At 39.9% G+C, this 72,089-nt stretch overlaps 1 long non-coding RNA gene across 2 annotated transcripts; it reads left to right on the forward strand.

Moving 5' to 3' along the window:
* The first annotated feature begins 31,161 nt into the window (after positions 1–31,161).
* Positions 31,162–34,786, forward strand: LOC133780410 (uncharacterized). 2 transcript variants are annotated; one of them, XR_009869293.1, is made up of 4 exons: positions 31,162–31,284; positions 31,394–31,460; positions 33,521–33,561; positions 34,283–34,786. It is a non-coding gene; the product is annotated as an uncharacterized LOC133780410 (long non-coding RNA). The 2 variants fall into 2 exon arrangements; XR_009869294.1 differs by lacking the exon at positions 34,283–34,786 and adding an exon at positions 33,785–34,259.
* Positions 34,787–72,089: the final 37,303 nt, after the last annotated feature.

A 72,089-nucleotide genomic window follows, 5' to 3' on the forward strand; every position in this document is an offset into this window, starting at 1 on the left:
AGGAAAGGAAGTTAGATAGAATTTATGATTTTTTATACTATGAATGGAAAGACTGTTGTGTGAATGAAAATGTTAAGAATTATGAATGTTATAATGTGATGATATGTTGGCTTGTATGAATGTTGTATGATATGAATGGATGCTAGCGTGATGAATGTGACACATCAAATAAAGAGGTTACTAAGGATATGAAGACGTAACCCAGTTTTATGTAATGGATATTACCGTGATGAACGTGACACATCAAAATGGGTTACTAAGGATATGAAGACGTAACCCGAGTTACTAAGGATGTAAAGACCTAATTCCAAGGGCGGACGCGTCGTGTAAAGACCCGGATTTTCAAGACTCGATAATGGGGAAATATAAATGTTTTCATTTAATAAAATGTCTCAAAAACCCTTATAAAAAAAAACTTTTTAAAAAGTCGTATGGCCATACGTAACATTTAGTTACAAACATCTTTTATAAAGAGTAGAGTGAGCCTAGTTTAGGGAAATTACACAACATTTCCAAAATAAAACGGCTTCCCAAAAGGTCGGTCCTCATGTACATTTGCAAGGAAGACTCAAGCGCTCACTGCTCTGCCTTGCCCTTGCTCTTACCTACAACATGAAACAACTAGGTAAGTGAAAACGCTTAGTAAGATCAACTTTCAAACAAAAGCATGTAGAGAATTAGGGTTCCAGACCCTACACAATCAATTTCAAGAATGCTAAAGCATCTTGGCAAACTTATGGTCATGCCTGATAACCAATGATAAATTATATTCATAACTAGATAAAATCCTGCACTCAGAAAATCCCAGAACAAGCAGATATATTATATCACAACTATATCTTATCAACAATTATATCCCTGCACTAAGAAAATCCAAGAGCAAGCAGATATATTATATCACAAATATATCTTATCAACAAATATATCCCTACACTTAGAAAATCCCAGATCAAGCAGATATATTATATCACAACATAATTCACGACCAACGCTCTAAAATTTCCAACAATTCAGGCGTAACGCGCCCTCCAACATAATTGCTAATCTGTAAAAGAGAACCGAGTCTCCACACTAAGATCTAGCCAATAAATATCCTCATCAAGGGTAACTATCGTGTTATCTAGGGCATCGCTACTTATCCAAGAGTGTAATCCAATTTACACGGTCAGCAGGTTTTCACCCTCCAACGTTCAGTCCAGTTACACTTAGCCAATACTGTAGTTATCCATACAGTATACTCAGATTAATTATGATACTCATAATTCATTATTATTATTTTGGGCAGTTTGGTCTTTTTAAAAAAAATCATTTGTAAGGATTTATGATCCTTATTTGGTTTTTAAACCTATTAAAGAAATTTATACAAAATATTTGAGACTAAACCCTAAGTCTCGGGGAGACCTATCCTAAGGTATCGATACCTAGGCTCGGGTATCACAATGGTATTTTCCCCCAATCCGCTAAAAATCTTATTCTTTCAAGGTATCGCTATTAACCCGGACATTCGACAAGTTAGTTAAAATATATAAGATTTTAGCCGATATTATATCCAAAAAATACTAATAAATTTCTTAATTATTTTAAAGAAAATAAACTCTTAATTTTTCCATTTTATTATTCTTAAGGTTCTAATCTCTAAAAATCATTTTAAGAAAATTGCCTAATTTGTCTTAATTAGGAAAACCGTTAAAAATTTCCCATCTTAACTAGTTAATTTTCCAAAATCAATTAATCAAGTTTACTTACTAGAAAATAATTAACTTAATCATTTTCTAAAAATATAGGGTTTTAAACCCTCTTTTAATTTATTAACTTAATAATAAATAAATTCTTTTATTTTTAGAAAGAATAAAATTTCTTTAATAAAAATAATTCCCACTAAATTCGAAGTGGTATTTTAGGTCAAAATAGGTTTTCAAGACTTACCAAGTTTATGTCTTGAAATAAGCAAAATTTTACTTTTTACCTTAAGTTCCAAAATCTCATTTTTGCACTAAGTGTGAAAACCTTATTTTTCACATTTTTAACTACATATTTTGTTAGTTCATAACTTGAAATTTACTTACCCAATTGTTACCAAAATTCCCAATTCTATTTTTGGTATGCCATTTAGGTCTTTGTAAAATATTAGGTCAAAATGAACAATTTTGATTGGTGAAATCATTTTCTAACAATGAGGTAAAAATGACCTTATTTTAAAGTCCTTATTTTTTTCCAGACTTTGACAGTTAATCACTTTCAAACCGTTCAGTATTTTCTTACCAAATTTTACAGTGGAATACTAGGTTATGCCAATAATATGTCCACAAAATTTTATAAAAAAATTGGTTCATTTTCCCTATACAATGGCTGTCCAAACTTGGTTCCGAAAATAAGAATACGAAAAAACAGTTTTTAAAAGTTAATCAATTTGGTCCACACCATTTCAAAATATCACATGGCCGGCCACCCATTGTTATATATGTGATCATTTCATTTTTTTTTTATAAAGGTTAATAATTATTACTAAGAAGAAATGTCCAAATTGACTTTCTATACCTTTTTCACTCTTTTTAAGTTTTAAACACAAAACTTAACAGTAAATAATTAAATTAAATGTCTCTCACATTTAATTTAATTAATCACACAATACAATTTAACCTAAGGTCTATTCATGGAATAAAATTCCCCGTTTTGGTAAAATTAGGCATTTAACACAAAATGCCCTAAAATTTCCATTTTCTTTTAAGTTTATTCTTTTTTACCAAACTTTAACTTTTATGAATGTATTTTATGCCCAAAATATATTTGTCATAGTTTTTTATTTTAGTTTCCGAGATTTTTACCCGATCAGGGTTTTTGTGTCGGTCCAAGACCGAAAGTCTTATCTTGACTTTTAAATCACAAAATTCATAATTTGGCTAGCAATAACTCATGGAATAATTTCCAAACAAATATAATATTATTTAAAATAATATTCTTAACTCGGGGACAAAAATCCCGACCCAAATCGTTTAAAGGTACCCGAAAACACAGGACGTTACAATACCTACAATGTATAAAGGTTTCGTCCTCGACACTTAAAACAAATGAGGATACAGCTCCCTCATCTTGTCTTTTGTTTCCCAGGTTGCCTCTTCAATGCCATGGTTACACCATTGCACCTTTACCAATGGCACCGTCTTGTTCCTCAACACTTTTTCCTTTCTGTCTAGAACCATAACCGGTTTTTCTTCATAGACGAGTTAAGGTCCTCTCTATGATTTCAAAAGGTCCAACGAACCTTGGGCTAAGCTTTCCTTTCTTCCCGAATCGCATAGTCCCTCGTAGCGAAGCTACCTTTAGCAGCACATTATCGCCAACCTCAAACACCAGGGGTCTCCTGCGTCGGTCGACATATTTGCATTGTCGATCAACTGAAGTTTGCAAGCATTGCTGTATCTGTCGGATGTCCTCAGAAATCTTATCAACCTCATCCAATCCGAGAAACTTTCTTTCACCGGTCTCGTGCCAATGAATCAGTGATCGGCATTTCCTTCCGTACAAAGCCTCATACGGAGCCATCTTGATGGAATCATGATAGCTATTATTTTAAGCGAAATCTATCAGTGGAAGCTTCTCATTCCATGACCCTTGAAAGTCGAGCACGCAGGCTCTTAGCATATCTTCTAGGGTCTGAATAGTTCGTTCAGTTTGACCGTCTGTTTGTGGGTGGAAAGAAGTGCTAAACTTCTATTTAGTACCCAACCTCATTTGGATTCTATTCCAGAATGTCTAGGTAAAACGTCCGTCGCGATCTGATACGATGGAGTTAGGTACAACATGCAGTCTCATTATTTTTGCAATGTAAATATCTGCTAACTTATGTGCGCCATAAGTTACCTTGATCGGCAAGAAATGAGCAGACTTAGTCAGCCTATCCATGATAATCGAAATGGCATCATGCCCCTTGGGAGTGGTTGGTAGACCTGTGACAAAGTCCATAGTGACCATCTCCCACTTCCATTCTGGAATTTCTAAGGGTTGTAACAATACAGCTGGGCGTTGATGCTCGGCCTTTGTCTGCTGAAAAGTCAAGCAGTGTGCCACTTATTCTGCCGTCTCCTTTTTCATCCTAAGCCACCAAAAGTACTTCTTCAAGTCTTGGTACATTTTTGTGGTACCCGGATGCATGGCATAAGGAGCATTATGTCCCTAAAAAAAGATCTGCTTCTTGATCTCATCATCGTCCGGAACACATATTCTGCCCTTGAACCCCAATACTCCATCTTTAGAGTTATGAAATCCTAGTCGCCCCTCGTTCCTCACTTCGTACATCAATCCTTGAACCCAAGGATCGACTAACTGCCTGCCTATTATAGCTTCCATAATGGTAGGCTCGATAGAGAGGTTAGCCAATTGACAAACTACTATCTCTAAATCCAAGGTAGCAAGGTCAGCTTGTAACTACGGCGAAATCTCTTTCACTGTCATCATGTAAGCACTTGGTTGTCGACTCAATGCATCTGCCACCTTGTTTGCTTTTCCCGGGTGGTACAGAATGTCTCAGTCATAGTCGTTAAACAGTTCCAACCATCGACACTGTCTCATATTCAATTCCTTCCGAGTGAAGAAATACTTCAGGCTTTTGTGATTAGTGTAGATGTAGCAGTGTATCCCATACAGGTAGTGCCTCCATATTTTTAGTGCAAATACCACTGGAACAAGCTCCAGGTCATGAGTGGGATAGTTCTTCTAGTAATTCTTTAGCTGTCGAGAAGCATAAGAAATTACTTTTCCGTGCTGCATCAGCACTGCTCCCAACCCTCGGCTTGAGGCGTCGCTATAAATAGTATATCCCTTTGTGCCATTAGGGATTGTCAGCACTGGGGCATTTGTCAATCTTGTTTTCAGTTCCTCAAAACTCTTCTCACACTTGTCAGTCCATTCATATTTGATGTTTTTGTGGGTAAGGGCAGTCATTGGTGTGGCTATTTTCCACAAATCGCCTATAGTATCCCGCTAACCCAAGAAAACTTCTAACCTCATGAGCATTTTTCAGAGGTTTCCACTACTTAACAACTTCTATTTTGGCGGGATCTACTGAAATTTCGTCTCCCGACACTATGTGCCCCAGAAACCTTACTTTCTCTAGCCAGAATTCGCACTTCGAAAACTTAGCGTAAAGCTTTTCATCTCGCAGACAATGGAGGACCAGTTCTAGATGTGTTGCCTGCTCTTCTTGGCTTTTTGAGTGTATCAGAATATCTTCAATGAACACGACGATAAACTTATCCAAATACTCGTGAAATACTCGATTCATGAGATCCATGAATGCTACAGGCCCATTGGTTAGTCTAAAGGACATCACTAAGAACTCGTAGTGACCGTAGCGCGTTCTGAAGGTCGTCTTTGGTATATCCGTCTCCTTAACCTTGAGTTGATGATAGCCTAATCGCAAGTTTATTTTGGAAAGTACTGATGCTCCTTATAGTTGATTGAAAAGATCGTCGATCCTTGGTAATGGATATTGGTTCTTGATCGTCACTTTGTTCAACACCCGATAGTCAATGCACATTCTCATCGTACCATCTTTCTTCTTAACGAATAAGATCGGGGCTCCCCATGGAGAATGGCTTGGCCTTATGAACTTCTTCTCCAGTAACTCTTGCAGTTTTGACTGCAACTCCTTGAGTTCAGCTGGTCCCATTCTGTAAGGAGTCTTTGAGATCGGTGTAGTTCCCGGAATCAACTCTATCTCAAACACAATCTCTCGATCTGGTGGAATCCCTGGGAGATCTTCAGGAAATACATCGGAAAACTTGCACACAACTGGTACATTCAATGGTTGTTGACTCGTCTCTTTATCCTTATCCACTATGTTTGTCAGAATATCGATGCACCCGTCACTCAACACTTCTCTCATCTTCATTGCAGAAATCATGGGACACTTCTTTTCTCTTGACGTACCCTTGAACTCGAATGGTTCTTCTCCTGTTGGGGTGAAGACCACTTTTCTGTTCTTGCAATTGATATTGACTCCATATTTGGTTAACCAATCCATCCAAAATATGACATCGTATTCATGTAGGTCCAAGACTAACAGATCCACTGTCAACTCACGATTTTCAACCTAAACTGGTACGACTCTATCCAATGTCTGCACCAACATATCCTCTCTCGAAGGCAAGGATACCCCACAAATAACAGGCATAGGCTCAGGACTTCTATTTAATTTTTCCACAAAGGATGCAGATACAAAAGAATGCGATGCACCAGTATCCATTAATGCATATGCTGAGGTTTGGACGATAGAAATCTGATCTGACACCATATCAGATGGGCCAACTCCTTTGTCGCTTTGTGTAAGCGCATAAACTCGAGGCGGAGCTCCAATTTGGTTCTGTTGGTCATGTCCATTGCCCTTGGCTGGCATTCGACAATCCTTCGCAAAGTGCCCTGGCTTTCAACAATTAAAACAGACCCCGTACTCGCCCTGATGGCGTCGGTTACACTTGTTGCACAGTGGCCATTGTTCAAACTCACGTCTTGGCTGTTTTTTGTGACTAGCCATTGCATATTGGGAAGTCCCCCTTTTATTTTGTTATTTCCCCCAAAAATCGATCTTGTGCCTCTTCCATTATTTGTTCGCCCCGAGTTCTGGCTGAACCTCGGGTTGAACCTTCCCCCTGGGCCATTCTGATTGGCCTGAAACGGTTCAGAGTTGTTGGGAGTGTACCTCCTGTCTTCATTCTTCTGTGGTTCTGGCTTGTCTGACATGGCCCAAGACGCCTGGCGAAGAGCCTGTTCCACAACTTCAGCATACGTCTCTGGGCCAGTTCTACCAGTGTCTACACACCTGGCAATGTCTCTGCGTAGGCCCTTCATAAAACTCCAGGTCTTATTCTCTTCAGTGCTCACCTAGTTCTTCGTGAACCTAGACAGCTGGTCAAATTTTTTAACGTAGTCCTGCACGCTCGATGTTCCCTGCTTCAAATTAGTGAACTCATTCACTTTGTGCTAAATCACTGCCTTACTAAAGTACTTTCAATTGAACAAGGTCAAGAACTCTAGCCATTCCATCTCGGCAACGTTATGCCCTTACTTGGCTACGTCCCACCAGATGCGGGCATCTTTTATCAGCATATGGGTCGCACGGACTACCTTCTCTCTCTCAGTAGTTCCAATGAAGTCGAAAATTCTTCCCAAAATACTAACCCATTCCTCTGCCATTGCAGTTTCACTGCTCCCCTCGAATATAGGTGGATTCTGGTTGCCGAACCATTCTGATATAGGTTTTGCTCGGGCAGCTCTTGGCGCTTTTACTGGCTGTATAGGTTGCTCAATGATAACATGCGGACCAAGGTTTTGTTCTTCATTGTTTCCAGGTGTACTTCGTTGTTCTGAACATTATTGGGTGGCATGGGGAGTCGTCCCAAAAGGGTGTTAAATCTTTCAGCTTGGAGGGCATCAACGTCCTCCTGTCTCTTTTGCCCTATTTCTATTTGGGCTCCCTGCGTCTCCACTAGCCTTTGCAGATTGTTTATCTGCTCGGCTATCTCGTGAACTCTAGCACCTTGGTTTGGAGCTCTAGCGGCAAGCGTGTTCTGAGCTCTATTAGCAGGTGCGGCCTGGCCTCGGCCAGCAACACCCCTTCCTCTTTAAGCTCTTATCTTTGCCATATGTTTACTTTCAAAACAAAAGCTCCTAAGTGCATAAGGACGAGAAGTTAATATTGACACATATAATTAATCAACCTAATTAAATATGCCAAGCATATCAAGCACAACAAGAAATCAACATATTTTAACAAAAATTAGTAACTTCATTTCATAGCCTATACCATATACAACAACGTTTCAAGTTTGGGTCGGCCAACCTAAGGGATTTACAAAATTAGCCCTAAAAAAAACGGACTTATAACCCTGCTAGACCAGTTACTAACTTCCTTAATCATATACAAGGTAGGTACATATTTCAAAAGTAGGTGGGATTCTAACACCTATGTAGATCCTAACACCTAGCCGGTGTCGCTGTCCACGGCCATATCAGAACCTTCCTCAGGATCCTCCTCGGGATCTTCCTCAGGATCTTCCTCGGAATCTTCCTCAGGGTCCTCCTCGGGATCTTCCTCAGTCTGGTCCATCGGCTCCTCATAAGAAACTTTTCCCGTCGCCGAGTTCGTCGTCAGCCACTTCCTCCACTGGCAGGTTCTCAGCTACAACTACGCCAATGTCCTACAACCTAGTAAGTTTTCAAGGTCTTTACAAAAAGTATCAACAAGACCCTCGCAGCATAACCTAATCTAAGTTTTCCATCAGCATATTCAGCTCTATGTCTGTATCCTCGTCCGACTGCTCGGGATCCTCCTCTGGCTCTACTGAAGACTTCCATTATGTATTGTGTACATTGCCAAATGGCACGCAAATGTTGCAGTCCATACTCTAAGTGGCAAGGAATTCTCATCGTTAAAGAGTCTTTAGAAAATCGATTCTAGGCGAAGGGATCATGGGTAGTTTACCAATCACAGGTTCACCTATCTCACGTATATCGACCATATCCTACAATTTATAGAATTGAGGTAAATGAAAAGAAAACAACACACTAAAGGAAGAGACTGTACTTACAGTGAGTGTCCGTCTATCTTTGCGAAAGGTACATGCTCAACTCGAGCTCTGATACCAACTCTAACGACCCCGATTTCAAGACTCAATAATGCGAAAATATAAATGTTTTGATTTAACAAAATTTCTCAAAAACCCGTATAAAAAAATAACTTTATAAAAAGTTGTATGGCCATACTTAACATTTAGTTACAAACATATTTTATAAAGAGTAGAGTGAGCCTAGTTTAGGAAAATTACACAACATTTCAAAAATAAAACGGCTTCCCAAAAGGTCGGTCCACATGTACATTTGCTAGGAAGACTTCAGCGCTCACTGCTCTGCCTTGCCCTTGCTCTTACCTACAACATGAAACAACTAGGTAAGCGAAATGCTTAGTAAGATCAACTTTCAAACAAAGGCATGTAGAGAATTAGGGTTTCGGACCCCTCCGGACCGTACACAATCAATTTCAAGAACGCTAAAGCGTCCTGGCAAACTTATGGTCATGCCTGACAACCAATTATAAATTATATTCATAACTAGATAAAATCCTGCACTCAGAAAATCCAAGAACAAGCAGATATATTATATCATAACTATATCTTATCAACAATTATATCCCTGCACTCAGAAAATCCCAGAGCAAGCAGATATATTATATCACAACTATATCTTATCAAAAAATATATCCCTGCCCTAAAAAAATCCTAGAGCAAGCAGATATATTATATAACAATATAATTCGAGACCAACTCTCTACAACTTCTAACAGTTCAGGCGTAACACTCCCTCCAACATATTTGCTAATCTATAAAAGAGAACCGAGTCTCCACTCTAAGATCTAGCCAATAAATATCCTCATCAAGGGTAACTATCGTGTTACCTCGGGCATCCCTACTTTTCCAAGAGTGTAATCCAATTTACACGGTTTTACGGAGACTTCTATGTTAATAAGTGGTGCTGGTGAGCAGTTGCCCCTACGGTGTTCAACCTCACTCAATCTTGGCAACCCCTAGTATCTCTAGGCACTCTCATTGAATGGCCAATATTCACAGCTGCTATACGGGAATAACTTATTAGAGCACTTGCTCGAGTTCTAACCGTTCAAAGATTAAGTAAGCATGAGGGCCCCTACGTCCCATTTATTTTGGAGCCCCTAGGTTTAACCAGCTAATCCTCACCTCTTGGCCACTCGTCGCGGTAATGAGCCGGACATAATAAAATCAAGCAGTGTGACGGGGATCAACCGTCTAGGATATGAAGGATATCTACCGTTCATATTTTCTAATTCAGCACTCACTAGACTAATGTCTCTAAGAAACTTTCTATGACAGTCTATATATGACCATGTATCCCTATACTAACATAGAAGACAATAATTGTTTCATGTTGCAGCCATACAATATAAGTTGACTTACTTGCAGTCCTTAGCGCTCAGTAGGTTTCCACCCTCCAACGTTCAGTCCAGTTACACTTAGCCAATACTATAGTTATCCATACAGTATACTCAGATTAATTATGACACTCATAATTCATTATTATTATTTTGGGCAGTGTGGTCATTTTAATAAAAATCATTTGTAAGGATTTATTATCCTTATTTGATTTTTAAACCTATTCAGAAAATTTATACAAAATATTTGAGACTAAACCCTAAGTCTCGGGGAGACCTATCCTAATGTCTCGATACCTAGGCTCGGGTATCACAATGGTATTTTCCCCAATTCGCTAAAAATCTTATTCATTCAAGGTATCGCTATTAACACGCACTTTCGACAAGTCGGTTAAAATATGTAAGATTTTAGCTGATATTATATCCAGAAAATACTAATAAATTCCTTAATTATTTTTAAAGAAAATAAACTCTTAATTTTTCCATTTTATTTTTCTTAAGGTTTTAATCTCTAAAACCCGTTTCAAGAAAATTGCCTAATTTGTCTTAATTAGGAAAATCGTTAAAAATTTCCCATATTGACTAGTTAATTTTCCAAAATTAATTAATCAAGTTTACTTACTAGAAAATAATTAACTTAATCATTTTCTCAATATATAGGGTTTTAAACCCTCATTTAATTTATTAACTTAATAATAAATAAATTCTTTTATTTTTAGAAAGAATAAAATTTCTTTAATTAAAATAATTCCCACTAAACTCAAAGTGGTATTTTAGGTCAAAATAGGTTTTCTAGACTTATTGTTACCAAAATACCCACTAAACTCAAAGTGGTATTTTAGGTCAAAGTGGGAATTCCCACTAAACTTAAAGTGGTAATTCCCACTAACCTCAAATTGGTAATTCCCACTAAACTCAAAGTGGTATTTTAGGTCAAAATCGGTTTTCAAGACTTACCCAATTGTTACCAAAAATTCCCAATTCCATTTTTGGTATGCCATTTAGGTCTTTGTAAAATATTAGGTCAAAATGAGCATTTTTGATTGGTGAAATCATTTTCCAACAATGAGGTAAAAATGACCTTATTTTAAAGTCCTTATTTTTTCCAAACTTTGACAGTTAATAGCATTCAAACCGTTCAGAATTTTCTTACCAAATTTTACAGTGGAATACTAGGTTATGCCAATAATATTTCCACAAAATTTTATAAAACACTTGGTTCATTTTCCCTATACAGTGGCCGTCCAAATGTGATTCTGAAAATAAGAATACGAAAAATCAATTTTTTACCTAAACTTTGAAATAGCATAACTTACTCATTTCTAAACGTTTTTGAGCGTTTCAAAAGCTCAATTTTATGTACAAAATCTCAAAAATATCACAGTATAATTTAATTTGACAAAATCAATAAACAGTTGCTGCTTGACCCCTTGGAATTCACAGCTCAAAACATATTTCGTTTTAGGTTTTCCTACAAAACCCTTGGGGGTTTTGGTTCCTATTTTCTAAAATCAATACACAACCATCATAAAAATTATTAAACAACTACCATAACCTAATTACATATAATGCTTAAAACTAAATACCCTACAACAAAAATAATGCTTAAAACTAAATACCCTACAACAAAAATCATCAAACGTAAACTTTTTACTTCTTTGGTGTTATTGCTTAAGGTTTGGACCTTCCTATTAGCTTTGGCTCCTTCAAAACCTTTCAAAAACCCTAACCAACTTCCCCCAACAATATATTTAATTAGCTATTTGAAACTCTATGATTAAAACTTTACAAAAGTCTAGATTAATGAAACTTTACCTTAGGGAAAACCCTTCCTAGACCAAGACTTAGCTTCCATGTTTCCTTGGTGTTCTTGGGGTTGAATATTAAGAGAAAAATTTGAGAGAGTTTTCAAAAAGATGATAGATGAATGAGGGAGTGTGAGTGGTCGGTTCTATGGGGGAGGTTAGAAGAGTTTATACAACTCTTTAATTAACCTAAAAACACTCAAGTGTTTTACCCACTTGCCTTTATCCCCAACATTTAAATAAGTTAGATTTAAACTTAAAAGTTAATTAATTTGGTCCACACCATTTCAAAACATCACATGGCCAGCCACCAATTGTTATATGTGTGATCATTTCATATTTTTTTTTATAATGGTTAATAATTATTCCTAAGAAGAAATGTCCAAATTGACTTTCTATACCTTTTTCACTCTTTTTAAGTTTTAAACACAAAACTTAACATTAAATAATTAAATTAAATGTCTCTCATATTTAATTTAATTAATCACACAATACAATTTAACCTATGGTCTATTCATGGAATAAAATTCCCCGTTTTGGTAAAATTAGGCATTTAACACAAAATGCCCTAAAATTTCCATTTTCTTTTAGGTTTATTATTTTTGACCAAACTTTAACTTTTATGAATGTATTTTATGCCCAAAATATATTTTCCATAGTTTTTCATTATATTTTCTGAGATTTTTACCCGATCAGGGTTTTTGTGTCGGTCCAGGACCGAAAGTCTTATCTTGACTTTTAAAGCACAAAATTCATAATTTTCCTAGGAATAACTCATGGAATAATTTCCAAACAAATATAATATTATTTAAATTAAAATTCTTAACTCAGGGACAAAAATCTCGACCTGAGTCGTTTAAAGGTACCCGACAACGCAGGACGTTACACGCCGAGATTATTCAAGGACCAGAGACTCTTGTTTACCTCAAAGGGTGGCATGGAAAAGTTAGCGAGCCATGTTCACAAGGAATTGTTTATGATTATGTTATGATGTTTTGTGATGTTTATGATTATGTTATATTGTTTTGTTATATTATGATGATGTTATGATGTTTTGGTATAATGATGCTATGATGTTTATGTTATGGTGATCTTATGATGTTTATGATATACCGATAATGTTAATGTTGACGTGAATATGTTTATGTTTATGATATTGATGCCATTATGACGATGATGCCATGATTTTTAAAGATGAATGAAGGTGTTTGTGATTTGTTGTATCTTACTTGTTTATTGTTTGTACTTCCTTACTACGCTTTTAGCTCACCCCCTTTGTAACGACCCAAATTTGCTAATAAGGCTTAAGGGCCTTGATTAGTGTTTTGGGAGGGAATAATTGGATTACGAGTGATTTAATGATTAAAAGGATGTTATATGATTATTTGAATATCTAAGATGCATGACTATGTGTATTAGTATGCATGTAGGCCCTGATTAGGTTAGAAGGGCATAATCGTAATTTTGGTCCGTTGAGAGCATAACTGTATATATATGTGATAAATTGTCGAGACCACATTATTATGTGGATATATTTGTAATATGTGATTCGAGGCGATCCTAGTGAGCGATTTAGCAAAAAAGTAATGGCGGGGATTTATACCCGGCTCGGGGCGAGCCTGGGGGTATTTCTGGGAATTTAGAGAATATATTGGAGTCTATTTTGATATTGGGAAATATAATTGGTGATTAGTTAGGTGTCGGGAGGTAAGCGATAAATATTAGAGACACTTGAGAAATTAGCGGGAATTGGGTGTCATGACCAAAATGCCCCTAGGTTGATCTAAGGGCTTAGGGATTATGGGAGGGTATTAAGGTCATTTGGCTCATAAAGGATAGGTGTTCAGTGTTGTTTTTTCTTTATGCCTTAGTGGATTGTGTAGCAAGAGCTGTAAGTCTGAAGGAAAGAAAGGAAAGAAAAGAAAGAAAAGAAGGAAAAGGAAAGAAGGGAAAAAAAAAAGGTAATTTCTGAAGATCGGTTTGAGTTTTCTCCATAAATTTCTTCTGGAGATTTGAGGCTAAAATCAAAAGGAGCTTAAGGTTGAGATTGTATACTTGGGGTTCTTGATCAGGTTGGGGAAACTTGCTGAGGTTTCTCATCAATTGAGGTAAGACTTTGAGGTTAATATTCAGTTCATGGTATTGGTGTTAAATTACATTTCTAAGAAGAATTCTGTGGGAATTCTAGGGAGTTGAGGCTGAAGCTTTGAGGAATTGAAGGCTAAGCTAGTGTGGAGAATAACCTAAGTTGAGCTCATCCATCAAAGGTAAGAAACTCTAGTTTCAATCTTTGTGATTTCTGTGGTTTTGCTGAGATTTTGAGCTTTAGGTTCAGCTATGGTGAATTTTGAGATTTGGAGTGCATGTGATTGAATTTTGTGTGGTTGGTACTTATGGGATGAGTGGACGATGTTTGGAGGGTTTCTTTGAAGTTTGGTTGAGGTCTGGTTGAGTACTGAGTAGGTTTGGCTCGGGAAATTTGAAGGAGAAAATGTTGTGCAGGGTTGTGCTATGACTAGCGGTATAGCGCTAGTCATTGGGCGCTGTAGCACTAGGCTATGTGGTCTGGGGAATTTTAGCCTCTGTTTGTAACGCTGTAGCGCTACCCTATTTCTAGAAATGGGTTTTTGGATTATTTCTATGCGTTTTTGTTTTTGATTCAATCACCCCGTTTGGTGGAATTAGGGCTTCCCGAGGGCTCGAGTTTGGTGCCGAGGCTAGGTTTTGGATTTGAGGTTTGGTGATGATTTTTATCTACGGTTGTGACTAGGTGTACGCTAGAGCTCAGGCGGGATTGTGCTTGAGGATCAAATTGAACAAAGCTAGCGAATTTAAAAGTAAGAAAACTGCACTCGGTTATGTGTTTGTGATGGGACTAAGAGATCCCTATATCGGTATGATGTCATAGATGGTATTTTGCCATGGGACATGTGATAAACAGCCTAAGGGTGCCGTAAATTATACTTGTGCACAGGGCGCGGCTCAGCCACTAGTTGCTGAGGATAGCTTAATATTCACTAAGCTCGGTTTAAGCGGGCCGGAGTCAGTGGGATAAATAGAGGGTGCGGCCTAAGGGCGTTAACCCTAGTTATCATATGTGGATTGATTATTGATATGAAATGATATACTTGGTATGCTGAATACTTGATTAACATGAATGCTTATACTGTTGAGTACATGCTTATGCGGTATGAGTTATCTGATTGTCTGTTGAAGGATTGTGCTCTGTTATTGTCTTTTCTTGCTGGGCCTTGGCTCACGCGTGCTACGTGGTGCAGGTAAAGGCAAAGGGAAGTTGGACCAACCTTAAGGTGGAGAGCTGCGGGGCTGAATGTACATAGTAAGTTGATCGGCCACCACGGTCGAGGAATGGAATAGGACGAGAAAAGCCTTGTTCCCTATCTTGCATTAGAGTGGCTAGCAACTGTTTTTAAACCTTGAATCTTTTGTAAACGATCTTTAACTTATTACTTTTGGGGTCCCATGTAAAAAGAACGTTTGTTTATAAGAAATGAAACTTTTGAGACCAAAATCTTTTAACCCTAGTTCTATTATAGTTTTAGTGACACGTTTTGTTTTAAATGGCTTGATTAGCAAGTCTTGCACCTTTATAAACACACAGTGTAACGGTCTTGGCTATCCAGGGCGTTACAACTTGGTATCAGAGCATCCTATGTTTAAGGGTTCCTGATGACTGGCTGGACATGTACATTCGCCACGAATGACAAGCTCGACTCAGGGTTTGGTGTCTGTGTATATATGATTATATGTTTAAATGATCTAAATGAGATATGAATGTTGATATCTGCTTGATTAATAGGGAGCATGAGATACTGATAGGGCCTGGCCCTTGACTATTGCATGATAATATTGAGGCATGCTTATTAGCATTTTTATGCATGTGAATGAATTTATGGATGAATATTTTGATAAATTGTTATATCTTGATTGTTTGTGAATGTTTGGGGTTCTAATGGTGAATCATAGACTGTCATCATAGACTGATTTCCGAGTCGTTGATTGCAAATTGACTTGGATAATTATGCGTCCAAGAAAATCTACGCGACTAGCGGGCAATAGTTCTGAGACTAGAGATGATGACCAGGGTCAGACCCCTCCACCAGTCCCTGAGAATTGGCAGCAGCTTATGGTAGACATGCAAGCTCGGCTATTGACCTAGGATGAATAGATCTGAATTCTGCGGTAATAGGCTCCATCAGGGAGTGTTGCCCCCATTGTGCCACCTATAGTGGTACCTGTTGTACAGCCGGTGGAGGTTGGGAATAGATGGGAGCCGTTGTATGAGCGGTTCAGGAAATAGTAGCCCCCGATCTTTGACGGAGGACCTGATCCACTGAAGGCTGAACAGTGGATGACTATGATTACTACCATTTGGGACTTTATGAGGGTAGAGGGACATGACAGAGTGTCCTGCGCCACATATATGCAGAGGGAGGATGTCCGAATCTGGTGGGTGGGAAGGATTCAAGGACCTATTCAGTCAAAAGTATTATAATGTTGCCATCAGGGCAGCGAAGGTAAATGAGTTCGTGGGGCTGGTTCAGGGCAGCATGACAGTTACAGAATATGCCCTAAAGTTTGATAGACTTGCAAAGTTCGCACTCGGCCTTGTGCCTACTGATGCAGCTAGGCAGGACAGATTTATAAGAGAGCCTAATGCAATGATAGCCTGAGATATTAGGATTGCAACATTACCTGGAGGGACGATTTATGCCCAGGTTGTAGACAAGGCTCTTACCACTAAGGAAGCGGAAAATAAGATATGGAGGGAGAGTGCAGCGAGACGAGTGGGCCGCAGGGCGGTGCCTCCATATTCTGGTTCTGGTAGGGGCGAAGGCCCCAGTGATTTGAAGAGGAAGACCCCTAATGGTTTGACCGTTCCTGGTCCTAATAGGAGAGGTCGGGGTACTCAGGGTGGCTGCCATGGAGGCGGTGATACATGGAGGACTTATTCTGAGAGCACGAGATGCAGAAGACGCCATCCAGGCGAATGTTGGGCTAAGGCCTGTTATGTGTGTGGGGTGGTGGGACATCTCAAGAAATGATTGCCCGTCAGTGAAAAAGGGAGATGCGGGGAAGGTGGACAGCTTGACTCCAGCTCGAGTGTTCACCCTGATGTAGGCAGAGGCCGAGGCTAGAGGGGTAGTGACAGGTCAACTTTCTAGTGTTGGCTCTCCTTTTACTGTATTGATTGACTATGGTGCTACACATTCATTTGTTTCTAGTAAGGTGATTGATGGACTGTGTAAACCTAGTGAGTATTGTACTTCATGGTTTGGGACTATTTTGCCTACAGGGGAACTGGTAGTATCTAGGAGGTGAATTAGAGCACTGACAGTGATAGTTGTCAGTAGACCTGATTGAGTTGAGTATGGAGGACTTTGATATGATTTTAGGTATGGATTGGCTGGTTAGATATGGAGCTACTATTGACTGCAGGAAGAAGATGGTGACCTTTGAGCCAGAGGGCGAGGATCCCTTTGTTTTTGTGGGAGCGGTGCATGAACCCCGCGTTCCCAGGATATCAGCGTTGAGAGCCAGACATCTGTTACAAGGAGGGTGTATAGGTTTCCAGGCTAGTGTGGTGGATATCACTAGGGTTTCGCCAGCAGGACCGGAATAGACCAGATTGGTTTTTGAGTTCTTGGATGTGTTCCCTGAGGACTTGCCAGGGTTGCCACTGTGTAGAGAGATTCAGTTTGCCATTGAGTTGGCACCAGGAATAGAGCCAATGTCAAGGGCACCATATAGGATGGCACCGACGAAACTGAAAGAATTAAAGATATAGTTGCAGGAGCTTCTAGATTTGGGGTTCATCAGGCCTAGTTACTCGCCATGGGGTGCTCCAGTTTTGTTCATGAAGAAGAAGGATGGGACTTTGAGAATATGTATAGACTACAGGGAATTGAACAAGTTGACTATCAAGAATAAGTACCCCCTACCAAGGATTGATGACTAGTTCGATCAGCTGCAGGGTAAGATGGTGTACTCGAAGATTGATCTTCGATCTGGTTATCACCAGTTGAGGATCAAGGACGAGGACATACCGAAGACGGCCTTCCGAATGAGGTACGGGCACTATGAGTTTCTACTCATGTCGTTTGGTTTGACCAATGCCCCAGCAACCTTTATGGACCTAATGAACAGGGTGTTCAAGGACTTTCTGGATCAGTTTGTTATTCTCTTCATCGACGACATCTTAGTGTACTCCAGTTCAGAGGCAGAGCACAAGATTCAACTTTGACAGGTTCTTCAGAGGTTGAGGGAGAATCAATTGTATGCCAAGTTTAAGAAATGTGAATTTTGGCTACCAGAAGTGACATTCCTTGGACATATTGTGGGTGCAGATGGGATTAAGGTGGATCAATCTAAGGTAGAGGCAGTTAGGGATTGGCCGAGGCCAAGGAACGCCTCAGAGGTGTTGAGTTTTCTTGGTCTAGCAGCTTACTACAGATGGTTTGTGGAAGGCTTCTCGAAGATAGCGGCACCAATGACAGAATTGACATGGAAGAATTTGAAGTTTATCTGGTCAGACAAGTGTGAGGACAATTTCCAAGAGTTGAAGCGATGACTTATTTCCGCACCCGTGTTGAGTCTTCCTTCGGGGGAAGGGAAGTTTGTTGTTTATTATGATGCATCGAAGTTGGGTTTAGGATGTGTGTTGATGCCTAATGAGATGGTCATAGCTTATGCATCAAGACATCTGAAGGAGTATGAACAACGGTATCCTACCCATAATTTGGAGCTAGCAGCGGTGGTATTCACATTGAAGATTTGGCGACATTATTTGTATGGGGAGAAGTGGAAGGTGTACGCTGACCACAAGAGTCTGAAGTATTTCTTTACACAGAAGGACTTGAACATGAGATAGACGCGTTGGTTAGAGTTGGTGAAATATTATGATTGTGATATTCTTTACCATATGGGGAAAGCCAACGTAGTGGCGGATGCATTAAGCCGGAGAGGCCTAGGTCAGTTATACAGTTCCACCCAAATCTCGAGAGAGTTAGCTGATGAGATGGTCAGAGCGGGGGATAGAATTGGTGGTAGGCCGGTTGGCCAATATTACTTTGCAGTCGACCCTGCTAGAGCGAATTAGAGAAGGGCAATTGGTAGACGCTCAGTTACAGAAGGTTAGAGAGAATGTCTTAGCAGGGTTAGCTAAGGACTATTCTATTTCTGAGGTTGGGTTGCTTCGGTATCAGGGATGGATTTGTGTTCCGGATGATGAGAGAATCAGACGAGAGATACTAGATGAGTCTCATATGATGCCGTACACACTTCATTCGCGTACCACGAAGATGTACCAAGATCTACGAACGTTATATTGGTGGCCCGGGATGAAGAAGGATATGGTGGAGTATGAAGCCAGATGTTTAACTTGTCAGCAGGTGAAAGCTAATCATTAGCGACCAGCAGGGTTGCTTCAACCTTTGGGTATTTTCGAGTGGAAATGGGAGGACATTACGATGGATTTTGTGGGAGGTTTACCCAGAACTGTAGGGCTTCATGACTCGGTGTGGGTGATAGTGGACAGATACACCAAGTCAGCTCGTTTTCTTCCAGTGAAGTCGACATATACTATGGACCAGTATGCGGAGTTGTATGTGAGGGAGGTCGTTCATCTCCATGGGGTTCCTAAGTCTATAGTGTCAGACTGGATCCCATCTTTACCTCCAAGTTTTGGGGTGGTTTACAGAAGGCTATGGGGACTCAGTTGAAGTTCAGTACAGCCTTTCATCCTCAGACTGATGGACAGTCTGAAAGGACGATTCAGGTGTTGGAGGATATGCTCAGAGCGTGTGTGATCAACTTTGAGGGATCATGGAGTAAGTATCTCCCGTTGATTGAATTCTCATATAATAATTGTTACCAGTCAACAATTGGAGTGGCTCCCTATGAGATTTTATATGGGAGGAAGTGTAGATCACCCATTCATTAGGATGAGATGGGTGAGAGGAAGTATTTGGGGCCGGATATGGTTCAGAGGACAAGTGAAGCTATAGAGAAGATCCGAGCTAGGATGCTCGCCTCTCAGACATACATGAAAGCTATGTTGATCCCAAGCGTAGGGACGTGGAGTTCCAGGTTGGGGACAACGTGTTTCTCCGAGTTTCACTATTGCGAGGGGTGAGGAGGTTTGGAAGGAAGGGCAAGCTAAGACCTAGGTTCATTGGACCTTTTGAGATTCTGGAAAGAATCGGCCAGGTGGCTTACAGGTTAGCCTTCCCACCATCTTTGTCAGGAGTCCATGACGTATTCCACGTTTCTATGGTCCGGAAGTATGTCTCATATGCAACTCATGTGTTGAGATATGAAGACCTAGAGTTGTAGACAGATTTGGCTTGAGAGGAGCAACCGGTTCAGATCTTGGATCGAAAAGATAAAGTACTAAGGAATAAGACGATTCCTCTTGTTAAGGTGTTGTTGAGGAATAGTAAGGTCGAAGAAGCGACCTGGGAGCTTGAGACAACAATGCAGGATCAGTATCCCGAGTGATTCAAGTAAATTTTGAGGACGAAATTCTCATTAGGAGGGGATAGTTATAACGACCCAAATTTGCTAATAAGGCTTAAGGGCCTTGGTTAGTGTGTTGGGAGGGAATAATTGGATTATATGTGTTTTAATGATTAAAAGCATGTAATATGATTATTTGAATATCTGAGATGCATGACTATGTGTTTCAGTATGCATGTAGGCCTTGATTAGGTTAGAAGGGCATAATCGTAATTTTGGTCCGTTGAGAGCATAACTGTATATATATGTGATAAATTGTCGAGACCACATTATTATGTGGATATATTTGTAATCTGTGATTCGAGGCGATCCTAGTGAGCGATTTAGCAAAAAAGTCACGGCGGGGATTTATACCCAGCTTGGGGCGAGCCTGGGGGTATTTCCGGGAATTTAGAGAATATATTGGAGTCTATTTTGATATTGGGGAATATAATTGGTGACTAGTTAGGTGTCAGGAGGTAAGCGGTAAATATTAGAGACACTTGAGGAATTAGCGTGAATTGGGTGTAATGATCAAAATGCCCCTAGGTTGATCTAAAGGCTTAGGGATTATGGGAGGGTATTAAGGTCATTTGGCTCATAAAGGATAGGTGTTAAGTGCTATTTGGGTTTTATTCCTTAGTGGATTGTGTAGAAAGAGCTGGAAGTCTGAAGGAAAGAAAGGAAAGAAAAGAAAGAAAATAAGGAAAAGGAAAGAAGGAAAAAAAAACAGGGTAATTTCTGAAGATCGGTCTGAGTCTTCACCATAAATTTCTTCTGGAGATTTGAGGATAAAATCCAAAGGAGCTTAAGGCAGAGATTGTATACTTGGGGGTCATGATCAGGTTGGGGAAACTTGCTGAGGTTGCTCATCAATTGAGGTAAGACTTTGAGGTTAATATTCAGTTCTTGGTATTGGTGTTGAATTGGATTTCTAAGCAGAATTCTGTGGGAAATCTAGGGAGTTGAGGCTGCAGCTTTAAGGAGGTGAAGGCTAAGCTATTGTGGAGAATAACCTAAGTTGATCTCATCCATCAATGGTAAGAAACTCTAGTTTCAAGCTTTGTGATTTCTGTGGTTTTTGCTGAGATTTTGAGCTTTCGATTCAGCCATGGTGAATTTTAAGATTTGGAAAGCATGTGATTGAGTTTTTTGTGGTTGGGACTTATGGGTTGAGTGGAGTATGTTGGGAGGCTTGCTTTGAAGTTTGGTTGAGGTATAATTGAGTTTTGAGTAGGTTTGGCTCGGGAAAATTCGAAGGAGAAAATGTTGTGCAGGGCTGTGCTGTGACTAGCGCTACAGCGCTAGTCATTGGGCACTGTAGCGCTAGGCTATGTGGTTTGGGGCGTTTTAGGCTGTGTTTGTAGCGTTGTAGCGCTCTCCTAAGAGCGCTGTAGTGCTACCTTGTTTCCAGAAAGGGGTTTTTGGGTTATTTCTAAGGGATTTTGCCCAGGGGTTCGGGGTTTGATTTCATCACCCCGTTTGGTGGAATTAGGGCTTCCCGAGGGCTCGGGATTGGTACCGAGGCTAGGTTTTGGATTTGAGGTTTGGTGATGATTCTGACTGTGACTAGATGTACGCTAGGGCTCAGGCGGGATCGTGCTCGAGGATCAAATTGAACAAAGCTAGCGAATTTAAAGGTAAGAAAACTGCACCCGGTTATGTGTTTGTAATGGGACTAAGAGCTCCCTATATATGTATGATGCCATAGATGGTATTATGCCATGGGACATGTGATAAATGGCCTAAGGGTGCCGTAAATTATACTTGCGCACAGGGCGCGGCTCGACCACTTGTAGCTAAGGAAAGCTTAGTTTTCACTGAGCTCGGTTTAAGCAGGTCGGAGTCAGTGGGATAAATAGAAGGTGCAGCCTAAGGGTGTTAACCCTGGTTATCATATGTGGATTGATTATTGATATGAAATGATATACTTGGTATGCTGAATACTTGATTAACATGAATGCTTACACTGTTGAGTACATGCTTATGCAGTATGAGTTATCTTATTGTTTGTTGAATGATTGTGCTCTGTTATTGTCTTTTCTTGTTGGGCCTTGGCTCACGGGTGCTACGTGGTGAAGGTAAAGGCAAAGGGAAGTTGGACCAACCTTGAGGTGGAGAGCTGTGGGGCTAAATGTACGTAGTCAGCTGATCGGCCGCCACGGCCGAGGAGTGGAACAGGACGAGAAAAGCCTTGCTTCCTGTTTTGCCTTAGAGTGGCTAGCAACTGTATTTAAACCTTGAATCTTTTGTAAACGGTCTTTAATTTATTACATTTGGGATCACATGTAAAAAGAACGTTTGTTTATAGGAAATGAAACTTTTGAGACCAAAATCTTTTAACCCTAGTTCTATTATAGTTTTAGTGACACGTTTTGAGTTAAATGGCTTGATTAGCAAGTCCTGCACCTTTATAAACACACAGTGTAATGGTCTTGGCTATCTAGGGCGTTACACCGTTACTTTCCCTTCCAGGTAGAAAATAGGTTTCTCTATGGCACGCATGGTGATGTGGGGAGTTCTATCGTCGAGGTGTGTATGGCGTGGGGGCTTCCTATGGACGAAAAACGATCAATTAAAAACGCCATTTTATTTAATAATGTTATGTTTTATGAGACATTTTTAAACTTATTAGTGGGACTTGAATTATTGGTTGTTTTAGGACTTTGCATAAAAAACTGATATTTCCTTTTAAAACTATTGGGTCCAACTTGCATGTTTTAAGCAAGACCCCACTGAGACCTTTATAATAAGTGGCTTTTCTTTTATAAACCAATGAAAATGTGAATGTCTTATTAAGTACTAGCTAAGGCCATTTTACAAATGGTATAAGAGACAAGTTGTCCATGTGCTATTACTTGTTTTCGTTTTATTTAATTTTTCTAGTTCGTAACTGCAGTAGTAAGATGCCTCCCGTATTGAAAATGAGTAAGAAACAATTGCTATAGGAGATCCGCGCGATTCCTAAAGTCCAGCTTGACGAGGACCCCTACGATTGGCGCATAGCAGTCTTGAAAATGACTAAGGAGTTCTGTGATCGAATCCAAGGGATGATGAATAAAAGGGGGGCCTTACTATGGCCCATTGAGCAACATTGGGTCATGAGGGAGGCATTGTCGATATACTCGGAGGCCTTTCTTCAGTGGGATCAATCATGGAACCTTGTTGAACAATAAGACCTGGAGTTTAGCACCATGGATTATGCAATTCGCGTATTTCTAGGTTACTACAAGTTTAGTCGTCTGGAGTTGTGCTAGTAAAGATGGATGACGGGGAACTGGAGGAGCATTTAGAGACGTTACATGACGAGGAAGGAGATTTTTCTGTTGAAGAAGTAATTCGAGCCACATTGCGTCTGACTGCGAGGATGGAGATTATGGCAAGCGCTCCCGGCTATTTCCACATCCCAGAGAACGTTTTTTATTATAGTTCAGGGGACGAGTTCACCGTTGAGGACTAGAGTCCAGTTCGTAATCGTCACATGGGGTGCTAATAAATAAGATGGAATAATGATAATTTTCTAAGACCTTAAGGGATTTGTGTTTTGATTAATTTAAACACTTTTGGGGTTGTTTAATTTTGGAATAATTTAAACATTTTGAATGCTATGGATATTTTGTTGCAAACTCTAAATTATGTGGTTTGAATATATGATTTTGCAATATCTATCAAACCAATATGCAATGTTCCTTCCTTATGATTGCCTTAGAACTTCATCATGTTGACCAAGGGAAGAGGAGGAAAGGGAAGAGGAAGAGGCAGTGGAAAAGGTGTCTCCACAAGGTCTGAAACTACGGCCACCCCTGACGTTGAAATTCCATCTGTACAACCTGCAGCTCCAGCAGCACCATCTGTGGACCTGGCCGCAGAGGTAGCAAGGTTAAGAGAATAGTTGAGATTGAGAGATGAGGAATTAGCATAAGCTAGACAAGCACCGTAAACATCCCAAATGCACCAGATACCTCAAGTACCAGTGGCGCAACCTCAACCACCAGTACCACCCCTGCACCACTACTAGTAACCTATGGGTTCGAACCAGTATATGAACGCTTCATGAAACATGCCCCACCAAATTTTGAGGGGAAAGCTGATCCAATGGTGGCAGAAGATTGGTTAAGGTCGGTTGAGGCTATTTTTGATCATATGGAGTTAGATGATCGCCAAAGGGTATCCTGCACAGTTTATTTACTTAAGATGGATGCACGGATTTGGTGGTACATGACTAAACAAACCCGTGATCCGAATACCATGACTTGGGCGGAGTTTGTCCAGGCATTCAGTAAGAAGTACTACAGTCCAGTTATGCTAGCAACTAAGGTTGACGAATTCATAACTATGGTACAAGGGAATCTTTCGGTCACTGACTATGCACAGAAGTTCGATCGATTGGCCAAATTTTCCCCTAAAGTGGTGCCAACCGATGCATTGCGAGTCCAAAGGTTGTAAAGGGACTCAAACCGATAATCGCGAGGGATGTTAGGATGACCAGTATTGAAGTCGTCAGTTATGCAGAGGTACTGGATAAAGCTCTTGAAGCTGAATATTTGGAAGAAAGAATATGGAAGGATAATGCCGCTAGAAGAAAGAACAACCGCAACAAGAGCTTCCACGAGAGCAACAAGAGAAAGGCTAACGAAGGGAAGAATAGTGGGGTTGATAAAAGACCTACACCTCCAGCCACGAATAGCAACAACCACAACTCTCAGAACCATAGCTACCGCAATAACCGCTTCAATGACCGGAACCATGGGAACCAACAAGGCCACCGAGTCGAGCATCCTATCTGCCCTAAATGCTCGAAGAGACACCCAGGAGAGTGCCAGGCCGGTACCAACAAATGCTTCAAGTGCAGCCAGACAGGACACTTGAGAAAGAATTACCCACAATGGAAGGCGGGAAACACTAACAATAACAATCTGGTGCCAGCAAGAGTTTTCGCCTTAACCCAGAATGAAGCGGCCAATAGCAACATCATGGTTACAAGTCAACTCCCTATATCTGGTACAATGTGTAGAGTCTTAAATGATTATGGAGCGACCCATTCTTATGTTGCCAATAATGTGATTGATAGACTGAATATGCCTTATAATATGTTTGAACATAACATTAGTACATTGTTACCATCGGGAGATATGATGTTGTCAAATAAGTGGTTACCGTCAACACCTGTAACGGTAGAGGGCAGGGAGTGCCTATCAGATCTCATAGAACTAAGTATACCAAATTATGATGTCATACTCGGCATGGATTGGTTATCCAAACATGGGGCTACGATAGACTGTCGAAAGAAGACCGCAGAGTTCAGGCCAAAGAAAGGAGAGGTCTTTTCCTTTAGAGGCAAAATAGCGGGCTTTCAAACGCCCATAATATCTGCTCTGGAAGAACGGAATATGATGCAACATGGATGTTCGGCATTCCTTGCCAGTGTGGTGGATAAGTCCAAGGAGTCAGAACTAAGGCCAGAAAATGTACATATTGTTTGTGAGTTCCGGGAGGTGTTTCCTGAGGAACTACCAGGACTACCCTCGGACAGAGAAATTGAGTTTGTAATCGAACTTGCACCAAAAACTGCACCGATCACTAAAGCACCCTATCGAATGGCACAGGCAGAGTTAAAGGAACCTAAGAATCAGCTACAGGAGTTGTTCGATAAAGGCTTCATAAGACCTAGCCATTCGCCATGGGGAGCACCAATCCTATTTGTGAAGAAGAAGGACGGGAGTATGAGAATGTGCATTGATTACCGAGAACTCAATATGGTCACCATTTAGAATAAATATCCTTTACCTAGGATAAACGACCTTTTTGATCAACTACAAGGGGCTTCAGTATTCTCGAAGATTAATTTGCGATCCGGGTACCATCATTTGAAAGTGAAAGAGGGAGACATTCCGAAAACGGCCTTCAGAACACGCTATGGGCACTATGAATTCTTAGTGATGTCTTTTGGACTTACCAACGCCCCAGCAGCCTTTATGGACATGATGAATAGAGTATTTAAGGATTTCTTGGACAAGTTTGTAGTAGTGTTCATTGATGATATCCTCATTTATTCGAAGACCAAGGAGAAGCACAAGGAGTATTTGAGATTGACTCTGAACAGATTACGGGAACATCAGTTGTACGCCAAGTTCTCTAAATGCGAGTTTTGGCTGGAACAGGTAACTTTCATAGGGCACATAGTTTCTATGAATGGGGTAGCGGTAGACCCATCGAAGATCGAGGCCATTAGAGTCTGGCCCCAGCCAAAGAATGCATCAGAAGTTTGGAGTTTCTTAGGGTTGGTAGGTTATTATAGGAAGTTTGTCGAGGGTTTCTCGAAGATCGCCACCCCATTGACCAACTTAATCCGCAAACATCAGAAGTTTACATGGATAGAAAAATGTGAAGAGAGTTTTCAGACCATGAAGGATACGCTAATTTCCGCGCCTATCCTTTGTGTTCCCACTGAGGGCGGGAAATTTGTGGTGTACTGTGATGCATCAAGGAATGGCTTGGGATGCGTGTTGATGCAAGATGGGAAGGTGGTCGCTTATGCTTCTAGACAACTCAAGGATTATGAGCAATGGTATCCCACTCATGACCTTGAATTGACAGCAGTAGTGTTTGCACTAAAGATATGGAGACATCACCTATACGGAGACAAGTGTGAGATATACACCACACAAAAGGAATTGAACATGAGGCAGCGAAGGTGGTTGGAATTAGTAAAGGACTATGACTGTGAGATTCTATATCACCCAGGCAAGGCCAACGTGGTTGTAGATGCTTTGAGCAGGTGGGGACATGGGAGTGTCTCAGCAATACATACAATAGAGATGCCTCTCCAGAAAGAACCTCACATTGTAATCCTCCCTATTGGAAAAAATTTGAGAACGACAGAAATTGGATGAAGCCTTAGTGAAACAAGAGGCTTTGGTAGAAGAAGGTGGTAGCAGCGATTTCACAATGTCTAATGGTGAATTGCAGAGATAGAATGATAGGATTTGCGTGCCTGACAATGCTGAAATTATGAAAAGTATTATGAAAGAAGCGCACACAACACCTTATTCCTTGCACCCAGGGTCCACGAGAATGTACCAAGATCTCAAGGCATTATATTGGTGGCATGGAATGAAGAGGGACATTCCTGAGTTTGTTGCTAGATGTTTGACATGCCAGCAAGTCAAAGCGGAACACCAGAGGCCAATAGGGTTGCTACAACCGCTCTGTATTCTTGAATGGAAATGGGAGGATATAACAATGGATTTTGTGGTAGGGTTGCCTGGAACCACCAAGCAGCATGACTCAGTATGGGTGATAGTAGATAGACTCACTAAGTCTGCCCATTTTCTACCAGTCAAGACCACATACTCGGCGGATCAATATGCTGACTTGTATGTTAGTGAGATAGTGAGACTTCATGGGGTGCCAAAGTCGATAATTTCTTATCGTGGGTCATTTTTCACATAGAACTTTTGGAAAGGGCTACAAAGAGCTATGGGATCAAGACTAAAGTTTAGCACTGCATTTCATCCTCAGACCGATGGCCAGTCTGAGAGGACCATTCAGATTTTAGAAGACATGTTGACGTGCTGGGCTTTGGACTTTTCTGAGTCTTGGAACCAATATCTACCCCTAATGGAGTTCTCGTATAATAACAGTTACCAATCTACTATTGGGATGTGTAGAGTCCAAGAACTTTACTTAGCTAGTTAGATAGTAGTATTATAGTATCTATAGTATTATCTTTGTAACTGTGGATTTTTGGTTCAGACCGGGATTTATTTGGACACTCATAGTAGTACTTGTAGATTTTCTAAGATTAACCTATAGTTTAAGAATATTAATGTTAACCTAAGGTTTGATTAATATGGCTGATCTTAAGGTTAATATTTATTATACTATAAGGTTTAGATAAGAACCAATAGGATTTTAAGCACATGTTATGAATGGGTGATTAAGGAATAAGTATTTTGAGGATTAAATTTAATAAGGGTAAAGTTTGAATGCTCTAAGGTCAGTCAGCAGCTTTGAATACGTTTAAGGGCTTAGTCAAGGCTGTTTACTCCATTCAAACTTAGCTAAAAATGTGAAATTTCGTGTTTAAATAATCAGTGTGTGCCGATATATCGCAGCTATAGGGGGCGATATATCGCAGCACGTAGATACGGAAAACACGAAACGATGCACGACTGCCTCGGGCATACTGGCCTAGGCGATATATCGCCTACAGGGGGCGATATATCGCCCCTCTCAGCTTATTTTGAAAGTTTTTGAATTCTTTTTCCATTCAGCCATTCAACCTCTTGATAAGTCCAGCACCTTTTTGAACGAGTCTTCAACCTCTGCTGAACGATTATTCAAATTATTTTCACCTAAAAAGCTATTATTTTTATTCAAGTGAAATTAAGATCCCTTCATTCCTAAACTCTACAAATAGGACCTAGTACCCAGCCATTATTCATCTTTTGCTCTAAGTTCAGAGGCTGCAAGTTGCTAGGTGAGTGTGAGAGTGTAAACACTTGGGTGGGGAAATCATAAGCTTGATCATCATAAGCTTATCAAACACTTGGGAAGTAAGGTTCTATAGTATTTCGATTTGAGGTTTAGATTGGTCTACAAGTCTTCAAGGTATTTCTACACCTTAGTTCTTTGGTATTATTTATTTTAAGTTCTCATAGTCTTCTACTCAGCCTCTAACCTTAATCTTTATTTTGGTTAGGAAATCTAAGAACTTGCACATAAGGTTTTGGTAAGTATTTTTCTCAATGGTTTAGTCCTTCCATTCCTTTAAATTCTCTTCTTCTCTATACTCACTCTTTTTAATGGTTCTTATGAGTGTTCCAAAGTCCCACCTCTGTCCTCTTATCCCGGTATTTTGGTAAGGAAAATAGGATAGAAATTCATATGTTATATGTCTTATATGTTATCTTATGTTTCTTATGTAATGATAAGTGTTATGATATGTATGTTTGTAGGCTTGGGCATATGACCCATATGACTAACAAGACCCCAAATAGATTATGGGCATATGACCTGCTTAGCTAGTAGGACCCCACTAATCTCATGGGCATATGACTTGTTTATTCTATGGGACCCCAAGTAATAATGGCCATTATAGTATGTGTATGACATAAGTGTTATGTTAAGTTTTTATGTTTCTTATGAAATTTATGTATATGAACTATGTGTTAGATTTTCCTTGCTGGGAATTAGGCTCATTCCTTTTTGTTTATATGTGCAGGAAAATAGCTATAGTGACGGTACGGTTCGTGGATGCTTGGGGAATGTGTATCGGTGGTGAATGGATTCAAGGAGTCGAGAGTTTGATTTTCGAGGATGTAGTCTTGTTTTATGGTTTTACATGTATTTTTCCGCACTTGCTATGTAACTCCTTTTATTTTAAATTATGTTTTGTTTTTAAGACAATGGGATCCCATATCTTACTTGGTATTTTATGAAATTAACTCTTATTTCTACAAGTTTCTAATAAAGTTATGGTATGTTCGCAAATGTAAGTTTTATTAAGGATTTGTATGTATAGTTTCGTTAATGGTCCAAAAGTCTAGAGTAGTTGGGTCATTACAGGATGGCTCCCTATGAGATGCTTTATGGGCGTAAGTGTAGATCTCCTTTGTACTGGGATGAAGTTGGGGTGAAACAGATTTTAGGCCTTGAATCAGTTAGGGAAGCCAGTGAGGCGATTGAGAAGATTCGCCAAAGGATGCTTACTGCGCAGAGTAGGCAAAAGAGCTACGTTGACCTCAAGAGAAGGGACATCGAGTTTTCAGTGGGCAAGTTTGTTTTCTTGAAAGTCTCGCCGGTGAAAGGTGTGATGCGTTTTGGAAAGAAAGGGAAGTTAAGCCCTAGATATATAGGTCCATTTGAGATTTTGGACAAAGTAGGGCAGGTTGTGTACCGTTTGGCACTGCCCCCAGTATTAGCTAAAACACATAATGTCTTTCATATCTTGATGTTGCGTAGGTATGTGTCATACCCCTCTCATGTGTTGAGATACGAGCCGTTACCGCTGAAGCAGGACCTGAGTTATGATGAACAGCCTTAGCGTTATTGAAAAGGGAATCAAGGAATTGAGATCCAAAAGGATTCCACTAGTTAAGGTCCTGTGGAAGAATAGTACGGAACAAGAAGCAACATGGGAGCTGGAGGAAGACAAGAAAGAAAGATACCCTAAATTATTTGGTAAGAAAGAATTTCAGGACGAAATTCCTTTTATGGAGGGTATATTGTAGTGCACCAAATTTTTTTTTTTTAGTTTATTAAAATTTTGTGCTTTATTTTATTTAACTGTTAAGTGTGGTGAATTATTTTATTTAAAAGTTGATTATTTGAATTAGTTGTTGTTAATCTAATTAAATTGTTAGAATAGTTTCGTATAATCTTTTTGAATTTAAATTTGTTAATTGTTTGTTTGATTATTTATTTTTAATATGTGAATAATTGTGTAACTTGTTTATTTTACTATTAGTGTTACATTTTAAATAAGTGTGACAATTGATGTGATTAAAATAGGTTATTTTTTTTATTTCAAGTGTGTGCCGAAATGTGTGTGTGTGTGTGTGTGAATGTGTTCTATTTTTCTTTTATTAATTTATTTAGTTATTGTTCCCATTATAGAAAAGGAAAGGGTCGTATGAATCTAGACCTAATGTGAGTCTTGAGCATTTTTCCTTTTAATTATGGAAAGAAAAGAAATATAAGTTGTCATCTTGTAGGAAAAGATGACAAGGTTTATTTTTTATGTGGTTCACATTAGGATAAGGGTTTAGGTGAGGTGTAAGGAGAGGAAATGATGGGATTTAGCTTAAATTATGGGATAGGATTTTGGCTTTTCACACATGAGTCCTTTTCTTAAGGTTAGGTCACTAGAGGCTATAAACCCTTATCCTAATTTAGAGAGTATGGAAGCCTTGGCATTCTTTTGCTTGTGGCAGCCGAAATTAGAGAGAAGGAGAGAGAGAGAAGGAGGAGAAGAAAGGAAGAAGAAGGAGGAGGTCTTAGGTATAGTTTTTCTTATGATTCCTTGTTGTTTTAAGATTTAGGTTTATCTTCCTCATTATCTTAAGTCTTTTTCTATGTTCTTCTTCTTCATGGGTTTCAAAAACCCTAGGGTATTCAAGGGTGACTATCACTTGGGTTTTGATCAAGTTGTGTTCTTGATTTTACAATCAAGAGAGGTATTGATTCTCTACCCCTAATGCTATGGTGTTCTCTTGAGTTATTGGATTTGTGGATATTTTTCAATATGTAGATGCATGGGAGATTGATCTAGGCGTGGGTAGGGGTTTATGGTGTTGGTTTGATTTTTATTGTTGTGTGTTCATAATATGTGTAATGAGATGATTACTGAAATATGATGTTGATGATATTCTATGATTTTAAGTATGTATGTTTCGGCCTATGGGGTTTGGGCATATTGGGTTGTTTGATTTTCTTGTGTCTCATACATGTTAGAAACATGCTAGGTTTCATGTGCATATAGATGAGGATTTTGTGTAAATTCTTGTTGGGTATCCTAGGTGTTTCGGCCTAGGGGTGATGTTCAAGCTTGATTGTTTTTTCTATATGTTTTACAATCAATTGTGAATCTAGAAACATGATAGGGTGTATATGAGATTATGTATCAATATATTATGGTATGCATGAAAAATAATAGGAACATGTTAGGTTTAATATAAAGGCATATATGAAGATTTGTGTTATGTTATTCATGCATGTTGTATTATTATTTTGTTGGGTTGTATGCATGAACTCATTAGAAAAAAATAATAAGGTTTTATAAGGTTGTATATGAATATATTGATACATACCATAATGTATCAATATATTATGGTATGCATGAAAAATAATAGGAACGTGTTAGGTTTAATATAAAGGCATATATGAAGATTTGTCTTATGTTATTCATGCATGTTTTATTATTTTGTTGGGTTGTATGCATGAACTCATTAGAAAAAAATAATAAGGTTTTATAAGGTTGTATATGAATATGTGTTAGTTATGTTATTTGAATTATTTGTATAATAAGAGCATGTTAGGATTTGTGAATTATTGTGTTTATGAAACATGAATGATCTTGTATGAATTTTATGAGGCATGAGGTAAAAGATAAAATTCATGGTGATTTATGCTTGCTAATTTTGTGAATAAATGGTGAAAAGATTGATGAAATAAGGATATGTGTGCATAAGAATGACTCTAATGATAAGTGGTGTTTGTGAAAATAAAATGGTGTTTTAATTCACAATTAAAATGATGTTTTTGCACAAATAATTACCTACAGATTTTTTGTTATATTTTTTAGAAAATATGAGTTTTAAAATAAGGATGGTGATTTTTATGAAAAATTTGATTGCTGGAATTTTTATTTAAAAATGTCAAGTGTGTTTCAATAAAAGGAATTTGATTGGTATTTTGAAATAAATAAATAACCTAAACAATGGTAAAATTTAAAAGTGATGTTTTTAATATAATATGAGTGGTTATTTTATAAGTTATGATTTTCTTTAATTTGATTAAGAAAAATATTGGATTTAATTCACTTGTGATTTTTAAATAATGGCTGAAAGTTTAGTATAAAAAGTTTTAAATAGTTATTTAATTTTTACATATGAATTTGTGTTACATAAAATTAAGTATTAAAAATAATTCAAACAAAATATATTTTTCATACACTTAAAATTTTTCTCACATCAAATTATGAAATTCTCTTAACTTAAATTAAATTGTTATTTTCTAAGGAGACATGATAATCATAAGTATTTTCTTTTTAAAATAATTTCCAATGCCTTTGATTTTCTTTGTAATTTAAAAATAATAAATGGGTCTTTTATATATTTTTAATGGTTAAATGAAATTGTTTTTATTAAATAAAAAGAACGTCTTGGGAGATTTAATCAACCTAGTAATTTTAAAACGATAGAAGTAAGACGCATGTAATTATCATTTTAAACGCCACATTTACGCAACGTTCCCACGTACGCATGTTACATGCAAATTCACTTTTACGTCCAAAATTATGTCTATTATGCAACCATGTAGTTTTTATAGAAAGATCATGCATGCAATATAGGTAGAATGAGCATTATTCTTTTATGACCTTATGTGTAATTAAGCATATTTGTATGTTGTGTGTAACTCCTACCATGTGTGCATGGCCCATGCACACATGAGTTATATGAGAGGGCAAAATAGTAATTATGTGAAGCTAAGGAATGTCGTTTTGATTATGGTATAGGCTCGTTGAGAAGTTGTGGTTTTACTTAGCTTGGACCTGAGGTAAGGAAGTTAGATAGAATTTATGATTGTTTATACTATGAATGGTAAGACTATTGTGTGAATGAAAATGTTAAGAATTATGAATGCTATAATGTGATGATACGTTGGCTTGTATGAATGTTGTATGATATGAATGGATGTTAGCGTGATGAATGCGACACATCAAATAAAGAGGTTACTAATGATATGAAGACGTAACCGAGTTTTATGTAATGGATGTTAGAGTGATGAATGTGACACATCAAAATGGGTTGCTAAGGATATGAAGACGTAACCCGAGTTACTAAGGATATAAAAACGTAACTCCAAGGGCGGACGCGCCGAGCTTATTCAAGGACCAGAGACTCTTGTTTACCTCAAAGGGTGGCATGGACAAGTTAGCGGGCCATGTTCACAAGGAATTGTTTATGATTATGTTATGATGTTTTGTGATGTTTATGATTATGTTATAATGTTTTGTTATGTTATGATGATGTTATGACGTTTTGTTATAATGATGCTATGATGTTTATGTTATGGTGATCTTATGATGCTTATGATACAATGATGATGTTAATGTTGATGTGAATATGTTTATGTTTATGATATTGACGCCATTATGACGATGATTCCATGATGTTTAAAGATGAATGAAGGTGTTTATGATTTGTTGTATCTTACTTGTTTATTGTTTGTACTTCCTTACTGGCCTTTTAGATCACCCCCTTACTTTCCCTTCCAGGTAGCAAATAGGTTTCTCTATGGCACACATGGTGATGTTAGGAGTTCTATCATCGTGGTGTGTATGGCGTGGGGGCATCCTATGGACGAAAAATAATCAATTAAAAATGCCATTTTATTTAATACTGTTATGTTTAATGAGACCTTTTTAAACTTATCAGTGGGACTTGAATTATTGGTTGTTTTAGAACTTTGCATAAAAAAATGATATTTTCTTTTAAAAACTATTGGGCCCAACTTGCATGTTTGAAGCAAGACCCCACTGATACCTTTATAATAAGTGGCTTTTCTTCTATAAACCAACGAAAATGTGAATGTCTTATTAAGTACTAGTTATGGGCATTTTACAGGAATATATGCAATTGGTTTTATAGGTTGTTGTATGTCTCTGATTACTGAAGCTGGCTGAGCTAGATGCTACCTCAATTGCCTTAGTTCTCTTAACTCCTCTACCTGCCTTCTCATGTCTTCTTGCATAACAATAAACTGCGCCTCCAATCTCTTGTATGCATTTTTTAGATTCTCGTTACACCTATTTTCCCCATCAGTTTTTAAAGGACTACAAGTATTGTTCGCCCATGTGTTAGGCCTCACAGCATGTGGAGTGTCAAGGTTGCATTTAACCCCAACATTTTTGTTGGGAATATATGGCTTTACTCTTTGCAAATAAAAAATGAATAATGATAATAATACAATATTCCAAACCCTATATGTTGATCAAGATTCCAATTCAAAGTAGGAATACAATTCTTGATAATCAAATAAACATGTTCATGATATGAATGTTAATCTTGAATATAAAGATCTAAATGATTAAATGATGATAAGATGAAATTAGAAACTTTTAATCATGAATACTAACAGTGAAAAACATAATAGAATTACAAAATACAAGATTAGGGTTAGAGAGATACAACCTTTGTATTGAGCAACTTGAATCTTCAAACATGGGGAACTTCTAAGGCTTATACACAATAATAATATTGTTGTCCAAAATCTCTATTCCTAGTCTTCCAAATTTCATGATGCTTCAACTATGTAGAATGGTATTTAGGATTGAACAAGCCTTAAAACTCATGGAAGTCAAGCAAAATTTGATGAGTTTCTTAGAGAAAACATAGGTCATAGAAAGCTAGAGAGAGAATGAGGTTAGAGAGAGAGTTTTTGAAAGTGTGATCAAGAATTTTCAACTCTAATAACCCATATATATAGAGTAGGTATCATCATTAGTCTAACCAATAGTTTTAGAGCATTTAAAACACATCATTTGGAGCATTTTACATAAACTGCATGACCCTAAAAACCGCCCAAGTGATGTATCACCTACATGTAGGTGATGTATCGTCTAACAGGCGATACATCGCCCACAAGTAGGTGATGCATCGTCTGCTACGGCTTTTGAACCCCTTTGCTTTTTAGCAATGCTACACCAATTTAGGGGCGACGCATCGCCACCCTCTTTTATTTTTGACCCCTCCAATGGTCCTAAAATTGCTCCAAATGCTGCCAAACCTTTTGGGAATGTTTGGATACCTCATTGTATCACTTTAGACACATAAAAGTCACTTTTAGATGCCTTCTACACAATCCCATGTTCATTTATCTTTAAGTGAAAATCGTTACGTGTTTTGCACCTCAACGTGTAAACATCTTAGCCATTATATTTAACCAATCTCAATAGTCCCCCAATTGGTTAAATATAATCTTCTATTCTTAGCTTAACAATTTTGGTGCATAAAATAAAGTATCTTTCGATTTGAACTTTATCTTAGTGAAAGTATTACAAAGCCTTATCAAAGTCATTGGTGTCTTAAAGATTGAATCAAGTACTCCTTAATGATAAAACAAGTAATACCACTCACACCTCCACTAGACCATTCATTTTACCACTTTTCTTGCTTAGCATTCTTATGGCCATGTGCTCATCAATTTATAAACTTTTTGGGGAGTAACTCCAATTTCCATGAGAGGCGACACCACCTCTAAGTTCACATAGGTGAAGTTCTTACAACATCTTTGCTACCTTTAGAGATACTTGTTGCACACAAGTGAACTTCATTAAAAGCCTTAGGCTTAACCCTCACTCGTTAGCAACCAACAATGACCAACCTTGCATGGAACTCATGATTTTGTTAGTGTTGAAATAATTAACCCAATAACTTGTTATTACCCATTGAACTCTTGCCCTTGATGTTCACGAGTTTGGAGTTGGGATGCCATCATTGGTTAATATATTATTCTAGGAGTTTTAGTCCCATCCCTTTTAAAGTAGAACTTACTAACCTCTTCGCAAGAGGTTTTGTAAATGGCTCTGCTAAGTTCTCGCTTGTCATAACATATGAGATTGATAGGATTCCTCCTTGAATAAAATGTCTCACATACTCATTTCTTAGACTTATATGTCTAGACTTCCCATAATATACGCCATTATATGCTCTAGCCAATGTGGCTTGACTATGACAAAGTATCGAGATTGTCGATACCGCATCTGTGGGAATTGGGATCTCCAACATAAGATCCCTAAGCAACTTTTCTAGTTGCCACTAGAGCTATAAATTTGGGCTCCATGGTTGAGTGTGAAATACATTTTTGTTTCATAGAACCCCATGAAACTACTCCTCCTCCGAGCATAAGCACCCAATCACTTGTGAAGAGATTATCTCCTACACTTAATATCCAAATCACATCGGATTATCCTAGAAGTGTCTTCGGGAACATTGAATATTGGAGGCCTAGCTGCTTGGTCCTTTTAAGGTACCCTAGAACTATCTCAATCACTTTTCAATGTTCCATGCTTGGATTGCTAGTAAACCCACTTAGTTTACTAACCGCTCTACCATTATTCTTTTCAAGCTTTATGCTTGAATAAAATGGTGTATTCGCCTCTTTGATTTTGAGATTACTAAACTTGTCAAGCACTTTCTCAATAAAGTGTGCTTGGCTTAAGGCATAACCCCCACTATTTCTTCTCACTTTTATACCAAAGAAGGCATTGACCTCTCAAAGGTCCTTCATTTAAAAAGTGGAAGACAGAAACCTCTTCATTTCCGATATGCCTCTCATCTCATTACTCAAAATCAACAATCATCAATATATAAACACATCAATATGACATAGCCATCACAAGTCTTAGAGTACAAACACTTGTCCATTATTGTGTCTACACCCATCCGAAACAATAGGTTTATCAAACTTCTCTTGCCATTGTTTTGATGGTTGTTTTAAACCATATAGTGATTTAACAATCCTACACATTTTATGTTCATTTCTCCTTACAACAAAACCCTTCGGTTGTTCCATATAAATCTCCTCATCGAGATCTCCATTTAGGAATGTCGTTTTGACATCCATTTGATGAACATAATGTTCATATATTGATGATAAGGCAAATAAAACTCTTTTTGTGGTTGTCCTAGTGACTGGTGTATACGTGTCAAAGTAATCAACTTATTTAGCTTTGAAGGATTCTATGTGCCATCGGTGTGATATTTCCTCTGAAATACCCACTTGCACCCAATTGATTTTTAACCTTGTGAAAGTTCTACAAATTCCCATATGTGGTTTTACATAATTGAATCTATCTCATCATTTATTGCCTCCTTTCAAAAAACATAGTCTTATGAAGACATTGCTTCGTGGTAGGTTTTGGCATCATCCTCAACTTGAAGAATCATAGGAAATTTCCATGTGACTTCTTCATGTCTTTCATAGAGTATCTCTACTTGAGAACATTTCTCAATTGATCCCAAGGCAATATAGGTTGTTCTTCAACCTTTGGATCTTTCTCTATCAGAGATTCTCCAACACCCGTGGGTTCTTGAGAGTTGCTATCACAATATAACATATTCTCAAAGATCTCCAGTTCATTAGATTCAATTATCCCATTCAACTCCAAGCCTGATAGCCTATATGCCTTAATATTTCAGCAACTCTTTTAATTGTGCTATAACCTATATGAGCAAGTCTATTATGCCACAATTAATAGAATTAGAATTAATCACATTGCAATATTTAGATGCCATATCATTATTGTCACTATCAAAAGCACAAAGTTTGATCATTCCATCACATGTATAACCCTTTCCCACAAAAGTGTCCAATTTAGTCAAAGTGAGTTTACCGAATTCAAAATACATTTTGATACCATATTTACTCAATAGAATTCCACTCATAATGTTTCTAATCATATTGAGAACATAGAAATCATTAATTAGGGTCACTTTCTCTTCTTTAGTGAAGAACACATCAATGCAACCCCTTCCAAGTACCTTGGATTTCTTTTCATTTCCCATTTGGACTTCAAGTCCAACCTTTCCACTTTCAAATGTTTTGAAAAGATTTTTATCATAGGTTGTATGAATGGTGACACAAGTATCATATCACCTTCCTTGCACATAAAATGCACTGGCCTTGGTATCTTTACTTAGGTTTGCAATGATCTCAACATCAAATGTATTGACCTTAGTATCTTCACTTTCTTTTGCAATGTTCTCAACATCAATTGCATTGACATGTTCACCTTCTCTTAAGGTTACATTAGTCTCATGAGTACATGTATGAATCATGTCAATTCTTTCTATGGTTATCATAAATTCCTCATCGAATGCATTATTCTCAATTATTGTTACAATGCATTCCTCATTAAATTCATTAAATTTAATCAAAGTCATAAGGATCTCACCATCAATTAAAGTGACCAAATTAAATTCATTTAAAAGTGCAATGATCTCAACATCAATTGCCTTAACCCTAATCTTATTCTGGTTAATTTTACAATTACCATATATCACATGATTATTAATAACTTTCCAAACAAAACAAGTACAACAATAGCCCTTGAATTGTTTATTCACATTCACCATTATACTGTTAGTATAAACAATGGTCTCAAACACACAAAAATATGGCAGCAAACACATTTCATTCATGTAACGACCCAGATTTTCAAGACTCGATAATGTAGAAATATAAATGTTTTCATTTAACGAAATGTCTCAAAAACTCGTATAAAAAAAACTTTTTAAAAAGTCGTATGGCCATACTTAACATTTAGTTACAAACATATTTTATAAAGAGTACAGTGAGCCTAGTTTAGGAAAATTACACAACATTTCCAAAAATAAAACGGCTTCCCAAAAGGTCGGTCCACATGTACATTTGCAAGGTAGACTCTAGCGCTCACTGCTCTGCCTTGCCCTTGCTCTTACCTACAACATGAAGCAACTAGGTAAGCGAAAACGCTTAGTAAGTTCAACCTTCAAACAAAAGCATGTAGAGGATTAGGGTTCCGAATCCATCCGGACCCTACACAATCAATTTCAAGAATGCAAAGCGTCCTGGCAAACTTATGGTCATTCCTGATAACCAATGAAAAATTATTACCTATAAACAGATAAAATCCTGCACTCAGAAAATCCCAGAACAATCAGATATATTATATCGCAACTAATTCTTATCAACAATTATATCCCTACACTCAGAAAATCCCAGAGCAAGCAGATATATTATTTCACAACTATATCTTATCAACAAATATATCCTTGCACTCAAAAAATCCCGGAGCAAGTAGATGTATCATATCATAATATAATTCGAGACCAACGCTCGACAATTTCCAACAATTCAGCCGTAACGCACCCTCCAACATAATTACTAATCTGTAAGAGAGAACTGACTCTCAACACTAAGATCTAGCCAATAAATATCTCCATCAAGGGTAACTATCGCGTTACCTAGGGCATCACTACTTATCCAATAGTGAAATCGACTTTACACAGTTTTACAGAGACTTCAATGCTAATCAGTGGTGTTGGTGATCAGTTGCCCCTAGGGTATTCAGCCTCACTCAATCTGGCAACCCCTAGTATCTCTAGGCACTCGCACTGAATGGCCAATATTCACGGCTGCTATCCGGGAATAACTTATCAGAGCACTTGCTCGGGTTCTAACCGTTCACAGATTAAGTGAGCATGAGGGCTCCTATGTCCCATTTGTTTTGGCACCCCTAGGTTTAACCAGCTAATCCTCACCTCTTAGCCACTCGTCATGGTAATGAGCCGGACATAATGAAATCAAGCAGTGTGACGGGGATCAGTTGTCTAGGATATGAAGGATATCTACCGTTCATATTTTCTAAATTAGCACTCACTATACTAACGTCTCTAAGCAACTTTCTATGACAGTCTATATATGTGCATGTATCCCTACACTAACATACAAGACAATAATCATTTCAAGTTGTAGCCATACAATATAAGTTGACTTACTTGGAGTCCTTAGTGCTCAACAGGTTTTCACCCTCCAACGTTCAATCCAGTTACGCTTAGCCAATACTGTAGTTATCCATATAGTATACTCGGATTAATTATGGCACATAATTCATTATTATTATTTTTGGCAGTTTGGTCATTTTCAAAATCATTTGTAAGGATTTATGATCCTTATTTAGTTTTAAACCCATTAAGGAAATTCATATAAAAATATTTGAGACTACACTCTAATTCTCGAGGAGACCTATCCTAAGGTCTCGATACCTAGGCTCGGGTATCACAATGGTATTTTCTCACAATCCACTAAAAATCTTATTCTTTCAAGGTATCGCTATTAACCCGCACTTTCGACAAGTCGGTTAAAATATGTAACATTTTAGCCGGTATTATATCCAGAAAGTACTAATAAACTTCTTAATTATTTTTAAAGAAAATAAACTCTTAATTTTTCCCTTTTATTTTTCTTAAGGTTTTAATCTCTAAAAACCGTTTTAAGAAAATTTCCTAATTTGTCTTAATTAGGAAAACTGTTAAAAATTTCCCATCTTGACTAGTTAATTTTCCAAAATTAATTAATCAATTTTACTTACTATAAAAACAATTTATTTAATTATTTTCTCAAAATATAGGGTTTTAAATCCTCTTTTAATTTATTAACTTTTAATAAATTAAATCTTTTATTTCTAAAAAGAATAAAAATTCTTTAATAAAAATAATTCACACTAAACTCAAAGTGGTAATTTTAGTGAAAATATGTTTTCAAGACTTACCAATTTATATCTTGAAATAAGCAAAATTTTACTTTTTACCTTAAGTTCAAAAATCTCATTTTTACACTAAGTGTGAAAAGCATATTTTTCACATTTTTAACTATATAATTCGTTAGTTCATAACTTGAAATTTACTTACCCAATTGTTACCAAAATTTCCCAATTCCATTTTTGGTATGCCATTTAGGTCTTTGTAAAATCTTAGGTAAAAATGAGCGTTTGTTATTGGTTAAATCATTTCCCAACAATAGGTAAAAATGACCTTATTTTCAAGTCATTATTTTTTCCAAACTTTAACAGTTAATAACTTTCGAACCGTTCAATATTTTCTTACCAAATTTTACAGTGGAATACTAGGTTATGCCAAAAATATGTCCATAAAAGTTTATAAAAAACTGGGTTCATTTGCCCTATACGGTGGCTGTCCAAACTTGGTTCCAAAAATAAGAATACGAAAAAATAGTTTTTTTTTTACCTAAACTTTGAAATAGCATAACTTACTTATTTCTAAACATTTTTTAGTGTTTCAAAAGCTCAATTTTATGCACTCAATCTCAACAACATCACAGAATAATTTAATTTTACAAAAATCAATATACAGTGGCTACTTGACCCCTTGGAAGTCACAGCTCAAAACATGATTTGTTTTAGGGTTTCCTACAAAACCCTTGGGGGTTTTGGTTCCTATTTTCAAAAAATCAATACACAGGCATCATAAAAATTATAAAACAACTACCATAACCTTATTCCATCACCAAAAATAAAATTTAAGCATTAAATATACAAAATAATGCTTAAAACTAAAAACCCTACAACAAAATCATAAAAAGTAAACTTCTTACCTCTTTGGTGTTCTTGCTTAAGGTGTGGTTCTTCCTACTAGCTTCGGCTCCTTCAAAACCTTTCAAAAACCCTAACCAACTTCCCCCAAACATCATAGTTAATTATATATTTGAAACTCTATGATTAAAACTTGACAAAAGTCTAGATTAATAAAACTTTGCCTTAGGGAAAACCCTTCCTAGACCAAGACTAAGCCTCCAAGTTTCCTTGGTGTTCTTGAGGTTGAATATTGAGAGAAAAATTTGAGAGAGTTTTCAAAAAATATGATAGTGAATGAGAGAGGGAGAGTGGTTGGTTCTTAGGGTTAGAATTGCTCACAAAACTCTTCAAAATATCACAAAACACTTGAGTGCTTTTCTACCCACTTGCCCACTTGACTTCTTAATTAAATGGGATTTAAACTTAATAAAATTGAGTTCACACAACTCTACAAATCCACATGGCTGGCCACCCTTTTCATTCTATCTATGTTTTATATATTTTTATTATTTTTTTATTTTTTTAAAGGTGAATAATTAATTCATGAGAAGAAAGTCTAAATTGACTTTTGATACCTTTTTCACTCTTATTAAGTATTAAATCACAAAACTTAACATTAATTAATAAAATTAAATGTCTCTCACATTTTATTTAATTAATCACACAATAAAATTTAACCTAAGATCCATTCATGGAATAAAATTCCTCATTTCGGTAAAATTAAGCAGTTAACACAAAATGACCTAAAATTTCCATTTTCTCTTAGGTTTATTATTTTTGACCAAAATTTAATTTTTATGAATGTATTTTATGCCCAAAATATATTTTCCATAGTTTTTCATTTTATTTTCTGAGATTTTTACCCGATCAGGGTTTTTGTGTCGGTCTAGGGTCGAAAGTCTTAGCTTGACTTTTAAACAAAAAAATTCATAATTTGGCTATAGCAATAACTCATAGAATAATTTCTAAACAAATATAATATTATTTAAAATAATATTCTTAACTCGGGGACAAAAATCCCGACTCGAGTCGTTTTAAGGTACCCAAAAATACAAGATGTTACAATCAAATGCTTGAAATCTACACATTTAGAAATAAGGAACTTGATGAAGACTTTGTACCCATATCCACATTCATGTAGAACATTTCCAAATAGAACTTTCTTTGATATTTCATGGTTATGTGTCCAACACAAACCAAATCTTGAAACAAGGATTTGAAGATTGTAGAAGATGAACCAATTTCCCTCATTGTTGATAATACAAAACACAAAAAATTAATTAGAAATAGAGTTTTTGATTTTTGGGAATATATGGCTTTACTCTTTGCAAATCAACAATGAATAATGATAATAATACAATATTCCAACACAACAATAATGTTCACTTTTAATGACTCTCTATAATGACTTACACCTGTAAGTCATTAAAAGTATTCAGGGATATTTAAAGTCTAATGGTGTAAGTAATTAAAAGTTCTTGTTGATGAATACCGAGTTAAGTCATTAAAAGTGGTGGGAGACGTTAATTTAAAAATATGAATATAAAATTATTTATTTATAAAATATCAGACATGTAAGAGCATCTGACGTCTCCCCAGGGGAGACGTTAGATGTCTGGCACGTCTTCCCAGGGGAGACGTTAAATGTTTGGCCTAATATATATATTCAACATTTCTTTCTTCTTCCCCGAACACACGAACCAGAAGCGGAGAAGGGCGATTTTCTAGGCGATTTCAGGGCCATTTTTTGATAATTTTGGCCGATTTTAGGCTATAAAATCTCATTTGAGGTAAGTTTTTATTATTTATAAGTGTTGTATAATAGTTAGGATAATTTTCATGGTTATTGTCTCTAGTTATTAAGGAATTGATATTGGGATTTTAGAGTTTATGAGTTGCAGTTTTGGGTGATTTTTGGCTCAACAAAGTGGATTTAAAGCATATTTGAGGTAGGATTTCAAGATTAAACAATGTATTATAGTTATAATGGTAGAAAAAGTTATGTTTGTGCATTTTTTTTATATGATTTGTGGGTTTTATTAGAAATATTAGTTTAAAGTATAAAAAATAATTTTTATGTATATTTGAGACACTATATTGTTTAAGTTTAAGATGATACCACATTATTTACTATTTTAAAAATTTTATTACTATTTAATCCGAAAATTATACATTTTTTAATTAATTTTTCATGTTTGTTAAGTATATATATGTAAATATATTTTGCTAAAATATATTAAATAATTATCTAAAATAAGAAAAATAATTTAATTTTAATTTTACATACAAATAGTAATTCAAGTTTATAATGTTTATAATTTTTTTTAATTTATATTATTATTTAATTAGAAAATTATATATATTTGTAATCTTTATTAAAATTTAAGTAGGTTATTTATATATAGTTATGTTATTTTATTGATTTAGTAATCTTTTATTAACTAATTAATTTAAATTTTTAAGTTGTGGTTTTAACAGAGATTTTTATGAGATTTTAGTCTCAAATTTTCGATTTCAAGCACACATTTGAGGTTTTTAAGTTTCTAAAATTTCAATAATAAGTTATTGTTAATCTAATTATTTAGTGAAATTTGTTTAGTAATATTTTATTTATTACTTAATTTAGTTTTGTAGGTTGTGAATTTAATAGCAAAATGCGCTCTTTGGAAAGTGAAGTAAATTTGCTAGCAAGGACTATTAATTGCAAGTGGTACATACTTTATCTTCTTTCTTGTTTTAGTATTATTAAACTTTTGCTAGAGGAGTTTAAATATCTTAAATATTCATCCATATTGAAGTAGGTTCTGAGATTAAAATTGTGTGTTTCAGTGATAACAGAAGGTTGAGAACTGTGTGTTTTAGTGAAGTAGGTTCTGGAAAATTTGTTTGTGTGCTACGGAGCTATGAGGAAGAAACTTATTGTGTGTTGTTTGAATTGTTTGACTTGTTGTTCACAGATGGTTAGATCACTATTATAGGGGAAATGCTGCTCGATTTTGTCTACAATTATGTATTTTATTATTATATTTGTATTGTGTTATGCTTATTCGATTAGATTTTATTAGATTGACAGATGGTTAGGTTACTAATATAGGGGAAATGTTGCCCAATTTTTCATTTGCTTATTTAGTTTTTTTTTTTGTTTAATTTTTCATAGACATAGGAGATGATATGGATAAAAATGGACGTAAACGAATAGGTTATCCGTCGAATATAAAAATGGGGTCAACTTTTTTCTGACCAGTCTACCAAAACATCACGAGATTCCAAATAATATAGAAATTGTGCAACCTAAAGTAAGTAACTACAACTTCAATTATTTTGAAAATCTAAAGTTGATTTTTACTAATATTCTTCATATTAAGTATTTTTATTTAAATATTAGTGTCCACACCATCCAGACAATGTGGCATTTGGATATTATGTGATGAGGATGTTAAAGGATTACATTGAACATCCACGACCTGGACGTTACTTGAAGAAAGAGGTATGTATATAAATTTATACAAAGTTAACAATTTATTTATTATTAAAGTATATATAATTAACTAATATATTTTACTTTGTATATTTTTGTAGCTAAACACTACGCCATATACACCAGCACAGATTAATGAAATGCGACAACACTAGGCGAACCATATGCTACCGATAATTCAAAGTCATCGTCCCACATATTAGGTTTTTTTTTTACTTTTTATTTCTTACTATATGTCTAGCTAGCTAGTGTAATATTTGTTAATTTTGTATGTTTAACAACAAATATTACATTTTTGTATATTTAGCTAGCAAAAACATATTATATACACATTTCAGTTTTATTAATGAAAATTCACAATTTAATTTTGCATATTTTAGATTTTTAAATTAATATATTTAATTCTATTAATTGTTATACTTAAAGTTATTATTTAATTATTTTTTTTTAAAAAATAGAAAAACCTATGATGACTCCCATGGGGAGACGTTGAATGTCTACAAAGTCTCCCCATGGGAGACGTCATAGGTACCTACAACGTATCCCACCCTATGATGACTCCCAGGGGGAGACGTTCAATGTCTGCAAAGTCTCCCCATGGGAGTCATCATTGGGCCACTTTAGATGGCTCCTGCAACAACGTCTCCCCTAGGGGGAGACATTAAATGTCTATAATGTCTCCCCCATGTAGCCATTAAATGCCTATTTTGTTGTAGTGCAAACCCAAGATGTTGATCAAGAGTCAAATTCAAACAACCAATCTTTATTTATTCACAAAACCAAAATATCCTGATACATCCATATCCATAAAGTTCAAAATCCAAAAAATTATGAAATAATCATACTAAAACAAACTACATGTCATGAAACATTTAAATCCACATGCTATGAACGGGGTAAGAATTCTGGAGTCCTTAGTTCCTCTTGAACACCATAAATGTTCAGTTATACTTAGTGCCCCCATAACTAGTCCCGTGCACTTGTTTCCACACAGCTTCCAGATCCTCTCGCATCCTGTCTGAAGAAATTGTGTTCTTATGTACATCGTAATTTTTCTTACAGCTTTGCAATCCTCCTTCCCAGATCATGCCTTGAACTCGTTGGCTCACTGTTAGGAAATGGTTGATCAGCTCCTTGATGTTCCACTCTGCAACACAACACATCCTCATCTTTCGTATCTTTCTTATCCTCCTTGCTATCCTTCTTCTTTGCGCCTTGCTCAAGCGACGGATAGGAACATTAAGAAAAAAATCCATTCTACTCTATACAAGCAAGTAAAGTACTAAAACACATAAGGAAAATAATCACATAATCAAAATACACTCAAATAAAACTTACAGTGCAATAATTCGAGCATGTCTTTAGCGATGAGAGTACATGTCAGGACAGTCTATAGGAAACAAAACCATTTTTTCTGATACAAAATTGCAACGCCCTAATTTCCATGAGGCATCAGTGACTCATATAATAAATAATGTAGGACTAATACATCTTTTATTATAAAGAAATTAAACGTAAAGGACAACCCCAATGTTTAAAAAGAAAAGAAACTTTAGAGTTTTGTAAGTAGTGTTTAAAACAAATAGAAAATCGTAATCTAGCTCCATAACAAGACACAAACATTATTTGAAATTGTAATAAAACATGTATTAAAACTAAAGGGAAAACATTAATGAATTCTAAGTAGGCCTGACCTCTAACGGCCTTGATATCCATGACATGTACTATAGCGTCCCGAAACATCTAATAGAATTAAGTGCTTTAATTCATGTTGGGAGGGCCCATGGGGTAATTATGTATGTGTTAATTAATTGATTTATGTGATTTATATGATTGTATGATTGAGTATATATGATTATGTGTATTAAATGTGTTTAAAGACCCACTTTTGTTAAAAATGAGCATTTTCATAATTTTAGCGAAAGAGTCACAACAGGGAGAAAGACATGGCTCGAGTTGAGCAAAAGCGTATTTTGGTAATTTCACATATTTTGTGAATTATTGGAATATGAAATAGTTTGGGAAAAAATATTGGTTTTTGGAAGATTAGTGAGTTAAATTGAGAATTATAGGTGTAATTTGAGATTTATTGAGATTTTAGCCAAAATGACCAAAATGCCCTTGTGCCTAGTTTTGAGGTTAAGTTAATGGTACGAGTGAAATGGTATTTTGACCTTAGAGATATGCTAAGGAGCCAAATGCTAATGTATTCTGGGTCATTCATGTTACTTTCTCTCTCTCTCTCTCTTTCTCTCCTTACTTGGTCATTTCTCTATCTTATTTCAAGAACACTTTCACTCAAGAAAGTAAGGAGCGAATCTCTTAGGAATTCTTAGGGATTTTGGAAGGATTTGAGCTTCAAGATTGGGAATACCAACTTCTAGGGGATTATTTTTTGCACAAAATTTGGATTACAACTCAGAGGTAAGTTTCTTTAGATTGCTCTTCATCTCCTTAGTGTGTTCTTGAGCTTTGGAGATATTTATTTTAAATTTGAATTCAAGGGTTCTAGGATGTTTATATATACGTTTTGATGATATAAAATACTTATGCTATTGATTTAAAGCATGTATTCTGTCTGAATCATGGATTTGAATGTTGAATTTCAGATTTGGGGCATGTAGTGGGAAAAATATGTCTACATGTTAAAAAAGTCCAACAAGCCAGTCGGACTAGCCTGTTAGGCCCTATAAGCCAGCCTGACTAACCAGTAAGGCCCAAACTAATGTAAATGGACTCGCATAACCATCCAAAATGGCCAATCGATCTAATCTGGATACACTCACTCAACGTTGAACCTTGAATCAGTCAAGGCACATGCCACATTTTCCATGAATTTCGAGAGGAACAACTTGGAGCTAGTCAGACGGATCATGAAGGAGGAGGAGCAATGGAAAAGAAAATAACTATAAGGAAGACCCTAGGGGGCGAGAGGAGAACTATCTGATAATAATTTCTCTGAACACTCTCTTTGATTGTTAATATTCTCTCGAGTTGATCCTGTCAAGCAAGTTGAAGAAGTTAGACTGACTTGACCAGACTGTCGAGCTCCGCCATCTCCTGACCACGAACCATTCAGACCGACCTAACCAGGCTGTCGAGCTCCACTGTCACCTGATTATCATTCTACTCACCTATTCACTATTACTTACCTTATAATTTTAGTTTTTAGGTTATCTTTCACGAAAATTTGACTAACTTGAGTGAGAAGTCCCTTTGGCTGACACCCCACCAGTGCTCCCAATTGAACTCTTGTCTTTCTTTTTGTTCTTGACAGGTTACTAGTGCCCGTTTAATCAATTGTAGGAATCAACCTCTACAATTTGGCCACCCAGCTCGTTGCCCTTACTGCTCAGATGAACGAAGAACACTGGAAAATGAGGATGCTTGAAGCTAAGTATGCTGACCTACTCGTTCGAATGAAGGCCATGTCCTCTCAAGCTACTAAGGTTCACGCATCTCGCTTTCGAGGCCCAATTAGCCTAATGCAACCTTTTGGTGACCTCGCCCATATCTCTAACAATGATTGACCGAGTCAGACAGTTCCTAAATTCTCTGTAAGGAATTATCAAACTACACCCTCCATGCCTAACATATAGAATTATATTGTCAGTGCAGGCAAACAAGTAACCATGACTGAGCATGGACATTCATCTGTGCCCGAACAACAGCAGGCTCAAGGAGTTAGCCAGCCAATGCCGGGAGCCAGACAGCAGCAAACGCCATGTGTCATCCAGCCAGCTTCAGCACATAGACATCAACAGGTTCCAGGAGGCATTCAGCCAGCCGCTGAATCCGGATCTCAGCAGATCCCACAAGCGACACAGCCAGCCTCTATCACTGGACAGTAACAGGTTCCAATAGCCAGTCAGCCTACCATTGGAGCCAGCCAGACCTTCACTGGAGTTGGTCAAAACACGTTTGAGCAGCAAACAATCGCACTAAATCAACCAGTCGTAAGCCAGCCAACCCGCACTACCACTATCAACTCACTTCCGATCCATGTTCCTGAGTTAGCTTGTAAATTGGCTAACTCCTAGTACATTGATGATATAGCAATGGTAAAAATTCCAAAGAAGTTTAGCTTCCCTCACATGAAGATGTTTGACGGGATGTCTGACCCTAATGACCATATTGCCCAATACAAACAGAGGATGTTTACTGTGGCCATCTCGCATGACATGAGAGAAGCTTTCATGTGTAAGGGGTTTGGTTCAGACTTGACTATACTAGCCTTCCAGTTGTATACCAATTTACCTAATAATTCTATTTATACTTTTGCTCAATTGACTGACACTTTTGTTGAGCAGTTTACCAGTAGCAGGAAGCTTGAAAAGTTTGCGGAACACCTATACATCATATTTCAACGACGAAGTGAAAATTTGCGAGATTATGTGGGTCACTTCAACAAAGAGAAGGTATCATTAACAATTGCAATCAGAACACATCCATCTTATCCTTCTAGAAAAGGCTTTGCTAGGACGTAGTCCTATACAAAGAACTTACCAAGTACCCTTCCAAGACAATGGAAGGCGTCCTCGCTATGGCATGGGCATAGATCAAGTGGGAGGAGGACGAAGCCAATTATTAATGCACCTCCCCATGGAAGGATATTCAGAGAGACCGAAGGGGGGACAAATGATGGACTGACAAATGATCTGAGCCATACCAATATCCTATCAGGCCTGAGAACATAAGAAGAGAGTACAACCGTTCATCCGAGACACGCCCCCGAGATGGACCAAAAATATCAGAATACAACCTCTGAATATCACCTGCCGAAGTTGTAGTGACGTTAAAATGACTTGGAGACAGAGTGTGGTGGCCCAAAAGGATGGAACACCAGTTGTTATCCAGATTTCCGGATAGCGTTTAGATGGATAGCCTCGGGGAAGCAGAATTATCAAAGTCTTTCACGAAAAGTGACCAGAGCTCGCGGATGGACAGAAAGGCTTCGCCTCTCCCGTTTAGTGTCAAGCTCTTTTTCAGTGTACGTTTTTTGTATTCGCTCCGTACTGAAAAGATGGTGACTACGAGAAAATCCGCGGTTGACAAAAATGCTAGGGTCAACCCCGATACTATGATGGAAGATGCGGTGCGAAACGAACCCTCGAACTACCAAGGTGAAGACCCGACATCCCGCCAGGATCGGGTCAGTACTGAAGATACGACATACTTAGAAAGCGAAGAAGAGTATGTCTGAGACGGTTACTACAAAGACGGCTACTACTACGAGAAGGATCCAGAACTGGTCCAAGTAGCCGAGGAACTGGTGGCCACTAAGGCCAAGCTTGCTGAGCAGGAGCGCGTCTCCGAAAAAATGCAGCGCATGATGGAGCGCCTCCGAGGCAAGCTTGGAGATCTAGGCGACTCGGACGAGGACGCCTCTGTTTTAGGTGGTGCTGATGCCACCATGCCGGATCCAGCCGTTGCTGGACCATCCAAAGCCGCCCCTAACAAGGGCAAAGAAAAAGTTGGGGAGCCTGTGCGCACTAACGCCCCTACACCTCCTAAAGGCGCGAATCACCAGGCCAATTGCCCCCCCCCCCCCCGCGCGCGCAGAAGGTCTCTGGCGCTCCTAAGCCCAGACGTCCTTCAGCCCCAAGGGGGCACTCTGTGCCTGAAGGGCCCGGTGCTAAGGCACCCAGGCCTAAGGGAAGGAACAACCGTCCCAGTGATTCCGTCAACCAGGACGGTCGAGCTGCGGACACGCACTCCGAGGATAGCTAGTCCACGGTGGACCTAAGAAGAAGGTTGGAGGCCAAGTATGAAAAGGCCAAAGGAGAAAAGGCCCGGCCTCGCAGAGATGACCTGCGAAATCATCTCAACGACAAGATCCGGGGACGTGACCTCCCGGAGAGTGATACAAAGAGGCTCGAGGAACAGATAGCTGCCCTGACCAAGCTGGTTCGGAAGCAAAGTGGGGCCCTGTCAGACTCTGAGGAGGAAGACCCGGAACCATGTATTCGGAGAATCGCGGAAACTCCCCTCCCGGAGAACTTCAAAATGCCTCATATAGAATTATATGAGGGGAGGAGAGACCCGCGCACCCATCTAGCTAAATACAACAAGATGATGCAAGTGGCGCGCGTCAGTGAGGATGCCAAATGCATGTGCTTTTCACTCACCCTTACCAAGTCCGCGGAGGACTGGTGGAAAAGATTAGCTCCCGGATCCATCCACAGTTGGAAGGAGCTACAGTCCGCGTTCAAGAGGCAGTTCATTGCTGCCTAGGACCACGACATGGAGGTTGGTTCCTTAACCAACATCAAGCAACTACCCAATGAGAGCCTCAAAGCTTTCATTCAAAGAATGATGGAAGCTGCTGCTAAGACCAAGGTCAGCAATGATATGAAGCTGATCGCCCTTCAATCGGGGCTTACCGTCGGTTCCCTGCTATGGGGGAAATGCAAAGGAGACGGGCAGAAACTCTGTCCAAATTCATGTCGAAAGCTCAGGGAATCATCAACCTTGAAGATGCCTACCAACAGGCCTTTGGAGTTCCCCCAGCTCCGACGCCCTCCGTGACTACGCCGAGCTTTGCTTCGCAAGCTCCCGCACCAGCCCTCACGTTTCCAGGAGCCCAGTTCACTCCAAGCGTGTATGGGCCTTCCGCGTCTACTCAGACGCCGAGTCAAACCCATTTTTCTGGGTACGGAGCTGTACAAACCGGATGTAGTATCGCTCCCGGCCGGTCGCAACCGCAAGCGGAAGGCCCAGAACAAAATCTGAGCCAATCGCGGAATAAACGAGGAGGAAGAAACTCCAACCGAGGGGACCATTCAAAGAAACCCCGGAAGGACTATGAGCCCAAGTTCACGGAGTACACCTGTTTGATAAACTCACGAGAGAATGTCTATCGAGCGACCTGTAATATGGTCAACTACAGGAAGCCCCCGAAAGTGTCTCACGGAGGAAGGCATCCGCAAGACTCCAATAAAAGGTGTGAGTTCCACGGAGACGTGGGGCACACCACAAACGAGTGCCTTCAACTGAAGGATGAGATCGAGTCCCTGGCAAGAGCGGGACACCTCGGTCAATGGGTGAGGATACCCATAATCTATCCCGGACAAGGAGTAGTTCACGGAGATGCCTTCTCTCCGGGACAGAGGGGGACCGCTAGCGCTCCTGGAGCTAGTCACCCCCAAGCTCCTGGATCCCAGTTCCCAGCACTTCCTGCTCCGACCTCTCCGGCACCCATTGCCATGTTGGCTCCCGGACCTGGAAATCCATATCCGCCTGGCCTTGCTCCGCCATCCGTTGATGGACACGTAGCCACCATTTCCGGAGGACCACACCTTGCCGGAAGCACCCGCAACTCCCAGAAAAGGTACTTGAGGGAGTTAGAACACACCGGGGAGATGTGCGCCTTGGTTCAGTCACCTGCTCAGCGTCCCCGAATGATGGATCTTCCCATCACCTTCACGGAAGATGACGCCCGACATGTGCACTTCCCCCACAATGATCCCCTCGTCGTGGAAGCCCAGATTGCCAATAAGAAGGTGTCACGGATCCTCGTCGATAATGGAAGCTCCGTAAACATCCTCTTCAAAGCTACCTTCCACACGATCGGATTAACCGAGACTGATCTGACCCCATGCCCCATCCAGCTTCAGGGGTTCAATGGGGATGCACTCATGCCCTTAGGCAAAATTCAACTTCCAGTCACCCTCAGAGGAGACAGCGACGCTTGTGCCTTCAAGCACTGCACATTCGTGGTGGTCGACTGCCCCACGACGTATAATGCCATCCTAGGCCGACCGGTCCTAATCGATTTTGGGGCAGTAACCTCGATACGCCACTTATGTTTGAAGTTTCCATGTGACAACGGGCGTATCGGCACCCTCAGAGGGGACCAACGAAGTGCACGAAGCTGTTATAACGTCTCCGTCCGATCCGTCTACATGGTCCAGGAGGCGACTGTTGCCGCTCCTTTGGCGGAGAATCTGCCAGAAAATGGGGGTGCCCAAGGGGCATATGTTGACGAACTCGACCCTAGATTGGGGGTCGAGAGGGCGATAGAGCCGATGGAGGAAGTCGAGGAGGTGATCCTCAACCCGGGAGATCCCACCAAAGTCATTCAGGTGGGGAAAAACCTTCCATCAGCCATTCGAGAAAAGATCGTGGCCACTGTGAAGAAAAATCAGGATATCCTGGCATGGTGCCACGCTGATATGACGGGGATTAATCCTAATGTTGCGTGCCATGCACTCAACATCGACCCATCTGCAACTCCCGTTCGCCAAAAGAGGAGGCCGTTAGACCCAGTGAGGGCCGAAGCAGTCAAAGCTGAAGTGGACAAGCTGATGTCCATAGGCTTTCTCCAGGAGTCACACTATCCCGTGTGGTTGGCCAACCCGGTTCTGGTCCCGAAACCCAATGGGTCCTGGAGAATGTGTATTGACTTCACGGACCTAAACAAAGCCTGCCCAAAAGACTGTTTCCCTCTTCCGCGAATCGATCAAATGGTAGACGCTACTTCCGGGTATGAACTCTTATCCTTCATGGATGCATACTCCGGGTACAACCAGATCAAGATGCATGTCACGGATCGGGAATACACCAGCTTCCTCACGGACAAGGATGTCTACTGTTACGTGGTCATGCCTTTCAGTTTGAAGAATGCTGGGGCGACATACCAGCGCCTAGTAAACAGGATGTTCAAGGACCAGCTGGGGAGGAATATGGAGGTGTATGTAGACGACATGTTGGTAAAATCCAAGACCTCCGGGGACCACAGCGACGACCTTGAGGAAGCTTTCGCCGTGATCCGAAAGTACGGAATGAAACTGAATCCGAAGAAATGTACTTTCGGGGTCTCGTCGGGGAAGTTCCTCGGTTTCATTGTCAGCTCCCGCGGAGTGGAGGCCAACCCTGAGAAAATTCAGGTGTTCATAGATATGCCTTCTCCCCGAAAGCATAAGGATGTCCAAAGCGTTACGGGAAGGATAGCTGCTCTCAGCCGCTTCGTATCTAAGGCCACTGACAAATGTGTCCCCTTCTTCAATGTTTTGCGAGGAAACAAGAGGTTCGAGTGGACCCCCGAATGCGAAGCAACCTTCCAACACCTCAAGGAACATCTAACTCAAGCTCCCATACTGTCCAAACCTGTCGAAGGAGAGGCATTGTTCTTGTACTTAGCTGTAACCAAGCATGCCGTAAGTGCCGCTCTCGTCTGGGAAGACGGCCGTCTCCAGCTCCCTGTGTATTACGTGAGCAAGAGATTACTGGACGCCGAGTCCAGATATTCAATGATCGAGAAACTCTCCCTCTGCTTGCTAATTGCTTCGCGAAAGCTAAGGCCCTATTTCCAGGCGCACACCATCAGAGTACTCACCAACCACCCTCTCCGGCAAGTCCTGCAGAAGCCCGAGTCTTCTGGCAGATTACTTAAATGGGCCATGGAACTGTGCCAGTTTGACATCCACTACCAGCCACGTGTTTCCATAAAAGGTCAAGCTCTCGCGGACTTTATTGTGGAATGCTCAGGAATGAATGACCTCCCGGAAGATCCTGTCCCGGAACTTCCCACATGGAAGGTCTATGTAGACGGAGCCTCAAATGAAAAAGGAGCTGGAGCAGGGGTTATCCTAATTTCTCCCCAAGGACATCAGCTCCAGAGCGCCATCCGTTTCGCGTTCCCAGCATCCAACAACGAGGCAGAACACGAAGCCATGCTAGCTAGATTACAACTGGCCAGGGAAGTCGGAGCCCAAAAAATCAAAGTATACAGCGACTCCCAACTTGTGGTAAACCAAATATCCGGAGAATACCAGACGAAAGGCGAAAAAATGGCTGCCTATGTGTCTCTCTCCCGCGGCCTCCTGCAGCATTTCAAAGGCCACCAAATCCGCCAGGTCCCCCGGGACCAGAATTCACTCGCGGACACACTGGCCAAGCTTGCAACAGACCCGGAAATTGAACAATATGGCCTAGTGCCCATCGGGCACTTAGAAGCGCCTAGTACCGAGACACGGAGGGTAAATGCCATCATCGACCATTCCCATTCTTGGATAGGGCCCATCCTCAGATTTCTCACCACCGGAGAGCTCCCCACTGATAAAGCTGATGAAAGAAAGCTCCAATATCAAGCTCTCCGATACGTGGTTATGGATGGAAAGCTTTACCGCAGGAGGTTGTCCATACCCTTCCTTAGGTGTGTTGCCGAAACTGAAATCAGCACCATCGTCCATGAGATTCACGGAGGCTTCTGTGGCGACCATACCTCCTGTCTGAGCCTCTCCAAAAAGATCCTTCGTCAAGGATACTTCTGGCCCACCATGAAGAAGGATTGTGTGGATTATGTCAGAAAATGTGAGCAGTGCCAGAGGTACGCCAAGGTTCCGCGTGCACCGCCTACAGAAATTACCTTAATGACCAGCCCCTGGCCGTTCGCCGTTTGGGGCATTGACCTAGTAGGTTCCCTCCCAACTGGGAAGGGTGGAGTGAAGTATGCCATAGTCGCGGTAGACTACTTCACCAAATGGGTTGAAGCTGAACCTATGAACACGGTCACCTCTAAGAAAGCACTAAACTTTGTCATCAAGAATATAGTGTGTCGTTTCGGGCTTCCGCGAAAAATTGTGTCCGACAACGGAAAGCAATTTGACAGTAAGCATTTCACGGACTTCTGTGCTTCGCATGGAATCATCAAAAGCTTTTCCGCAGTCGCCAGACCTCAAGCCAATGGGAAAGTGGAAGCAGTGAACAAAATCTTAAAGACCACGTTGAAGAAAAAACTCCAAGCATGCAAGGCTCACTGACCGGAAGAGCTTCCGCGAGTACTTTGGGCCTATCGCACAACAGAGAGAACTTCGACGGGGCACACACCTTATTCCATGACCTTCGGTTGCGAGGCCGTCATCCCAGTAGAAACTATGATCCCCTCTCACAGGCAGGACACGTACGACCCTACCCGGAACCACGCCCTTCTCCAGGAGTCCCTGGACATGATCGAAGAGCTCCGGGAGCAGTCGCAGGTCCAACTATAAATGTACCAAGGCAAGAAAGCCCGACACTTCAACACAAGAGTCAAGAGCCGTACATTCGAAGTTGGGGACCTTGTCCTACGGAGAGTATACATGGCTAAGGCATAGCCATACGCCCCTTGAACAAAACATACAGAGAACACCACTTATGTGTTAGCATTGTGTTTGAAAATTTTAAATTGTTAAGCTTAAGTTGATTTGTTGCCATGAACATAAATGCATTACGTGCCATATGTGCCTTATGTGGTTATGTGAAAATTGCCATGCAAATGTCTGCCATTATGCATCATGAAAATTATCTCCTGTGTAGCCCAGCGATGAACAGGACTGGGGGTTGAGGCACATTCAGAGAGCTACGCCGAAACACCCCCAACTCCGTGACAAGTCCTTCGCAGAATACTCCGCGACCGCTGTAAAGCTTTGCTTCGCAAGCTCCAGCTCCGGGTCCCGCAAGGCGAAAGATGGCAAGATCTGCGACCGTTGTAAGCTTTGCTTCGCAGGCTTCAGCTCCGGATCTCACAAAATAATGCATGGTGAGCTCCTCGACCACTGCAAGCTTCGCTTCGCAAGCTTCAGCTCCAGGAGCAGATATGATCGATCCCCCAATTACAGCAGGCCTTGCTTTGCAAAGCCCCTGCTCCGGGATCGCACATGGTGGGCGAGGCAATTTCCCCGACCGCAACGAGCCTTGCCTCGCAGGGCTTCATGCCAGGTCCCTGAAGTCAGCCACCATGAGGTTCGCAACGACAGTTAGTTTTGCCTCGCAAAGATCTAACCCTAAGTCTAACGACGCTCACCAAAAGAACTCCCGTTCCGGCACCATGGAACGGCTCACCTTAGCAATCCCAGCAAACAGTATAACTACAAGTCCCGGGATTGGCTATTTGCCTTAGGAAAGCTGAAATACGGTGAAAGGAGTCTGGCCGTTGGAACCAAGAAACCTTCGTAACCTAGGAACTACGTGGGAAAAGACATAAGCTTTTGAAGCTTCAAGTTGGAAATGCATAGGTTCTGGCCGTTGGAACCAAAACCTCATGCGCCCCTATAGCAGTTTCTACCGTATAAAAGCATACCCTAAACACAAAGTTAAACAAAGAACTCGGCAGAAAAGGAAAGAAAAATCCTATAATTATGGCAAATATGTCTGCAATGAGAAAAGAGTAGAGGGAGCTTCGCCCCAAAGAAAAATACAAATGAAAAATAATAATCAGTAAAGAATATTTTTTACAAAAGATAAGACCCCTTCAAGCGCTGGGGGTGGCAGCGGCATCCACGTCCGGGGCCTCGAGATCAGCGGTTTCAACCGGGTCTAGCGGAGTCGGCTCATTGGAAGGTGGAACTTCATCACTGGTAGGTCCAGAGGTCCCCGCCTCTGTGGGATCTTCTGCCTCAGGGGCTCCAGCAGGCTCATCAATGTCATAAGTTTGGGCGTATGCCTCTAGGCTTTGATCCCACACCTGTATCTTTTCCCTCATGGCGGCGACGTCCTCTCCCAGGTAGCCTATTACCTCCGGGTTTATTTTCCAAAGTTGGTGCATGAGGACCACGTGGGATAGATTAATCGTTCTATTCAGCACCACCTCGGCATCTTCCTTCTCCTTCAAGCGCTCCGCCTTAGAGGTCGCCAGCTTTGCCTCCGCGACAGCCAATTGAGCCCTCAGTTTTTCCAGCTCGGTCTTGGATGCATCCCGCTCTCCCTTAAGGGAATCAATCTCCTTGCGCTGCACCTTATTGTGACCCAGCAAGGATTGCTTCTCGGTTACATGTCCCCTGACGGTGAATTGCAAGGCTCCAATCTGTTTATCCTTCTCAGCAAGCCCCAACTCTTACATAGACGCGAGATCCTTGCTCCTCTTATGATCCTGCTTCTCCTTGTGAAGCCTATTCTGAAGAGTAGCATATTCCTCTTGCCGCTTAAGGAGGAGATCATTTTTCGATTGCAAGCGGGCTTCCAAGGTATCTTTCTCCTCCCTGGCTTGGGATAGCTCTTCCCGGAGCTTGGAGTTTTCGACCTTCAAGTCATCCGACCGCTGCTTGAACTCATTCTCTGCGCTGGCCCGGTACTCTCGATATTTGGCAAGATATTTCTTATCCGCCTCTTCCTCGGCCGTGCGCCGGGCCTGGCTAATCTTCTCCATAGCCTCCCCCTTCATGCCCTCGACCTGTTGGGTCAGTTTATGCTTCTCCGCCTCCAAGGCCTGGCGACTCGCCTGGCTCTCCTCCAGCTGAACCAGAACTGCACCCACCTCCCAGAACGAGCGTTCCGCGATAAGAGAGGCCTGCAAGGAAAAACAGCAGAATAAGTTAAGCAGAACCAAATGTACTAAGACCAACGACCCCAGAACACAGTAACTAATAGCTCACCCCAGTAAGTTGCTGCTTTACGGCATGTGTCAGCAACAGCGGGTCCTTACTGCTACTGATGGCCCATTTCTCAGAATTGAGCTCGCACAAGCTCAAGGCCATGTCTTCCATCATCTCCACCCCGAACGGCGCCAAAGCACGCCCGAGTCTAGGCACCAGCCTCTTCTCCAAGGCTGGGCCATCCAGAACCGCTCCAGCCAGGTGAAGGGATCTCACCCCTTCTGCCAGCTCAGCTCTCTTCACGGCAGACAAGTTGTCTGCCCTTCCCTGAGTAACAGCCTTCTCGGCCTCCAACCACCTCTTCAAAAATTATCAGCCCGTCTTACACCCTCCAGGAGGGCAGCGGAGAAACGGGTTGGTTTCTAAGGAAATTGGAACTTCAGGCCAGGCTAAGGAAGGCTTGTTTGTTGAGAAAGTGGAAGAGAAGGAGAAGAAGGAGACCCCGGAAGGGTGGACTCCCTTTGGACTGGAGGAGGAGGTAAAAGGGGTATCAGGGACGGTAGGGAAGACACTACTGCCCCGGTTTGTTGTTGCTGCTGGTGTTGCTTTTGTTTTTGCTGCTGCGGTGGCGGAGGTGATTGCCTTTGTTGTTGCTGCTGTTGTTGCTGTTGCTTTTGCTGCTGCGGTGGCGGAGGTAATTGCCTTTGTTGTTGCTGCTGATTTTGCTGTTGTTTTTGCTGCTGCTGCGACGGTGGTGGTTGCCTTTGCTGTTGCTGTTGTTGTTGTTGTTGTGGTTGCTGCTGGGTGACAGTAGTCTGGCGAGGACTGCGCGCAGCCCGGAGGTCTCCATCACCTCTGGGAGAAGAATGTCTGAGGCGTTTCTTCTTGTCGCCCTCAGCCTCTCCTCCGGGGCGCTTGCTCGTCCCGGTCGTCTTTGCGGGGAACACAAGCCCTTCCCCGTCGCTGCTACTACTCGAGGCCGCCATGGTCTCGGAAGGCCCCTTGGCAGGAGACCTCTCCACCACCGGAGACACTTGCGCCTCGCCACCTGTCTTCTTGGATGTGGCAGCATTACCTCCCCTACCAGCTCTGGCTTTTCGTCCTTTTCCCTTGGACGGGTCTTGGCTGGTGGCGGCCTTCTTGATAAGTGAGGTGACTCTCCCCAACATCTTTTCTTCGGGATGTTCTGCAAGCAATGCACGAAGCAAAGTTAACCAACCAGCAAGCGATGTGAAGAAAGATAAGCAGAAAACAAAACATGCAACAACATAAAAGCGCAAACAAGTCCACCAGAGGGGAACAAGAAACAAGCAAGAGAAAAGTTTGAAAGGGACGACCATGCACGAGAAACGTGGATGGCCTTCCCCGAGCAAAACAAAACATCGCTTCCTGCTCCAGGAAGCTCCCGTGCTCCTCGAAGTCCGGGAATAACATGCTGAGGGAAGAAGGGTCAACCATGGTGACACCTTCTGGCGAACTATCGTCACTCAAACACCCGAGGAGCTCATCTACCCTATCGCAATATCTATCAAAGGGTATCCTACGCGGATCTAGCCTAAGGAAGCGGGGATCGAACCCCGCCTGAGAAGTTCGGGAAACCTCAGACAGGCTGGGGGTGTGGATCAATCGAAAACTAGTCTTACCTCTCCCTGAGGTACCAGCTCCCGGAGTCCCTTCATTGGGGTAAGCAGCGGCGTGGCGAGCCTCGATCTCTTCTTCCTCCGGCTGGGGGGCGGGGAACCTCTCCGCCCAACTAGGAGATAAATTATTCTCGTCCCGGGCCGCTTGGCAGATCACCTTGGACAGCTCCAGGGCAATCTGCTCCCGGACGTCAGCTGACACTTGACTTTGTCCCCTGCCACTCACTGGCTCAATATTTTGGAAAGAGGCGAGTAGCCCATACTCCCTCAAAGATTCGGTGGTCACAAGTCCTTCCACCTTCAACTCTTCCTCCGAGAGCCCCTCGTACAAGTTTGACCTCCTTATCATCTCCGCACAGCGAGGTGTCCACGGGATGGCTTCTGCAAAATCCAAACACAAGTGTTAGAGATCCTCCCAGAAGGCAAACCAAACTTAAAGAAACAAAGTTAAAGAAGAGAGGAAGGAGCACTTACCAGGAACTTTGAAGTCCAAAGATAGAGTTGGCACCCTCTTCAATGGGAAGCCAGTCGTCAGGAACCTGTACTCCCGGATATCTGGAACCCTCGCGGTATGACATGTGGGGCACATCATGTCCGGATATCTCTCCAGCCTATAAAACCCCACCTTGTCTGGATGACCTCTCATGGGTTGAGACTTCAGCCCATAGAAGTATAGCACCTCCTCCGGAGTAGGGGCCTCCAGGTCCCGGGAGTTGCAAAAGATGTACCACCCCGCTAGGAGCTTGTAGCTGGGGGGAATCAACTGGAAGGGGGCAATCCCCGCCTTCACACAGAAATTGGCAAAATAACTTCTTAGGGGAAAATGCGCCCCACACACTATGTGTGCCCAGCTCCAGGCACCAAAACCCTCGTGACTCTGACTAGCAGACTCACCCAGCACCGACAGACGGTGCCACATCAGGCCTGGGATGTTCTTCAAGCCTGCCTCTGAGGAGTACAGCTCCAGCATGCCGTAGTTCCTGAACAGGTTCGGCTTCTGGTCCATCTCCCAGATTGAACTGTTGATAGTCGGGGGTCTAGCCGCGACCACTTTAGTTTTTCCTTTCCCCTTTGCGCCAGCGACAGGGGAACCTTGCTCCTGGGCAGATTCAGCCTCTACCGCAGCGATGATTTGTTCCTTTGAGGTGTTCGTCACTGAACAAAAGAAACAAAGAAGAAAACACTCTAAGCAGTCAGCACCCTTGTCATACCCTAACGGTATCAAAGGCGTCGGGGAGACCCTCCCCGAAAACTTCTTGGAGAGGCTCCCACCGAGCTTGCCGAGGGGTTGACACCATGCCACCAGAAGGACAGCAAGGAACCAAACTCAAACTCCGAGCCTAAGCCCGCCAAGAGAAGTTTTTTTCCAGAGGAAGACACCCTAAAGGCGCTCACGCTTATGCCCTAAAACAGCAAACCAGAACAGCACAAGCAAGACGAGGAACGACTTTCCAAACGCAAATTGTAAAAGCATGCAAAGAGATTACTTATTGACTCACATCAGTCACATGCCTATCAAAGCCCTATTCACGCATGCATATAGACGACACCGGCAGAAAACTCAACCCTAACAACTACCAACAATCTAAGGTTTGGAAGGAAAGAGCAAAGTAGAAATACTTACTGGTGTTCGGATAGTTGAAGATTGAAGGAGTAACCGGGTCACTACACCGCACGAACACGAGAAGTAAAGGCTGCCAAGACAAGGCAACGATTCAGACTTAGAGCTTCGGCGAACAAACCTACGGTCAAGTCGAAAGAAAAGTTTCAGGATTCCTTACCAAAAGAAGTGGCGAATTCGCAGGAAAGGAAGCTTGAAAGCTTGAGAGTTCGAAGATTTGGGAATCTGAAAATCTGAAAGCTTGAGAATTTGAGAGCGTAAAGAGGAAGAAAGGTCCGTTCCCTCGTTTTTATAGCAAGAACAAAGTCCTTTCGAATTCTACAAATGGACGGTCCTGATCTTCCCATACCGCATGCATCAGATCCGACGGCTGGAGATGAAGCGCCGGTCCTATTTATGACTCCTCGGATGGGAATAAAGTATTTATTTCCCATCATTATACCATCTCGGGCCCGGTGTACCATTAAATACCGTCAAATCACTACTCAGATGCCTGACGCACGCATACTCAGCCAGTCGCCTCACGCACACGTCTTGGTCACAGAGCCATTCCCAGCATGACGCGTGGCCCTTGCCACACATGAGTACTTGAGTTCAAACAGAAGAAATTTCCTTTCTTTTTCATACTAACACTCAGGCGGGAAAAAAGAACCCTTCCAGGAACACAGGAGGTGACCCCTCGCCTAATCTAGATACCAGAATACCCGGAGGGCTGTACAAGCTCCCGGACCTCTCAAAGCTCCTTGACCTTGGGGGGTAAATGTTATCCAGATTTCCGGATAGCGTTTAGATGGATAGCCTCGGGGAAGCAGAATTATCAAAGTCTTTCACGAAAAGTGACCAGAGCTCGCGGATGGACAGAAAGGCTTCGCCTCTCCCGTTTAGTGTCAAGCTTACTCTTTCAAGCAACTGAAGGTCACGAAAGCTCGTCAATTCTCCCGGACTTCCGAAGGGATATCCTTCGAGGAAGGTTCTTCCAGGAGAAGCTCTTCAGGCTACCTTCGCGGATACAGTCCCGTGCCTCGCACGAAAGAAGACCAAGCGGCCGAGTCATGGAGGAGGCATGGTTGGAATGATCTCCACCTGACATAGGATGCCGCCTGACACACCTGACAGGTCAAGGCCGCACATATCCCAGCACGCCTAAAGGTACCACTTCGCCTACTATTCCGCTGACAGCCTGGAAAAGACAGCTGCCTTTGTGCATTCCCCATACTTTCATGTAAATATACCCACATAGAGTCTGGTAGCCAGGCGACTACGGTAATTGTATCCCCTATTTATGGCTGGTGTAATTAAGGCTGAGGGGGGCAGAGTGAAACCCTAATCCAAAACCCTAGCTATAAAGACCCCCTCATTTTACGATAGAGGAAAAGGCCAAAAAGATTACATAGCAAGAACTCTGCTGAAATCTCTCTAGCTTCATCTTCTTCAAGAGAACCCGAGAGAAACATTGTGAGTTTGTGAGGGTCTTATACACCAGCCATTTCACTGTAATCCACTACAAGTATAATAACATCGACTCGTGGACTAGGGCTCGTTAACGCCTGAACCACGTAAAAAACCTGTTTGTTTATTTATATTTCCGCACTTCTACAGTTCTTATCTTTTTATTATTTTGTTTGTATTCGTTTCCGAAAAACTCAGTAAACACCAGTTGACCAGAGGGACAAAACTAAGTGGTGCCACCAGACATATGAATGCATTGCTCTAAAACATGAAGTGTCAAACTTATTGAAACGTGGACACCTAACTATCCTTTTAATAGAAAAAGGCAAGAAAACCTACCAAAGCAGGGAAGACAAGTTAGGCAGCCAAAGAGATTTGACTCCACTGAGATCGCCCACTCATGAATGCACTATCAATGTAATAACAGGTTCCTATGAGGTAAGCAGAGTCACCCATTAAGTAGCAAAGATACATACCAGATAGACTTACAAGTCTAAAGGGGAACCCAGTGAGTCAGAAAAGACAAAAACCATCATGCCAGCCCAAACTATCAGTTTCTCAACAACAGAGTTAACCAGACTCCTCAACCCACATCAAGATTCTCTTGTTATTGCACTTTACATTGCTAACAATTTTACTAAACATATAATTATTGATAATGGCAGTTCAACTAACATTTTGTTTTTGAGTTCTCTCAAGGAAATGGGGATAGATGAGTCAAAGGTCATAAAGAAGACTACAATCCTCATCGATTTTAATGGAGAGAAAAAGAACACGGTAGGAGATATTGAGCTACCTATCTATGCTGAAGGAGTCAACCTGTGTACATGGTTCCTAGTGGTAGACTCACCCTCAGCCTACAACGTCATACTTGGTCGACCCTGGATACATGAAATGGAAGAAGTCCCTTCAACCTACAATCAAGTGCTAAAGTTCCCGACTAAGTGGGGGGTGAAGGAAATCAAAGTCCAGCAAAAAGTTTCAAGGGCATGTTACCACACTACCATGAAGGCCAAGCTTACCAAATTATAGCAATTATAGCAAGACAGACTAACTAACCCACAACCTAAGCAACCTAACATGGAGGAGTTAGTCAAAGTGAAGATCCACCCAGACTTCCCAGACCATAAAGTTCATATCAGATTGATACTAGACCTTGACATCAGAACAAAGATTATTGAATTTCTCCCTAATAAATATGATTTTTTTGCTTTGTCCGATGTGAGCATGACTGGAATTGACCTTAAGGTCATTCTACGTGAATTGCAGGTTGACCCAGACTACTCACCAAGAAAGAAAAAGAGAAAGAAGTTTGCCCCTGAAAGAAACAAGGCAATAAATGAAGAAGTTCAGAAGCTCATTGAAAGAAGATTCGTAAGGGAAGTGCATTACCCTGAGTGGCTGGCCAACCACCTTGTACATGATGGGGTCAACCACTATGGGGAGTGAATGTCTAGCTTCTTGCCTTCTATCGTCTAATTTTTTCCCAGCAGCAGGCCCACGACCTTTTCTCTTTGGTGGAACTACTGTATTGTTTTAAATATGTGCATCATATAATTTAGTATGTTGTATAATAAGGTCTAATTAGAAATAAATAAAGAATAAATTTTAAATTACCTGACTCGCAACTGGATGGGATCGTAGTAGGATCCGGTTGATCTTGACCACCACCATCTCTGTCATGGTATGAAGCTACATCTACTAGCATCTTTAAACTAAATATGTCCAAATTTTTTTGTTAATATGAATAGCATATATATATATATTATTTATTAATATATAGTTGTAATGACCACATAATTATTATTTAACATTTCTGATTGCAAATCCACAGCATAACAAATCCTTAAATTCATATATCGTTCAACATTACTGATATATAATTATTTAAATATAATTTTTTTGTTACACATATACAAGAACTAAGTAATAGTCACTATAATCACTTATCAAATTAACATATATTGGTGAAACATGATTGGTGTTATCATCATCACTAAGGTCAACAAGTAAATCATACTCGTCATCGGCTTCTTCTACATCTTTGACTTCTTCTTCATCATCATTAATAAAATCATCGGTATCTTGAGTAGTCGAATAAGGTCGAGGGATGGTGCCTATGAATGTTGCTAGTTGATTAGATTGTTGAACAACCAAATCACCGAGCTCAACAGTCAATACGAAATTGGATGATTTTGTGTCATGTACAACATCAATAACAACAATTTGATCAAAACTGTCCGGAATATCCCAAACTTGCCTATGATTCACTTCTTCAACAACTTTCCAAGCACAAACTCTAAGTAGATCATCGAGATAGAAAACCTGTTTAGCTTGGCTAGCAAGTATGTACAGGTCATCTTTATACCATTCACCGCTCACATTTATATTGGTGACATTATTTTCAGTAATTGATTTTTTTCTGGTCCATGTTGACCATTTACATCGAAACAATACCACTGAATATACACCAGTATAAGATACCTCCAATATCTCTTCAAGTTGCCCATAATAGTTAAAACCTCCTGTCCCAGCAACACACGCTCCACTATTTTGTGTAATAAGATTTTGATCTCGATTGTGTGTAACATATCGAACCCTATTCACTATACATGCTTGATAGGAGTACGCCAAAAGATCAGACCCAGATACTAAAGCTAGCAACTCATCCCCATTCTCTAATGACTCGAGCTGGTGCAAGTCATATATCTAAATATACCAAAATATATTATAATAAGAAACTTATATTTCAATCTAACGACAAAGAATGTCGTAGGTATAAATTACCTTCTCTTTTTCGGACCCTTAATGATGAGCTTTATTCATGACGTAGTTTTTTAATTTTTTCATGTATCTTTCAAAAGGATACATCCATCTCATAAATATCGGCCCACCCAATAATGTCTCTCCTGGAAAATGCAAGACAAAATGTATCATTATGTCAAAAAAAGGCTGGAGGAAAAATCACTCCATTTTGCATAAGATGTGAATGACCTCCCTTTGAGCTTTCTCCATATCTTTTTGGAAGAAACTTGCGGATACCCACTGGAAGTAATTGTTGCATTATCATATGATAGTCGTGTGACTTCAACTCAATGATATTTGAGTCATTATCAGTCACTTTCTTCTTCAAGCTCCAATAAAAACCATCTGGCAGTTTAATACCTTTTAGAAATAGAAGAAATTCTCGCCTATCTTCAGGAGTCAACATATAAGGAGTATGTGGTTTCATTAACTTTTTATGTTGATCTTCGTATATCCACAATGCCTCCCTAACTCCCATATTCTTCAGATCATATCTTGCATTAGTAGTGTCTTTGGACTTATTGTTATCAAAGATAGTACCAAGGACACTGTCACATACACTCTTCGCAACATGCATAACATCTATGTTTTGTTTTAACTCATTCCTACTCTAGTATTCAAGTTCATAAAATATGCTTTTCTTCCCTCCAATTAGTATCCTCCGCACCTCTTTTTCATTTCAAACCTCCAAACCTCTCATGTTTCCCCGGGACTTGAGGTGGTAAGGCATTAACTTGAACTAAGATATCCTAACAAGTAAACTTTCTTGGAGGACGTCTTCTCTCAACTTTTCCGTCGAATTGAGTATCTTTTCTCCACCGATGAATGGCAAAGAATCATCTATGATCAACATAAGATGTCTTACCAATCACTCAGATAGAGGATGCGTCTTCGTTGCATGTAGGAAAAGCGTTGTAACCCTGACCACTTCATCAGAAAAAACTACTTCGAGCAGGAAAATCGTTCACTATCCACAAAAGGGCTGCATGCATCTTGAACATGTTGTCGTTTCTACCATCCCTAGTTTCCACCCCGTCAATCCACAACTCTTTCAACTCGCAACCAATGACCTAAAAAATACATCCATGTCATTACTTGTTGATTTTGGCCCAGGAATAAGAAGAATCAGCATGAAATAATGGTCCTTCATACAAAGCTAGGGTGGCAGATTATAGTTTATCAAGACAACAGGTCACATGTTGTACGATAAACTCATGTTTCTAGGATCTCTTGCAAAATCAGGATATCTGGCGTCAAAATCCTTCCATGTTAACGCATCAACCGGGTGACGTATCATCCCCTCTTCTTTCGATCTCCCACTATGATGCCATAACATTTCTTCCACTGTATGACTTGAACTATACAATCTTTTTAATCAGGGAATCGATGGAAAATAACGTATCACCTTATACAGAACATTTTACCTTTTATTCTTCTCATTTATCCACCCGCTACTCCCACACACCAGACATGAATCTTTAGATGCATGCTCATTATAAAATATGCAACAATCAAATGTGCCTTGTAGTGGAATGCTAGAATTTTGTTTTCCTTTCGAAATGCAAACTTTAATAACTTCAACAATTCATCAAATGTGTTGTTCGATATCTTCCCTATCACTTTCAAATGAATCAAATTAGCTAAAAAGTTCATCGATTATATCCAATCACAACCAGGATACAACTCAGCCTCAATCTCGTTAAATAACTCGTCATAGTATTGACCCATTCCACTGTTAGAATCTTCAGAATTGCTCAGTAAAAGGAAATCTTCAACAAAGTCTCGCATCTCATCTACGAGCTCATTCTCATCCACCCTTTCATCATCAACATCCTCCTCTACTTTCCCATAGTAAATCCATTGTTCATAACTCTGTTTGCAACCCTGATCAAATATATGTGCATGAACGACATCTGACGCATGAACATCTTATTCTTCCGTCACAATCTTTGTGTTGTGACACCATACTCATGAAATTTTGGAGACCAATCCAATAAGCATCACATGCACGATTTCTCAATTTCGACCAACTCTTATCAATCGTCATCTACGCTAAATAATAACAATTTTTTGTTATAAAAAATAATAACAATTTTTTTGTTATTAGAAATAATAACAATTTTTTGTTATAAGATATAATAATAATTTTTTTGTGTTATTAGAAATAATAACAATTTTTTGTTATAAGAAATAATAGCAATTTTCTTTGTTATTAGAAATAATATCAATTTTTTTGATATAAATACACAATCTTGACCCCTGACTCTATAAAGAACCTACCCCGACATTATAAAGACCCTATCCCAACCCTATAAAGAGTCGATCCTGACCCTGACCTCATCCCGAACCCCGACCCTATCCCAACCCTGACCTCATCCCAACCCCCAACCCTATCCTGACCATTTAAATACCCTATCCCGACCCTATAAATACCCTATCCAAACCTTATAAAGACCCTATCCCAACCCCAACCTCATCCCGACCCCCGACCCTATAAAGACCTTATCCCGGCCTGACCCCGACCATATAAAGACTCTATCCCGACCCTTGACCCTATAAAGGCTCTATCTTGACCCCCAACCCTATAAAGACCTTATCCCGACCCTACAAAGACTCTAACCCAACCTTATAAAGACCCTATCCCTGACCCCGACCTTATATAAATACCCTATCACGACCCTGACCCTATCCCGACCCTATAAAGACCCTATGCCGACCCCGACCTCATCCCGACCCTGACCTCATCCAGACCCTATCAGGCCGACTTAAGGGGTGGCTCTGGGGACGTGATGCGGGCGGGAGACAAAGGGTGGGATGGGGCGACTCTGAGGAGGTTGGTGGCCTCAGCACTACATGCGATAGAGATGCCTCTTCAGAAAGAGATCATAAAAGCCACATCTAACTTGTGACAGGAATTCTAGCGAAGCTCACGTTACAATCTTCCTTACTAGAACAAATTCGAGAAGGGCAGAAAGTGGATGAAGTCCTAATGAAGCAAGAGGCCTCGGTACAAGAAGGTGGTAGCAGTGATTTCACAATATCCAATGGTGGATTGTTGAGATACAATGATAGGATTTGTGTGCCTGACAATGCTGAGATTAAGGAAAGTATTATTAAAGAAGCGCACACAACACCCTATTCCTTACACTAGGGTCCACGAAGATGTACCAAGACCTTAAGGCGTTATATTGGTTGAATGGAATGAAGAGAGATATTGCTGAGTTTGTTGCTAGATGTTTGACATGCCAGCAAGTCAAAGCAGAACACCAAAGGCCAGCAGGGTTACTTCAACCGCTCTACGTTCCTGAATGGAAATGAGAGGATATAGCAATGGACTTTGTGGTAGGGTTACCTAGAACCACTAAGCAGCACGATTCTGTGTGGGTAATAGTGGATAGGCTCACTAATTCTAACCATTTCCTGCCAGTTAAGACCACATCCTCGGCGGACCAATATGCAGAATTGTATGTAAGTGAGATAGTGAGACTTCATGGGGTTCCAAAGTCGATAATTTCTGATAGAGGGTCAGTATTCACATCAAACTTTTGGAATGGACTACAGAGAGCTATGGGATCAAGGCTAAAGTTTAGCATCGTGTTTCATCCTCAGACCGATGGGAAGTCTGAGAGGACTATACAGATTCTAGATGACATGTTGAGGTGCTGTGCTTTGGACTTTTCAGAGTCTTGGAACCAATACTTACCTTTAATGGAATTCTCTTATAATAACAGTTACCAATCTACTATTGGGATGACTCCCTATGAGAGGCTTTATGGGCGCAACTGTAGACTCCTTTACACTAGTATGAAGTTAGGGAGAAACAAATTTTAGGCCCTAAGGCCGTTAGGGAAGCCAGTGAGGCGATCGAGAAGATTTTCCAAAGGATGCTTACCGCGCAGAGTAGGAAAAAGAGCTACGCTGACCTTAAGAGAAGGGACATCGAGTTTTTCAGTGGGTGAGTTTGTTTTCTTGAAAGTCTCACCAATGAAGGGTGTTATGCATTTTGGAAAGAAAGGGAAGTTAAGCCCCAGATATATAGGTCCATTTGAGATTTTGGACAGAGTAGGGAATGTTGCTTACCGTTTAGCACTACCCCCAGCATTAGCCGAAACGCATAATGTCTTTCACATCTCGATGTTGCATAAATATGTGTTAGATCCCTCTCATGTTTTGACTTATGAGTCGTTACAGCTGAAGTAGGACCTGAGTTATGATGAACAGCCTGAGCGCATTATTGAAAAGGAAATAAGGGAACTGAGATTCAAAAGGATTCCACAAGTTAAGGTCCTGTGGAAGAATAGTATGGAATGAGAAGCAACATGGGAGTTGGAGGAAGAGATGAGGGAAAGATACCTTGAATTATTTGGTAAGAAAGAATTTCGGGATGAAATTCCTTTTAAGGACGGTATATTGTAGCGCGCCAAATTTTATTTATTTATTTATTTAAATTTTGTTCTTTGTTTAATTAAATTGTTAAGTGTTGTGAATTATTTTATTTATTTGTTTGAAATAATTGTTAGAATTTTTTGGTATAATTTTGTGAATTTTATTGTTAATTGTTATTTATTTATTTTAAAAATGTGCATAATTTAATTTTTGTTGAATGCACTAAGGTTCAATGTAGGTAGTGATGCACCCTAGTTATTGAGTGTGTTCATGTGCATGGTTGCATGGTGCACATGTGTAGAATTTTCTACACACTTTGTAATTTCCTTTTAATTAGATTTATTTATTTATTTGATTAAAAAAATTAATAAAGGAAAGGGTAACAAGGGATAGTGTGGACAGCAAGAGGGAATTAGAGTTGTCCCATTTATTTTGTTTCTTTTTTTTTCTTCAATCAAATAAATTAGAATAAAAGAAAATAGGCACCATTGGGAAACTTACCATTTTTTTTATTAGGTTATTTTTGGCCAAATTAGAATAAAAAGGGAAGAGGGAAAAAAAAGAGCCATTTTGCATGGTGGTGTCATCGGCCTAGAGAGGAGAGAGAAAGAGAGAGAGGCGAGTTCTAGAGAGAGAAGGAGAGAAAGAAAAGAAGGAAGAAAAGAAGAAGAAGGGATCAATTCTAGGGTATGCCTCTTTATGTTTATGTTTGTAATTTTCCCTTCTTTTGATTCTAGTATTTTGATTAGAGTTGTTTGTGTTGTTTGTGTTCTTCTTCTCCGTGTGGATTTTTGAAAAACCCCTAGGGTTTGAGCAAGGTGGTGATTCTAGTTTGAGTTCTTGAATTACTATCAAGAAGAGGTATTGAATTTCCTCTCTAAATCTATGGTTGTTGTTATTTTATTTTTGTTATTTTGGAGAGATCATGGCTGAATGTTGATTGGTGTTTTGGGTAAGGATATTATGTTTGTGTTGCTTTGATATTGATGGATGTTTTAAAAACAATCATGTTTTGAAAGAAATCTAATGTTTTGATTATAGTGGCCTTGGTGTTTGTTTTGCATTATTGTTATGATGGCTTGATGAGAACCATGTTAGGTGGTTATATATTTTTTTTGGATTCAAGAGCATAAATCCCATATAGATCTCGCCCAAGGCATATGTAGATAATACATGTGGAGTTTTGCTTATATTTTCTTTGATGTTTATGATCTTGGTCATGTTATTTGGGAAATAGGAACATGCTAGGTTTCATGTGAAGGCATATATAGATATA

The sequence above is a fragment of the Humulus lupulus genome, chromosome 5 (assembly GCF_963169125.1).
Source record: "Humulus lupulus chromosome 5, drHumLupu1.1, whole genome shotgun sequence".
In the NCBI taxonomy this organism is placed as follows: Eukaryota; Viridiplantae; Streptophyta; class Magnoliopsida; order Rosales; family Cannabaceae; genus Humulus; species Humulus lupulus.